At 41.1% G+C, this 72,089-nt stretch overlaps 1 protein-coding gene across 3 annotated transcripts; it reads right to left on the bottom strand.

Moving 5' to 3' along the window:
* Positions 1–29,553: 29,553 nt before the first annotated feature.
* On the bottom strand, positions 29,554–62,620 carry RNF182 (ring finger protein 182). 3 transcript variants are annotated; one of them, XM_087764347.1, is made up of 4 exons: positions 62,213–62,620; positions 54,782–54,911; positions 35,954–36,031; positions 29,554–30,539 (listed from the first exon to the last, which is right to left on the bottom strand). In XM_087764347.1, the coding sequence occupies exon 4, from the start codon at positions 30,321–30,323 to the stop codon at positions 29,586–29,588; it is 738 nt and encodes a 245-aa protein (XP_087620473.1). In that variant the 5' UTR covers positions 30,324–30,539; positions 35,954–36,031; positions 54,782–54,911; positions 62,213–62,620; the 3' UTR covers positions 29,554–29,585. The 3 variants fall into 3 exon arrangements, with proteins under 3 accessions (XP_087620473.1, XP_087620454.1, XP_087620462.1); XM_087764328.1 differs by lacking the exon at positions 62,213–62,620 and adding an exon at positions 61,276–61,477; XM_087764336.1 differs by lacking the exons at positions 35,954–36,031; positions 62,213–62,620 and adding an exon at positions 61,276–61,477.
* Positions 62,621–72,089: the final 9,469 nt, after the last annotated feature.

Below are 72,089 nucleotides of genomic sequence, written 5' to 3'. Positions count from 1 at the left end.
TTTGGACCAAAATCCCTTCCTGCCAACCCAAGGATTACCTTGTATACAAAATATTGATGTATTCACCACCTTTGACTAAATAAAGGCAGGAAGAATCATTCTCATGGCACAGAAGAGCAGCGGCAGCGGCTCCTGATTGCCATATGCAGGAAGACAGAAGTAAGGGAGGAGATTGCCCACAAGAGTTACTTATTTTCTCTTTATCTTTATACATAGGAAATCATATAAGTTGCAAACAAGAATTTCATCTCCTCACAACCCTGGTCTCACTTCTTTCCTAAAGGAGTCCTGCAGTGGGATTGTCAGGCAGGACTTTCCTTGCTGTTTTTTAATCACTCCTTGGAGATCTGACTCATACTGACAGAAGATTCGAAACAAAATTTCTGAATTTCAGAACAGATTTCCAAGCAACTGAAAAGGGGAGTAGTAGATTGGAGTTTGGGGGTCATCTCTACAGGAAGGAAACAAGCTAAGGATGGTTGTACATTGGCTTTTTAACTTTCTGGAAATGCATTTATTATTTACATTTTTCCTCAGGTATCTCAGGCAGCGCAGTGCAAATACACAAGACAAAGTCACCAGCCTACGTGTGCTTTTTAAGAAGGACATAGCACGTTGTGAAGAGAATTAGGATCAGAAGCAGTGTGATGGTGTGTGAGAGGACACATAAGCAATCTGGGTGTGTTGCCAGCAGTGTTAAAGTTTTACCACTGTCATATGAGAGATAGTAATACTGTAGTGGCCTCTGGCATAGCAGGCACTGTATGCAGTGCAGAAGGTGTGGAGGCAGAGTAAAGGCTTTCTGGAGTAGCCCAGGGGGGTCTGTAGTCCAGTAGTCCAGTAGTCCAGTAGTCCAGGTCAGTCCAGTAGTCCAGGCATAAACGTGCGAAAGAAAGATTACGAGAGTCAGTACACAAAAATGTCCATGGAGGGGACAGACATGAACCTAAGTGGTGAAAGGAGGGCAGAAGGGATGAGCATAAAGGTTTAAAAAATGGAGTGAGATGGCATTGTGAATATACAAGAGGTATGGAGCTGAAGCTTGGCAGGCTCTGTGTGAGGCAGCTGGGAGTGGGACGCGGAAGGACACAAAAGGGGGCTGGGGGCATCAGAATAAGGGCCAGGGGACTGGTGATAGCAGTGCTGTTTTGAAACAGGCCGAGGGGCTAAAACGGGTGTCAGGAAAGCTTTGGGTTGTCATGTGAAGAAAGGAAGAGGCTGACGTAGGGAAGGGAAATGGAGGTGAAAAGTGGATGGCCGTTACTTGCTCTTCATTATCCTGTGAGACAGTTAAGCAGTGAATCAATTATGATACCAAGCAATTGTGTAGATAATGAGTTAAGCAATGAAGCAGTTATACAGCAAATCATTTCTGGTATTAAATAAAAATGGGGAGAATCAACAGCAATATGAGTCAATTATGCAGAGAACTATTACCAAAGTCAGTCAGTTAAGTAGAGAAACAGTTATACAGCAAGAAAATGAATAAATTAATTAGGAAGTAGGACCATTATGTTGAGAATTAATTATGCAGAGTCTTCCTTTGTGATAAGGGGCATGTCTGAGGAAGCTTCACACACAGGAAAAAAACATCCAAAACAAAACCATAAAAGTAGATGCAAAACTAATGATGATACAAGCCCTGCGCCAGTTCTCAGTCACTTTGCCTGTGACATCCTCTCCTGTGTCCCTTTGGGCTAGACTCACCCATGTTGCAATAGATGCTGAAGCCGTTGGAGAGGAAGCGTGTTTCTCCACTGTGCGTTCCTTCGCTGGGGATGTGGAGGTGAGACGAAGGAAGTTCAGAGCTGACTTTGTGGCTCTGACAAGTGGGATGTAGAAGGAGCCCATAGTCTTTGGAGCCATCTAACCTGCACAGAGAGGCTTGGGGCTCTTCATGGCCCCAGGATTACTCAGGGTTGAACTTCTTGGCATGCTTTCTACCTAAGAGCCTGAAAGCTGGATTCTCCTCTGCCTTGCATCTGTTTCCATCTCTACAAAATAGGTGTCAACCATCAGCAAAGAAATGTTTCCATTTTCTCAGCTCTCTCTACTGTTACAGCTAGACGAAAACCAACCGGCCTTTTGGACATGACACTCTCTGATGGTGTCAAATGCAAGCATTCTGCTTCGAGAGCACGCTGCCTTACTTTAAACAGATAAAAATGCAATACAGACCACAAGATGGTGGAAAACAAATTTTCAAGTCTTCATTCCTCCAGTAACAATGAAGTATACTGATTTATACAGTGGACACAGTATGCTGTATCATTTTTTTGTTTCAGTGTTTTTCACGCTCAGAAAAAACGCAAAATAAACCCTACAAGAGAGAAAGTAAACTGTAACATCCTTGAGACAACAACACGTTTTACCAGCTGAGTGCTCAACCCCTTACCTAGGCAACACTTCTGTCTAACTCTAGGATAGATTGGCTTGACTGCTGGATCCAACCTAGAATAAATGCTGAACTAGATGTCGTCCAACTATTATCTGTTCCAAGTCTGGACACTAGTTGGATTCTTGAGATGGCTGGCAAAATATTACTCCTGCTGCTCCCATTCCCCTGCCCCACCCAGGTTAAGGGTGCTATTTCCCACAACAGCTCAGAAGAGCAGTTTTGAAGAGGTCTGTCTTACCTCAACAAAACCTATAGCCTCTCCTTTGGCCGACACTGCAATGCAAGCACAGAATATTTAGGTTTAAAACATTTGTTTCACACAAACGAGTCGAGATGTATGTTCAAATGCAGAAATTATTGCCTTATCCAACAAGGTTTTAATGTCTTATTTGTTGGTTAGAGAGGAAAACAGTGATATGGTATGTTCTTAAGTTAGAGTGTTTGAGTTACTAGAATTGTTTTTGGTTAGCAATGAAGTGCAAGGTTAAGATGTAATAATACTACTATAAATATGGTAATAACTATTGATATGTTTTTAGCAAAAGTAATTGTGAAACTACTAACAGCAATTTCTTAGTACATTAGCCAATATTGTTAAAAAGCTTAGAACAGAAATATGTGAAATAGAAAAATGTGACATAAAAGTAAGTTTAAAGGAAAATGGGATCTGCTGGAGCAGAAGCCGGTCAATGTGGTTGGATACCATGCCACCTTTTTTCTGTTCAGCCATGGTAAAAATGCTGTAAACTACTATTCTCATCTGACAATAGAGGATATTAACCTCAGCTCTTGGTATTTGCTCATATCTGTGGCTTTCTGTCATCATTTCAGTGCAGCACGTCAAAATCAAACCTAGCACATGCAATCAGTATTAATTGCACCAGACAGTCGCCAAGGCAATGTAACAAGGTCCTTTTGTTGAGGTTCAGGGCTGCTGAAGTTAGCACTGCCCTTATGAGGACCTAGCCGGGTTCATCAGGTCTCTAGGTTTTCTTAAAGGTTCCTGCAGCTTTTCAAGTCCTGTTTCTTTTTTTTTTTCCCAGTTGTCTTCCAGCTGAGGAGAAGGCCATTGTGCTAGCTAAGATGTGCTTTGAGAGGGCATCCTCAGTGACTCGGTTGCCTGCCGGTGCCTAGGTTTCCCTCAGATGGGCACACTTAGGAGAAAGAGGTTGAGAGAGGTCCTCCTTTCTCAGCTAAGGCAGAGGGATGTTTGGGCCCCATTGGGATGGCCAGGATCTCCTGACCGCCAGCCTTGCAGATTGCCAGATTCTGCCTGAACTTGCAGAGGCCCCATTAGTGTTGGAGACGCTCCTTTTTTTATCTCCTAATGACCGCCAACACTCTAGGCCTCACCACTTGAGATTTTTTCATGAGATGGGGAGAAAGATTTTTCAATGCATCATGACTTCATTATTCTGCACAAGACTCACATTTCCATTTCAGCTAGAAACTCAGTTTTGGGGAATAGGGCAAACCTGTGGCATGCTCTGTGCAAAATAGCTCAAACTGGCTGTTTACTCTCAAAACAGGCTTTCAACACCATTAGTTTGTTTCTTTCACTGCTGCTTCTTTCCAGACATCTCCCTCCTAGAATTATTTTCTATTAGATCTTTGGAGTCTGTTTGGCTGGGTTTAATCTCATGTTATTGGTTTAATGCAATATTAATGTTAAACCCCCTTTGTTTCTTATCTCCCCCCCCCCCAATGATTTAAGATGCTTAAAACTGAAAGGAATGTATATACCTCTAGACAAGGACGCAAAAGACCTAAACATCTGCCATCAGAGTCCGAGTTGTAGGTTCATCTAACATTGTAGATAACACTGTTGTTTTCTGTCAACACCGATCAGTGTTCAAAGACTTGTAAGGCTGTAGTGAGAGGGAGGAAAATTTGCCAACATGAATTGGGAGAAAAACTCATGTTACGATCTTGTTTACAAAAATGTACACAAGGGAGGATAAACAACCATGTTTCCTTTCCCGTAACTCCTGTGTGGATTTTTTTTCCTCTTGGCATCAACTTTGACTGCAGTTGCAGTTTAGGAAACTGATTACCTTAGCTTAACTCTGACCTGCCTCCTAGCAGCCCCCAGTAGTTGCAGATGTCTTTAGCACATCTAGACTAGAGGCTGGCTCTGGACCCAAGGCTTTGTGGTTGATAATTATTAGTATCTTGCAGAATACTGTTAAATGTAACCTCTTGTTTGATCCAAATGATTCTTTTTCCCTCCATGGCATAATGCAAACTCTGTAGTCTGGAGGAGAAGGGTTTCTCTTTTGTGTAATACTCCATAGGAATGTAAGTTGACCAAGCTGCTTATGGAGATATTTTCTGTACAACTGCAATGTTTCATTTCAGAAAACTTTAGCTTATAGGCAGCAGCCTGTTAACTGACACTGAAGAGCCATAAAGACACTGCCAACCCAATGGCCTTGAGGACGTGCAATCAAACTCCTTCTGAGCCTGAAAGTGTTACTTATCTAGGAATAACCAATGACGCTACAACCTCTGAAAAACTCTGATGAAATCTGTGGTGTACTTTCAGAAACGTCAGTTACCTGTGAAGAAGTCACACAGACCTAGCAAGGGCTCAGAGAAGACAGCCCTTCCAAGGGGTGGTGCCTAAGCAAGAGAGACACAAGCATAAGCTACTTTAAAAAATCCTAGATGTTATCTAATGCTTTGTTTCTTCTGATCATCACTTAAATATGAGACCTGGTCATAGACTCCCCAGGGAGGTGACATAAATGCCAGAAACTGACTGAGTGTCTGGGCTGAGGCTGGTTGCTCTACAGAGCACTGTAGACTCATCTAAAAATAGGGGACTTTCACCTCTACAGCTGACATGAAGAGTGATCCCTGCTGGGGTACCCTTGGAGTGACTCACAGGAGGACCAAGGCACAATTAACTTTATAACCATAAAAATGACATGAAAGCAATGCCTATTTAATTGGAAAAGCATTAACATGTCAACCTCACCTAGAGCTTTCCAAAAATAAATATTGTGAAGCCAAAAGACATGGAAGGAAGCATCTTTAAATTGTCATAGATAACTGCTTAACTATTCAGAAAGAGAAGGGAAATTACCAACTAACAGCTAACCTCAATTTCTTTAAGATTTCATTAGACCTCAATTCCTTTTTAAATAAAATGCACATCTCCCAGAGAACACAACTTCTCCCCCTTACCCCCAAGTTATTATAAATGAATGCTGTGGCTGGAAGAAGAAAGTCACAGGTTTCCTTTCGTTAATGAACAATGGTCTAGCTTATAGCACTTCATAATGTTTCCAGATGGAAGAAAGCCGTCCAATAAAAGATTTTGCATAAGTAAGGTCATTTGGGGACATAATTATCTGTGAAAGACATTGCATTTTTGGCAATATATGAAAAGAGATTACAGTTCTGAGTGCCTAGTTTCTTGTGGGTTTTTTTGAGGTAGGTCCTGCTTGTGTAGAAACCTTTCTCCCCCGCGCTGTTCTTTAAGTGTCAAATTTTGTTGCATTTAATAAAAGTACACATTGTAACAGATGGCAAAAATGCCATTGAATAATTTTAATAATAGCAGAAAGCTAATTGCTTGTCAGCAGAAAATTCCTTTTCTAGAACTGGCAGAAACCATACAGAATATCCATATTGTTGCTGAAAGGTTCAAGCTAGTCGATTTCGTAAAAATCTGACAAAAGTAGTCTGTACGTTCATATAAATATATTTAGATAAGGTACAGCTGCTGAAATGAGTACCTAATTGATGTGAAATGCTGCCAGTGTGCCCAAATGAAATAACAGAATTTAAGAAGATGAAATTAGTTTAGATGTTACTCGGCCATCAGATGAGGAGAGGTGCTCTGGCTTTTGGAAGAGTTTTGTATTAGTTTATACACACTGAAGACTTTCATTTTACATCTTTTCATTGAGAGTATTATGTAGAGATGTACTCTGCCTGCTAAACATTAATGAATGCTCTTTTTGGCACCACTGCGAGAAATGACAATATTATTATAATTCCTGTATTACAGACGTAAAACCCCTAAATTATAGTCAGTGACTAGTTTTTGGATCTATTTTTGTTAATAAGGACAAGTCCCTACGATTCAGTAGGGCAAGTAGAAATTCATTATATGTTTAAGTTATCTCAGTTTTGTTAAGGTTACTGTGAATGACTGAAGAAGTTTGAAATTTTTTGCTTTATATGCTTTTCTCCTGAAGGAATGGCAAACCCAGTCATTAAATCTCATAAACCTCAGTTCAGTTCCTTAAACTTTGGACTTGCCCTTTTTAGCGTTGAAATGGGACCTAATGCCATTTCTGGGCACTGATTTGGTACCAGGGCAGGTTCCAGGTGTGGGAGTTTCTGTCCCGTGAAGAGCTCCCAGCTCCTATTGCCCCACCTCCCACACCATACCTGCTGGTGGTGCCCACAGCTGTCCAGCACTGACCTTGAGGCGATGCAGTGGGGTCTCTGGCATCAGCAACGGCTCTGCCTGGGTTGTCCTTCTGAGCATCTCCTCCGAAATCCAGACTGAGCACATCCTTACGGAGCTCACAACATCTGATGAATCACACCAGTAAGTGAGACAGATGTGGATGCATTTTAAAAAAAAAAAAAACAAGGTAAAAAGGTACTTTACACTTAAAAAAAACCCCTAAATACCACTCCTAAGGAAGATCACTCAATTTGCAGTGCCTGACAAAACTAATCAGCCTGAATGACTTAAGCCGTTTCGTCTTTCCAGAGTACAATGCTATGTTCACAAAGGACATCACCCAGAAGATGATTTTGAAACTTTCAGCAGAACTAGTTCCATAAAGTATTTAGATTTTTCATATAACTGTAATCCAAATAAACACTTTGAAATGCAACAGGAGCAGATAGCCGTCATTTCTGCCTTAGGAGAGACCCTAACCTAGTAACGACCCAGTAATTTTTGCTGTATCTTTACTTTCATATACAGCTGTTCATGGGAAAATGATCTCAATATTTCATATCCAGTGTGAGTCTTGTCCTTTTATTTTGATATAATAATGGAGACACAAATAGCTGGAAGAATAGATATAATTTATCGATTGATAGGAACACGGAAGAGCAATATAGGGAATCTCCCACACACTGATACCACCCCTCTTTGCAGTGCCAAGAAAGTAACTCGAAATCCCAAGTTCTTCCACAGAGCTTACGTCTGGCCTTCAGGCTCTGGAATTCATCAAGTTCTCACAGTCTGAAAGAGCTCATATCTGTTAACAATATAGGTTCAGTATAAAGACCCTCATTTTTCCCTGAACATGACTCTGATGGGGGCAGAATCTCACTGGTATAGAAATGTGATTCCAGCTTTTCATTTGCCAAGTGTATTTTTAACTACTTATTTTGAGTGGCTGCTCTGCACTTTGGTTTAGTGTTATTTTTATAAAGATAATTTGTAGCTGTGTAAAAGGTGCTGAGGGTGCACTTCCAGAACCATTTTGTACATATGCAAAAATAATGAATAAATAAATAAATGCTCCTTTCACATGACCTCATTAAGAGCAAAGCCAAATTCCTGCAAGAGAAAGCCAGCTGAGCAGAATTTTCCAAGTGCCTTTATTACGACATTATTTCTATTCCCATTGCATCTCAGGGTCCTAGTCACAGACCGGGACATTACGATGCTAAGTACCACACAAAAATAAAAAGGATGTCTTTGCTCCAAGGGGCTTTTATAACAGCAGTGGTCGAAACGGAGCAATGTCTGCCAGTACGACCCAGGAGCATTTTTCCGAGCGTGGAAGTGTGTATCAGCACTTTCTTTTTACGGAGGCTCAAGGACAGATGGGATCGGTGCGATGACATCTGAAGTTCCATTTCAGCTACTGTGTATAAACTCATAAATGCTTCAGAAGAACCAAGCTGTACACTTGCTGTACTTTGAAGAGGTAAGTTAAAAACCAAAAGCTAATCAGCCGACTATGCAGAGATGAAGCAGGGACAGTCAGCTCAGGTTTTCAAGTCAGCATTGCTGAGGGATTTTGCTTATGTAAACACTTGCGATCATGTTTTCTATGTCTACAACCATTTGAAATTTTGCATAGCTGCAGACTGAACATCTGCATAAATCTGAATGAAAGATTTAGAAAACAAATAAGAAGATTATGTAGCAAAACTGCATCTTTGTTGAGGCATTTTGGAGCTCAGACACAAAAAATCAGACACATTATATGAAACTAACAATATGAAATTGTGTTTTCAATACATATCATCCATCTGGATGTTAACTTTTATCACCTATATCTTCAGGTTTGAGCTGAAGGTGACGCACCGCTGGGAGCAAGGAAATCATTATGGATTGTTAGGCTAGTATCGAAGACAGAGCATAGTTCCAATAAATGGACTGTATGGACACATATTTGTGGAGGTAAAGGCAAGTGGACTCGTCTCTCAAATCTCATAGTGACAGTGATGCAGATGAGCAGTATTGCTGGAGCCCCAAGGTTTCACTAGCCCAAAAGCGACAGCTGTGCTTTCATTAAGAGAAAAGGATTTCGCTCATGGATCCCTGCGGCAAGTGACACCTCTCAAATTTGCAGGAGTGCAGGGTCCTACACGTTGAATCTTTATGCCTGCACCCATGCCCTAGCCATGTCTGCACCTCAGGTCTTTTGTGATATCCTCCCAGGCTGTGATCGTGCCCTGCCACGTGCCCTTCCTCATGTACGCAACACGAAGTTAGAGAAATGCATGTGACCTGAGGCTGCAAAGGAGGAAAACAAGCACATCTCTTCTGTATCAAAAGGAAAAAAAATCTCTATGAGGTGATTTTACATATTGATTATCCCTTGGCAAGACATAAGCCTTGTTAAAATGACAAAATCACACCTATCATTGGCTCCCACAGCCACCCAGGTGGGACATACCCGCTGGGAAATACCCTCCCCTCCTCCTTGTGCTCTGCTTTCCTTACCTCCTGTGAGTTTGGGGGAATCACATTAACAGAGGGGCAGAGACACAAGTCTGGGAGCTGGGAGGCTGGAGAGCAGGGAAGGACTAGAAAGGGAGTTGCAGCTTTAAACGGCTGCCTCTTCTCTTTTCACTACTAGCACCTAAAGTCCTAAGCGGTATCAGGCCCCATTTCCAGAAAGTACAATTAAATGCAAAGACAGTTTCCACAAAATCTCAATTTTTGCCCAACTGGGTAAAATGGAAATATTTTTGGATTGACCAGAATCAAAACTTTTTTGTTCAACTGAATCGAAGCATTTCATTCTAGGTCAGAGCAAGACAAATTTGGGGTGTTAATACCGATGTTTTGCATCAGCCAGTTTAGATCAGGATCTTTGCCTAGATTAAACCCCAGTACTATACCATAATTTGCCTGTAGATTGCACCAGCCCTGACAGGTTCATTAGCTGGAGCGTGTGTGGAGGGAAGGGGATGAGGGGAATGAGGCCCTTGGGCAGCATCGCAGTTCAGGTGGGCACTGTTTTGTTTTGGGAGTGTTGAAACTTTTCAGTGAAATTAAAATGCAGCTGGAATTGTTTTCTGAATGACTGAAGTGCAGCTTGGAAGTAACTGGTGGGTTAAAACTGCAGAAGAAAAGCCGTGGGCATTTGCAGCAATCAAGCAGTCTCAAGTCTTTCAAGAGAATGAGCAAAAAACCCCACATTTTAAATACAGTGAAGATACCAGGCAAATATGACTTTGTAGCTTTTTCCTGGCACTTTCTTTCATCAACCAGCCAGTAATACTAGTGTTCATACCCTACACATATTTTTTTTCCCAAGGATATTTCTTTAAAAAGAGGTTGTGTTTAAAAATATGGTTGCAATGAATGACTCACAAGCAAATACCAGCAGGCCCCTGTTTCAGGGTGTCAATTAGATGGCTACTTTTCTGCTGCTGGAGTGGTTGACAATGTGCAGTTGAAATCACTACTGGCCTCCTTTGCTTCTTCCTCCATTAGCTTCTATTGTCTCTAACGTAAGCCTCGGTAATTCTTCCACTGATTTGAATAAATAATAATTACAGTTCAGTAATCCTTGTTATAGCATAGCCTAATTAGTCTCTGTAGCTGACTGAAGCTTTTTAATCATGAAGATAGAAATGAATTAAATATCGGATAAACAAAAAAACCCCACAAAACAGCTTTCCCTCCAACACCATAAAAATGTTTCTCAAGGAACTATGGAAAAAAAATTACTACTTTAAAAAGCATTTTTAACTTCTTTTCCTGGGCGGCTGCCAATTCTTAATTTGTTGACATTTTTATTTTGCTCTCTTGGGTCTCAACTGGAAGATGGACCATGTCTTGAAACATAGATAACATTTTATCCTTAAGTAATCTTCTCCTAGGAATGATGCTGCATGCATAAAACATACACACATACAAAAGACCAAACTAAGCTCTTGTACAAGTCTATTAAAGTCAATGGGGTTACACTAAGAATGAATTTGGCCCAGTGAAGTATTCTGGAGAATAATGAGAAGCCTATCAGATTACGTACAAGACAACAGAATACCAGAGCTGCACAGTTGGACAATTTAATCCTATTTTCATTTTGGCTCAAAAGCTTCTTGGTTGCTAGTTTCTATTCTGCATAGATTTTTATACTGAAGTCATCGCCACAATATCCGAGTACCTTCCAATAATGCATTAAATAGTGTGACTAACATCTGGTACATGTTTGTTTTCTCATCTTCTCCAATGCACTAGGAAGTTCTGTTTACAATGAATAATTACCAGGAGGAAAAGGTATTTGTCCATTAAGACTATTAAAAAAAGGAGCAGCATTTTTTACACAGGGAATCGAATACTTAAGGGGAAAACAGGATTCTTTTCTACACTTCAGAAATACAGCTTTAGACTTGTAATGTTTAAAAAGTACTTTCTGCAGATGTCTCAGAAAAAAACACTTTGCAACACAAATACAGTCATAATGCCTTTCTGTATCCAGAATTGTTTCAAGGCAAAACCTTGTGAGAAGCAGCTGAGCTGTCAAGTCAGTAGGAATCAAAGTGGCTCACCTCCTTGGGGAAGATGCTTGGCCATTTCTGAGACTGGCAAGTTGAGAGCAGAGCAGGAGGGGAGAGTTTAAGGCTTGGCTCATGGGGTGCTCAGGTGCCAGCTGGAGTAGACAGCAGGAGTGTGAACGCTGCCCCTCTTCATCCAGAATGGGAAGTAAACCATTGAGTAAACCATTCACACAACGAAATCAGAAATGAAGAAGAACTTGGGATTTGAGCAATCCCCCATATGAATGAGTAGCGTACGTTGCTCAAGACACAAAAAGAAATCTTAAAAAATGAAAAAAAGATGAAGAAGCAATCAAAGAGAGCAGAACTACCATGTTGCATTAAGTGGCTTAAAGCCATGTGTGCATTCAAGCCCCAGGCTCAGTTCTTTCGATACATCTAACAGATAAAGCATGCCGTTGTTTCATCATCTACATTTGAATCTTATACTTCAAATTCAGATGAACCCTAGCAAGCACAGGAGTTATTACTCCCTAATTTGAATTCAATTGAGTAGCATCTGTGCAGAGAAGCTAATTGCACAGATTTTTCTGTGGTCTTTATATGAAACATTTCCTCTTTGCCATTTGAGAAACAAGGCTTTTGTTAGCTCTGCAGATAACCACGGTTCAAATTCATGCCTATCAGTAGCATCTTCTTTCTGTTTTGTTTTTTTTTTTTCATCAGGTGTTTATGTGAGTTCGATTCCATCTTCTTACAGAGGGCTGCAAGATAACACCCCCGCTTTCTCCTAACAGTCGTTTCCTTGGGTAAGAGTGTTTCTGCTCCAGCTCTTCTGTCATGCACTGCCTCTCCCTGCAGAGTTCAGGTGCTCCTGTGAGTCCCATCTCTGTTACTGCAAAAGTTTCTGTTGGCTTTGGGTTTGCCGCAATATGATTTATTTCTGTAAGATTTTTAAAAGACAGTAATTTAAACAAAAATAAAGGCAGAAAAACTGGGAATCTGTAATGCAAGATGAAGTTGCCTCCAAACGAATCCATCTTGGAAGAGTGTCCGGGAATGGTTCAAACCACTGCGATGAGCTGTCTTCTTGGAGGGTGCATTGATACAAGCCTTTTCATCCATCAGTTTACACTGAATAATTGAAAACCCATGTGTGTGTGTGCTGCTAGAGGACAAAATCAGTCTAGCTCCTGAGAAGGTGGTCAGCAGGTGAGGAATATTGGCATCACAAAGAAACTGAAGCTGATGAAATAAAATGAAGCTAGTGGCAGCAGTGGCTTTCTCCCTAGTGCTGAAGGGAAACCGTAACCTCATCTCAGTTACACCACTGCAACTCCAAAGACACCAGAGAGCACAGAAACGTGCCTAATGACTGAAATCTTACAGTCAGTACTTTCAAATGACATATGCATGTACTTCAGACAAACTGTGATTTATTTCAATAAAAAGGTACCTGTACCTTTGAATCCTGTATTTTGTCATTCAACCAATCTGCACAATCATTGTTCATAAATATTTGTGATAACTGCTCTTGATGTTGCATTAAAACGGGACCAGAATCTGCTGTTGGTAACATGAATCTCCTCCTCTTCACTCCCGAGGGAGCTGCAAGCACAGAAGAACACTCAGCTCAAACTGCCTTTCTTATTCACTTTTAGCTCGACGCATTTTTCTTGTTTATTATTCTCTCATTTGTGTTAGAAAGGAAAATGCATTCTTCTCCTTGCTCTAACAATTATATTGATTATGTATTCTAGATAGAAAGCCACTATTGCATCTTGCATTTTTTTTATCCCAGGAGTTTGCTGGTGAAAGAACCAGACCAAATTCTTAAAAATAAGCTGAATTTAGAAGTATTGAGCTAAAGGCAGGAGCATTTCAAGAAACAATTAGAACCCATTTTGAAAAAGCAAAGACATCAAAATAAAGTAAAGCAGACAGACTAAATTGGCTTTTATCCCCTGTGCTCCAGCCCCTGCTTTTTGATCTGTGACTCTTCAGTGACGTAAAAGAAAGTTTTTATCAGAAATATCTCTATCATTTAGGCACTATAATAACCTGCAATCTACAGGCTTTCAGGACTTGGAGAGGTTAGGTAGCCGCCTTTTGTTCAGCTCCTCATTCTCTACCATTTTCATTCTAAGCACCTAAGACAGAATGTCACAGAAATCCATGGGTTGATTTCTGTTTGAGCTGAATTAGACAATGCTAAGCGCTGTAAACGTGTCTATTACTATCTTTAAAGATCTCCATAATGAGCAGCAGTGTATCAATGATTTAAACCTCTTCTGTTACCATCATCCACATTAATAAAGGACTCCAAGATCATCTCCATCTCTTGTCAAAAGTATTTTGTTTTTACACGTTCCATATCAAATTTGATAATGATTTATAAAAGGCAAACTAACTGTGGCCAGGTGGATAGATTTATCTTATCATAATATTATGACAGTTTACTTCATCGTTTTATTGCTTGAACTGTGAAGATTGTATTGTGCTGCTGCAAAAACACAGCAGAAAGCTCTAAGAATGCATGATGGCAGTTAGCACCTGTGGAAGGTAAAGACGCTTCATATTGCTGCTGTAGTCTTAAGGAGGAAAAAAGGGATGATCTAAAAATCCCCCGAAGATTCATTAAGAAGCATTCTACGTGCACATTAGTGTATTGTGCTAAATTTACTTGCTCATTTTAATGTCAACAGTTACTAGTACTAATGACAAGCTTATGCAACATCAGAGAGTTTAGTAAAATAAAAATAAAAAAAAATCAGTTTAAAGAGTTAAATTACATCAATTATTCACGTGCGGTCAGGCCCTACGGGGAGATGACTATGAAGATTCAGGGCTGATCAGGTGTCTACAAGATTGCGAATTCCCTGCCTTTTATGGAACTTTTAATTAATTGTGTTTAAAAAGATGGCAAGGGATACCAGTCTTAACAGAGGGGCACTGTGCTTGTTTAAGCTGGACAATACATTTGAAGCAAGAGAGGAGCTCATCGAAGCAAGGACAGCTGGAGGCCAACTACAGGCTTATTTAATGTAGTAGACTGTGCAAAACCCAAATTCAAACCAATATTACAGAGGGAAATGCTGACCCTGAGGGATTCTTCCCCTCAAGGGCGATACTCATTTCCAAACCCTTTCTAGATCCGGCTACGGGCTTTCAATACTGCTGACCAATGAATGCTACCATTTTGCCTGAGAGAAGTGGCAGGACATGCAGACGTATTCAGTAAAGTAATTTCGAAAGATAAAAGCAGCGCTCAACAAGGAGAAACTGCATCCCGGCTGCTGGAGGACTCACCTGTGAAGACTCACAGGACCCAAATCTGTCTCCATGAAGACCCAAATCCGTCTCCATCTCTTTTCCGTTTCTCTTTGCAGTTTCAGGGTGAGCTGGCCAGACAGCACGGGCTGAAGCGCTGGCAGAAGAGGGAAAACCATTTACTGTGTACATGGATCCCCATTATCAGTAAGGTCCAGCTCTTGTGTGGGATCAAGTCATGGAAGAGGAATACCTGAGTAAGACAGATCCCATGAGACTGGGCAGTGGGAAGCTTTCAGAGAGGATCGTGCTGCTACAGTGCTGCCTTCACCGATTAACTGCCTCAGCTCGTATGGTACAAGTCACTGATCCTAAATGGCATCATTTTGCATCGCAGCATTTGTACGTGTGCGTGGCTGCATCACGCTGCAGCTTTTGTACTTACTGTTTTCCATCGCTGCTGGCTCAGAGGTTGCCCCATTCTGGTGGGCAGTGACCTGGCTTCAGCTGATCATACCTGTGTCGTCTCTCCACTGAGCTGCAGCTGCCTGATGCAGGTGGGGAAGCAGCCATCAGTGCTTGGGAAACCTCCTTAGGTCGTGATGGGTTTGTGCTAATACAGCAGGTCCTCTCAGCAAACTAAATTTTACCTTCCTGCTACTCTCTGCTGCCTTCCTTAAAATACTGAGTGTTGGATTTCCAGGTTTATCATTCATGCACCCCATCGATCATGCTAACTGGAAGTTTACCCAAGACCAGTTTGTTGAGGTCCCTTTTCCAGCACCATGGAAGTTTCCCAGAGCAAGACTCACTGGGCTGGGAGGCAGACCTTCCCTCGCACCTCCTTCTGGGATCTAACAAGCTGCTCTGGGAAAGGACCTTCCCATCCATCGCCTTCATTCTTCACCACTTGCTGCTGCAGCTGCAAGATGCATTTCTTTGACTTTGTAATCTTTAACATTCTCATAATCTTATATGCTCTGTTTATGTTTTAAGAACATGCTGGTGGGTTTTCATTTTCACCCATTAGATGTAGCAGGCATCCGATACATTCATTCCCCTGCCCAGAGAAAAGAAATGAGAAAAACCCATCAGTGACTTCAGTAACATCAGGCACTTCACATACTACTGGAAGGCACAACTTGGTGTGGTGGTGTGCCTGAGAGCAGAGGGAACATACAGCTTCCCACACCCAAGGAAGCCGTATGCCCCGCACTGGTCTGGGGAGCGTTTCTCCGTTTGGGAGTCCTGCAATGATGGGGACTGGAGTGGTTTTGATACCAACACCTGCACTCTTGATATGCTAGTTTTAATTTTTGTTCTATCCACGTTACCCTGCAGTGTTCCCTGAAAGACTTCATGCTGTAACAGAGCTCAGGTAGATCACTGGTCCTACCTGTATCTCTGCTCATTGAACATAAGCCATCATCTCTCGTTTGCAGCTAAGGTGATGTAGTGGGACTAACAGCAGGAGCTTCTGGCACGCTGAACTACTGAAGCTTTTGTCAGCTTGGGGAATTCAAAGGCGAAGTCGTATAACAGAGCAACTAGAAGAAAAAATAGTCATGAAAGTCTCTTTCAACAGCCACATGTTAAAAGGACTACATAAAGTTGAAAGAAAAAATTACATACATGAAGTATTTTTAACTTACTGTCTGCTACATACAGTAGATCGATTGTTAACTCAAAGGGATTTAAAATATACTAGCAACACTGCTTTGATCTGCAGTTTTTCCTTTTCTCTATTCCTTCTGGTATTTGATGGTGGAAATAGAGGAGTTAATTGTGACTTGCCTGCAGATAAGGTATCTATCAATATTTTTTGCACAAGCACATTACTGGTTGGGATGTTTGTACTGGGGGCAGGGGGAAACACTCATTGTCCATTGTAAAGACTGAGCTATTCCCCATGCAAAAAATAACAGATCCATGGATCCAGAAGAGTTTCACTCACATCAGGAACTTAAAAAAGGCAAATATATTGCCATCCTTATGAATATACTTTTTTCAAACCAACCACATCTGCTCTCACTGTGTCCTTTAATGTTTGAGTATCTGCATGGTGGCTTTAAATGACTTTTAAAATATAATTTTCACATTCTTGTTTGTTTTGACTGACTTCTTAATACAATATAAAGCACTTGCCAGAAACAATCCTCTGTCAAAGGCACCAAAGTAAATATCCCTTGATTTGTGCTTGGCAGCAGCTGAAGAAAACCCCTGTCAATAGGAAATTTCTTTTGCTGCTGAAACACTTGGTTATTAAATAAATCTTAGGTGATTTTTCAGGAGCATGCAACTCCTACAGTGTATTTTTTCTAGTAGATTTTTCCATTTATGCTTTTACCTTCACGTTGGCTTTTTCCTTTACCATAAATATAGAATTTTTCAGTAATTCAGAGACAAAATCATGTTGGGAGCACTGGGTAGCCCTGCATCCACCTTCAGTATGTACATCCTGAATGCCAGGTTGGTGAATGCAAATATTGGATCCAGATCTGGACCAGGATATTATTCTGGGTAACCATGCTCAGAACCCATTCTGATCTCCATTTGCTTAGTCATCCTTTGAGGATCTTGGGTGAAAATATCCAGCTTTGCTACCTTTCAGTAGTTTCCCATATCTGTCTTCTTTGTTTATGAGATTATATGTATCTTTTTTCACATGAGGTAGTACCAAAACCCATACTAACATCCCAGATATAGGACATCTACTGTTTCTCCCTTAATGACAAGGCCCATTACCTTGCTGTAGAAGGAAATTACCTTGCCAGGATTTGCTCTTGATAAAGCTGCTCCCTTACTCCTTGAGACCTTCAAGCATACAAGTGGCTTGATCAAGGGAACCACAGAGAGCTGCAGAGAGCTGACGAGTCAGTAATTCCCTGCTCCTATCCACTCCACCTTTAAAAAAAATAAGCATACATACCTGGTTTTTTCCTTCTTCCATCCTTATTTGCTTATTCATCTCCCATCCTTCCCGAATTTTTGAAGAGGACCACTGATAGGTCTGAGACAGCTTTGGCAGGATCTTTAGCCTAGCAAAAGCTCATCTGACACGCCTGACTGGAAAGCCTCCAAGCTAACCAATGACCGGCTCACTTTTTCTTGCCCCGTTTTACCTGTCACTGCTATTAATTTTACGAGCCATTTGCTCACAGCTAACATTTCCTCAAGGAAGACTGATGTGGAAAGAGTCTTTCCAGAAGACTTTCCAGTTCAAGACGGGTCTTGAGTTTACATTAGCCTCCACCTCCCAGTTTCGCCTCCCCACCGTGCAGCCTTCCTTGCTCATGACGGATCACTGATCCCTCTGGGGTCCCCCACTCCCGCTCCCCCACTTCCCTTTGCTGTGATCCACGTTATCCTGTTTGCTCTGTCCTGGTTTAGAAACCAGCACTGACCAGCATGCGAGGAGGTCTGAGAGTTCATCGTGTAGCCTGCAGGTGAGCTCACAAGGAAGAGCAGCGCTTGTGGTACAGGCTGCTGGGACAGCCAGCCGCAGAGATGGCGTGGGATGCATACCTTACTCTTCTTAGTTTACGATGTCCAGAGACCTGGGGACTCCAAATGTGTCAAAATTCTAATTATTTTTTTCTCTAAGAATAATCATTCACATTTCAGAATAATTTGCCCCAATCCTTAAACAAATTTAAAATCTATGCACGAATGTGTAGGCATTGCAAGCATTTGTGCCACACACTACTGAAGATACACCACCCCAAATTTTTAACCGATTCCAATCCACAACACTGTTCACATTGCAAGCATCTGTCATCACTCCACTGAGGAGAATCTTCAGAGAGATATCAATTTAAAGAAATAAACAAGCAACTAATTATTTTCAGGAAACAGCGACCTCTGTGACAGTGCTCTGCAAGCAGGGAGAGGCAAAGTCTAAATTAATTGAGTCAAGTATTCTGTTTGAATTAGTCAATCAGGTCTAAGTATAGTATTTCGTCTAGTGGTTTGGGGGTTCTGCCTTGTGCAGAACAGAAGGAAATACGTAAAAGCAATACAAGAAGTCGAATGGAAGGAGCAGAACATGGCTGCAACATTGCCTTACGAAACCCAGCAGCGAGGCAGGCAGGGGCAGCAGAGGGAGCTGGGGGAGGACAGGGAAGGGGAGCGAAGAAGGATGCGAGGAGTTGCTCGCTCCGTGCCAGGCGTGTGCAGGCCACGGGGGAGAGGACGGGTGGCCGCTGGGGCCGCCGATGCCTGAGTGCATCTGCCCTACAGCTTTAACAGTTGCGCAGTGCAGAAGAAGATAAAGCTGCAGCAGGCAATGTGGCCTGTTAAGGAGAAAGCTCTCATCGAGCCCAACCTCATGACTCCAGGTTAGTGCTACACCACCAGCGCACAGCGCTGCAGCGGGGGAGAACGCTTCATGCACCACGAGCCACTTACACCAAGTAAACGCACGTGATGCTATGCTGGGAATGAAATGCTCCATTCCTCTTCACGTGAACGGGAATACAGGGCTTCTTCCCTTGCTGCTGTGTAAAAAGCACACCCCATGATACCCACAAGGCTCTTCCTCCCAATTCTCTCTCTGAAGCCAGCTCAGATTGCTCTATAGGATTTCCCGGAGGTGTCTGGCACCAAATGGTTCAGCTCTATCTCCTTGGTCAAGGAGACAGCCATGATTGATGTTTCAGACAAGCAGGCGCAGCTGGCAGGTAACATCTTTCACGAAGCATCTCTAAATGTCGTCATCGTTCAAGGCCTGGGAGACGCAGCCTTCCCGGTCCTCCCCACCCAGTTGCTATAGGGACGTACAACCAGGTGATGCTGAGGTACGTTTCCCTGCTCCTACCAGAGGCTCAGTCCCAGGTCAAAACACCAGTGCCTCTAGCAAAACTAATCACAGAATAATTTGCCTTTTGAATGATGTGTCAATGGCAAGAGGAGCAGGTTCGCATCCCTTTGCGATGCATAAGCAGCTCCAGATATTTTCTGTATTTGAGGAGGGGGAGAGCTGGCTTTTAGCTCTAACGTATCAAGAATCCAGGTCTAAGCTTCGTTTATTTTCCCCTTTGGAGGTTCCAGCAATGCTGGCTGAGCACTAAAAGCGCAGCACTCTGGATACCTAACAAAGCTGCCTCTTCTCCAAAGTTTTTTTTATGGTGCTTTTATCAGCACAGTTCAACAAAGAAACAAAGATCACGCTCGCTCTCATTTGCTTATGTACTGCACTTGATTTCCTAAACCTATGCATTGGGCTGTGTCAGGAAAAAACGGGAAATATCTGAAATTCTGGTGTGGTAAACATGAAGCTGAAAAGAAACTTCATGTTGCAATTTCCTGTGGAAAAAACAAATGCCTAAATTTTAATTTGAGCTTTTATTTCTACACTAGAAACAGGGAAAGACAGTACACCTCCACCTTTTTCCAAGGATGGTTTACTCTCAGCTAAGAGTGGGTTTAGCCCACAACTCAGGGTTCAAATATCTACGAGCTTAGAGGCTCATGAGATCTGGAAATCAGAAAGCTTACCAGTTCTGGGCCATCCCGCAGTTTAATAGAGAAAAAGGAAGCAAAGCGTGGCAGGTGAGGTTTTGCAATTTAAAAAATAAAGAAGCCACTGCATGAGTTTTATATCTAACCATCACTATACCAAAGTCCCATCCATTCACAATGCAAATTACACCAGTGGCCACATACCGGCTAATATGAATAAATCTTTCTATCCTACCCACTACTACAAGATTACATATATCAACCCTGTGAGTTGTGCTCTTATACGGTCCAGCTGTGTCTGAAGCCAGCAGAGTTACACAACGCACTCGTTCCTTGCAGTCCTGCTAAAAGAAGGAATAATTAATGCCAGGGGAGCGTGCGTTTGCCGGGCAGCTGCATTTCCCCGTGCACGCGTGTGTGCAGATCACACCCACGTCCCCTGCGACCAGGCTCCACCGCCGCCTCTCTAGTAACATGAAGGACAGCTTGCAGCTTGCAGCCTTCAGAAGAGGCAAACACTGGTGGGCTCGGGTTTTAGAGATACCTGTACTAAGGGTTTCCAGGCAAGAACATCCTTCTCTAACCCAGGAATTAACCCTGTGTTTTTAATGCCAGCCAGTGGGCAAGGTCAGAAAATGCAGGACTCCCAATGCAAAATACATGCTCCAAAGCCCCTTCTGGCTGCTACCTGGAATGCTCCCTCATATACGTTGTCATTTTATCTTAAAAACATGTGGTTGAGTGATCATCTAGAATTCTGCCTAGCTTTTGTTGAATTTTTTGCAATCTTCCTTTACACAAAATACTTTACATCCTCATGCAGTAAACAGAAATATTTTGTCCTATTTGGTTGAAATACTGTGAAATCCTATCACATACTTACCTTCAGTCTGTTTTTTAAACTGTTCCGATTAATAACAGGAATGAAATCGGAAAGAGCTCCAAATCCAGGCATTAAGAAATATGCTTGTCGTGACAAATCTTTACTGAAAAATTAAATTTTTATTGAGCGAAACAATTGCTTTTACAATAGTACTTCATTATTTCAGATAGGAATAGTTATACTTTTGCCATTTGCTACCATGTTATAGTTTCCATGCCTGCAAGATTATGTTGTATTTCATCATTCCACTCCTGAAATAAAAACAAACAAAAAGAAGTCCCCACGCTATGACTTTTCTTCATAAAACTAAAAAAGACAACTATAGAAGGCAAAGTTACAGCAGTCAAACTCCTCTCATAAAACTCATGTTACATTTGGTAAGCCTCAAGCTGATCTGGAATTTAAAACCAGTGGATTTTAGGAGACAAAGTATGAAGTAAAGCAATATATGCTTAAACCTCTTGTTTTTTCAGTTTGTTGGATCAAGAATTACACACTACAACGTGTCGATAAGTCACTGGAGCTTGCACACATATTTTTTACATTCTACCTGTCTTCGTGTATTATTTTTACAATCTCTTGTCTTGTCAAGTTAAATCCATCTGTTTGCCCTCTCCACCCAAGCCCTATCGTGTGATTAAGCCTCTTTTTTCTTTTTCTTTTTTTTTAAAAAAAACTTTTTTTCCCACACTTTCAGAACCTACTTGCAAAGTTTCATTAACTACCTGCATGATTTATATAGCCTCACTGACCTGGTCTTATTTTGTGTTTTTCATTACCAAAACAAACAAAAAAGTCATCAGAGATTTGCAGCTGACCCTGGAAGCGCCACAAAATTCCTGAGTTTCGGCCTCAGAATTTTATTCTTTGCTGAGAGAAAATGAGCCCTATCTAGTTTTAATGCAATAATAATGTTTTTTTACAGTCACTCATTTTTTCTAAGTAGAAGCAGGAACAAAGATGGAACATGGATGTAAAGAGCATCAACATGAAGTCCTCCGGAGGCTGCAGGGAGCCTTCCCTGGGGCCCAGGGCAGCAAGCTGCTGAGCCCCCTGCTTACGTCCCTGGGAGCTGAATGCAGAGACTCCTAACTTTGGCCCTAACTGGCAATGTGAAGGGCCAAATGTAAAGGGCTCACCCTCCAAACAGCATTATTATTATTATCTGCTAGCATCTTTTCTTCTTGGAATGAAGAAAGGAGAACATGAAGAAGGCCACAAGCCTTGAGGAAATAAAAGATTAAGTAAAAGATGTAAAAAGAAGCATTCTTGCAATGAAAGGCTCTAGGCTGTAGGTTTGGGATGGCTGCAGCAAGTGGGTGAGGTAGGCGTACCACTACGGCAGAGAGAGAAAGCATCTTACAGCGCTTGCTGATGAGTAGCTGCTCAGTCCAGCGATGTCAGGCCACGTGCTTAATAGAGCTGAACTCTGTACAGTCTATGCCAAGATTAAATTAAATATTCTCCTGGAATCTACCATCTCCTGCACCCACGTCAACTGGACAATTTAAGCAGACAGATTAGAATGCACAGGATAAATACACGTTAGCAAGTTAATCAATGCACACGTTTTTGCCTTCCATATACGTGATATATAAACAAACAATAATCAAGCGTAACACCTCAGATGCGCTGTCAGGAATGATATCAATGACAAAGCGATTTCAGCAGCCATGGGAGTACAGATGTCTGACATGGTCACACAACTTATTCACAAATGACACTAATTAGAACCTGTTTCTGAGCGCTTTGCCCCACCTCAAGGCAAAAAAGAAGTCGAAAAGGTTCAGGGAAGTGCAATGGATGGTGTCAAGCATGGGAAGACTGCTATCTAAGGCGAGATCAAATTGACTAGGATCTTCAGCTGGGGAAAGAGGCAGCCGAGGAGAAGTATGAGGGATAAAATCGCAACGTTAGTATTTCTAGAGACAGAGGAAGTTCTGAGGGGTGCGGAGGAAACAATGTGCAGTGACACCTCGGAACTGCTTTTCCTATCAGAAAAAGTAGGGGACACGTAACTGGTATCTTAGGAGTTTTTAAGGCAAAGCAGACCTTTTCCACAAAGTATGTAATTAAATTATGGAACTCGCTGCTGCAGGATTTTATAGATGCCAAGACTATCAATGGGTTAAAAACAACATTTAAAGGTATTCACAGAAATCCATAGGCAAGAATCAAACCCACAGATACAGAAATAACCTCCATCTCATGAGGTCTCCAAACTGCAGACTGCCGTAAATGAGGAGGTATATTGGAAGCTCACCATCCACGTGGGCTGTTCCTATATTTTTTTACATGTATCCACCACCACTCACTGTTAGAGACCCTTCTTGAACCAGCAGACTGTCCACCTGACCCAGGCTCAGTGTTCTCTTACAAAGCATAGTGCTGCTTTTTTAAGGTATCTTTTGAATGCAAATCCATATGAAGTCCATTTGTCCACTTAGGGTTTCCTTAGTCACACTGCTCCTTCTTGTCATTTGAAATAAGCAGAGGATTATCTAGTATGTTGTAATTAAATCGGCAATGCACTGTTTCTGTTGTCAAGACCTGAGTAATTTTTTCATGCACAGATCTGATTCCAGCGACACAGTTGCAAAGGCATCTTTTCAAACTCTTCTCCTTAATGCTGGATTAAATTTTTCTTCTGAGCTAAGCTGTCAGCAAAAACTGCTCTGTAGTGAGTGGCAATCAATCCAGCCTTGTCTCTCAACAAGTTAAGTGTTTTGACATAGTGTGGTTCTCACATAGAGGTTCGCTTGTGAAAAGGACACTTAAATGCTTTTTAAAAGCGTACTTTTATTAAAATGATCCACTTTTAGAAGGAAAAGCTCTATCTAAAGAAGTAGGCTGTTTGCCTCAGCACCTCTTGAAATTTCGGTAATATTGCCACGCATGCACTTGGGAAGACGTATTTCTTCAGTTTCACTTGACATTTTTCACTCCCTCATGTAGAAAGAAGTGTCAGCCAGGACTTGCCAGGAAATATGCCTGCTCGTACATGGCACACCATCTCCGTGAAGTATTAGCTGTTCAGCAACTGGTTGCTTATCTCTTGCCTTACTTGAACAACAAGGATTATGAATTATTCAGCTACAGTAGGAAATGGATAAATATGACACATTTCCCAGATTTCATAAAAGTTGAAACAGTGGGCACAGAATAAAGGGATTGCATTATGCAGAAGAAAAAACTGGGATTAGTATGAAGAAAACATTTCCTAACGAAGATGCCTATTAAACGGCTGAAAAGTCCGTTGTGGGAAGAGGTGGAGGCCTCATCACTTGAGATATTTAAAACCAGACTAGACAAAGCATTCATTTCTACAGGGGCAGACAAAATGGATAAAATGACTTATTAGGCTTTTTTCTACCCATCTGATTTCTATGATTTAATAAGTTTTTTAAAATGCAAACTGCATTTGTATAACACAAGAAAGAGGCAGAAATACAATAAAAGGTTTTTTAGTTGTAGTGTTGCCCAACACAATGAAACTTGATTTAAAATGAAATTTATGCTAGCAACTCAGACTGCAAGCTGACTTCTCTTTGTTTAAGGTCTAGCAGTGAAAGCTTTGCTACTGCCATACACGTCTCTAAAAAGATGATTTACCATCCCCAGACTGGCGATTTATTCTCTGTGCCAGAACTCTTTATAAACTGTGACGGTTCAGCTTTTGACAAGGGGAGCTGATGCTAAAGGCAGAATGGTGCTTTACAGAAAAGCAGTGGAGTACGGGGTTTGTGCCTAAGGTCTGGCAGACTTATAAACTCCCTCAGGAATCTCCAGCACTAAGTATTTACTGATGTCACTCAAAGGATAAGATCTAATCTGCTAGTATGAAAGTAAAAGTCGACTCTCAGAACAGTCTCTTTCCATCGCTTTGAATATCTTAAAATGATTTCAGAATTCTCAGTTCTTCTTCTTCCCCCCATTTTCTTTATATCCTTGAAGGCGCTGCTCTATTTAAGATAAAGCGCACTGTCTTGCTTTTGTAGAAATATGAAGAAATCTGGAAAGAAAACCCTGAGAAACCTTAGGATAGTTAAAATGAGCCTGTTTAAGAGTGGAACACTGTGGAGCTTTCACTACACCCACCATCCACGCAGGAAGATGGAATCATGACGTACAACTGCTGTACAAGAAATCAAGATGCACAACTGAAGTGAACCGTCACAGAGGTAATGCAGGGGAGGGTGTTGAGTCATGGTGGTCCTCAGGCTTGGGACAGCCTCTCCATAGTTTTGAACCAGCCAAGACAAGGCAGAATGTAGCCACATGTTTTCCTTGCTTTGACATCAAAACTATTTTAACAACCTACTGACACTTCCCCTCCGCACCCTGTTCACTCTCGCATCCTGGCTGCAATTTGCCATCTTTTCAGTGTTAATCTTGTTGTGCTGGACTGAGCTGCCAACTCAGTATCGTAGAAAAGGTTGTTTCATTTAAAAATACTGTTTACCCACAGTTCCATATAGCCTTGTCCCAGCAGAAGGGGCAGGAAAGTAATGGGGAAATGCGAGTTGAATCTACCCCTGGAACTGGTTAGAATTAGGAAAAACAATGGTTCTGTACCCTGATAACAAGGAACGCTCTCAAACACAACAGCATCCACCTTCCTGTAAACCCCTTCCTCTGGTTGAAGTGATGTGTAGCCATTTAGCTGGAAAGCTGTGTTTTCCTGTACTGTACTTGCCTGTTTGGCTCTGTGCTGCTGGACTTATCTGGATCTTCAGGTAATAAAGTCCATTGGGAAGAGTGTCTGTTCCTGGATACATCGTAAAATGCTGGCAACCTTGAAGTTTGCCAACAGTGTTATCAGGACAAGAGTTCGCCTATTTTAAGTGTTTTGTATTAGCATACACAGTTTTGCAGGCATATAATCAATATAGTAGCCAAAGCTCACAATACAGCTAAATCAGACATCAGCCCTTGTTTTGGTCAATCCTGTTTGAAAGATTGTAGCTTTAACTAGTTAGCATAATAGAGGGAGTACGCCCAAATCTAAGGATCTCTTTAAATTATAAAGTTCAATACTTTGCCATTTGGAAACTAAAAATACTCAACTGTAGTAGCAGTAGCAAATGACACTTAATTACCAAATGAATTTCAAAACCCAGAAGGGTCAGCATGAAAAACGTTAAACTCTGTTTGCAGCAGCTCTACCCCAAACTCCTTATATAAAACGCAGCCCCTTTGTCCCAGGCACAGACCCCTCTCCGCTTTGCACAGCTGCTCGGCCACAGCCCGCCCCCGGCCCCAAGGCCCCACGTCCTGTTTATGAACCCACGGGCCCTGCTTTCCATGCAACCCGCTCTCTGCTAATTGCCCTTGAGGCTGTGGGCTCAGGCCACGCTTGCGGGAGAGCTTCATCCCTCACTGGGTCCCGCTCAGAGGATGGCCCAGCTCAACACATCCTTCCTATGTTGTGCCCAGCAACTACTACTGCATCATCCTGCCCCAGCCCTCAGGGGATACCACTGTATCATACTGTAAACAAACAGCCAGTGAGGATACAGTCTGCATCCACGGGATAAGCAGGAATTAAACCCCCCAAAAATCTCATTAGGACTAAATTAATCCTGTAGTAATGCATTTATAACACTTTGTACCTGGTGGAGTCACATGTCCAGACAAAGCAGGAATAAAATCCTACTGAAAGGGAATGCCTTGGTGTGCAGGCAGTATTTTACGACCGCAGAAGCCATTACTCTCCAAGGAGAGAAAAGTCACAGCAAGGGAAGGAAATGCAGGCAGGCAGGTACGCGGGGCTGGATTCTAGCCCCATTTACACTGACTTCAGCAGAGTTATTCCACTGCAGAGGACGTGAGTGTTCAGTTCTAAGTCTTATGGATGGTGGAGAATAAAAATAATGAAAGAGTAATATCTGAAGTTCTTCTAGTCTCAGTCACACAGCAAATATCTTCTCCACAAATAATTGAGATTTAGACCTTCTAGCAATTCTCAACGGTCATATTATAAGTCATATAGGATTTTTATGAGACCAAAGCTGTAATAACGTGCTCTGGCTGAGCGGCGGAACAGCTATACAATCAATATGTTTTTGCACGCTCGCATTTTTGAGTGGATTAGTATTGCAGCACAGTCTAAAATAACAGCATAAATTTAATGGGCTGGCGGTCTTAAAAGTAGTGAAGTATAATAACAGGTGTATTTATTTGTGCTGTGATGTGTAACTGGTACCACTGTAATCCTGCCGAGATTAGGCTCTGTTTTGAAACAGAGTACAAAAGACCTGGTGCTGGAGCTAAGATAATCTTAATCAACTGACAATCAAAAGGAAAAGACAACAGGTAGCACTGTAGACATGTTGTGCAGAGGTAATACATATATATCACACATTTGCAAAACCTACTTCCTCTGTTAGCCAGCCCTTTATTAGAGACACTATATTCAGACAAATTGAACAAATCCTAAAACATATAAATCCCTAACACTACAAATACATCTTTTCCCAAAGTTATGAAGTACTATAAAACCACATAGGTTTCTATTTTTCTTGGGTTTTGACATGATCGTTGTTGGATACTTAAAAATTTATGAGTTCATAGACAAGTCAAACCTTGCAGTATACCAGAACCGGAGATGATACCTCTTCTAACTATATGTGCTTTACCACAAACATTAAAAACAATTACTTAGGAATAGTCATTTCTAGGAATTCTGAAAATATTTTAGTTATAATTGTTATCAAGTCATTACAGAAAAGTCTGAAACATTTCCTTTAATCATTCAGTACATAGCTCCATAACTCCATACACTTGAAAACTATAATTTTGCTGTACGTTTTCTTCTTACATATGTGTCTATATGTACATACACACACATATATATGTGCACAATTATAAAATGAGCGTCAAGGAAAGCAGGGCCTTTACATTTCCACATTTTTCCCTATGTTTGCAATAGGAACGAAACTGTAGATACCACTTGTGCCATCTACAAAAATTGGACCAGCTTGACTTCAAATCCTCTTGGCAGACACAACAACCACGTACGCTCCGCTTTTCCCATCGGCATTTTTCATTCTTACCAAAGTCAGTTTGCTCTAGGCTATACATTCAGTCTTCACACAACAAACCCCTCTCCCTCTTACGCCGCCTTGAAATTACTAAATCTTGTGCCTGACCCAAAAACCATGCTTGCACTGCTCAACTCCTCCTTTCAGTTTTTACCCTGCTGTGCGCAGGAAAACGAGTTTGCAGCTGTGGTTTTGACTAGACCTAGTTATACACATAAACATTAAATATTTCTTATTTTTGTGCTCTTCCAGTAGTTCAAGAAGTAGCCTAAACCATGCAACATACAAGCAAGCCTTACAGGGCCTGATTCTATTTGTGGAATGGTAAATCATCAGGAATTCCTCCGAACTCAACTAATCAAGACATGCTAATTGCCACATCTAGAGTGCCATCAACTCACAGTGGTGACAGAGGGAGTTCAGGGTATTAAACATTTCAAAGGACTATGCGTTAAACAGAAGCCTTCCCCAAGTCATAGTACCTCCTTACAATGCTCATTCTGTGAACTCAGAAAGCAAAAAAACCCCAACCAAACAAAAAAACCAGTTAACCATTTCAGATTTTTTCTGAAATTTGTATTAGTGATTAGGCCCATTTCTTAATGGCTGGGAATAAAAGTCTATCTTGATGGCTACAGTCACATAAGCCAAATTCTCCAGTGTAGCTACCACAGAGTAGATATGCATGAAGCTGGTCAGGCAATTTGTTAGGAGGCCTAATGGGTTAGAAATGTGGTGTGGTCATGGAAATGCTGGGAGGGAGGGCAAGCATAACAGAACATAGCTACAGAAGTCTGCAGAGCTCTGAACGCTCAAAGGGAAGCCTAAGGTATATGCACACTGAAATAAGTGCACCTAGAGAAGAGCAAACGTGTGGCTGGGTCCCTGGAAGTACTCATAAGCAGGAGTATCTCAGAGGGAGCTGCAACTATAAGACAAGTAAAGTGGGCTTCTGTTTGGGGAAAGAGTTTTGGAGATATGTTTTTAGCATGGTGAAAAAAAGATTCCTCATGTCACAGAATGTAAAAAATCTGCAACTATTAGCCTCCCACAAATATTTTTGCTGTAACAAGAACTGAAAAAACCAATGGTAGCTTGTCTTATTCTTCTTCTAATACTAACCAACAAAGTGATTTCATTTGCTATAAATGATAATGAATGATAAATAACAGATATTCCAAAGCATGAGATGTTCTGGATGAAGAGATGCTGTACTTTGACCTGGAAGGTGCCTGTTACACTGATTTCTTCTAGGGTGGATCCTGCAGCCTTGACTGACATGATCAAGCCAATAGAAAGCAAGGGGCTACTCATTTGAATAGTGGCAGCAGCAGCAGGCACCAAGTTTGGCAATTTTGCTTTATCCCTTTCTACAACTCAGCCTTTTAAAATCAGCATGTAAATTTTATTTCCATTATTTAGCTTAAAAAAGGGGGGAGGGGAAATAAAATTGAGTAGAAAAAAAGGACCATAGGGGCTACTGCTAGGGGCATGGACAACAGTAAGAATAAATAAGAATACAAAGACAGGATAAATCAACTATGCTACACATGTGGCAATACATCTTATTTTACTGTATTTGTTATCAAGATGACATGCAGTCTAGAACTTCATGGCAAACACACTGGCAAAAGCCATAAACCATGAGAATAACAAGGCTCGAAGGAACAAGGCTTACAAAGACAACCCCAAGGGTGACTTTCTTAGATACCAGTAAATAAATCCCTAAAGGCAAGGAACTAAAGTACAGCAACCCTAGCAACCACACTAGCACCCGAATTGAGGTCTGGAAGAGCAGAGATGTGCAATTCCACACTGTCCAGTTGTGGGACACAGTTGCAACAGAGTCAAAACTTGTAGGCCTGTAAAATTCCACCACAGGGGTTGCATTCAGAGTCTGCGGACTTTCTCTTTGTACTTCCATGATTGTTATAACCAGGCAATTAGAAGAGGTGTGAGAAGGGCTAACCAGAGACGCCAACCTTTTGGGAGTCAGCAACAGTTCTGTTGGGTTGTCTGGTAGGCACTTCTTTCCCTTTCCCCCACAAGCTAAATTCAGAAGGATGTTGTTGTCATCAGGAAGACTACTAACCTCATCGTCCGGCAGGCACGTTTCAAACCTGCAAAACGGGCATACTATGACTCCTTGCGGGGAATCACCGAAGTCTATGATCTTGCAAAGGCATTTGGCACATACTCTGTGACAACACTCCAGCACTTTTGGTTTTCTCTGTCGCAGGTTATAGCGGTTGTAACAGATCTTGCACTCAAGCTCATCTGAGCTCTGGGTCTCCACAGACTCCTCTGGTTGTTGACTGGTCATTTCTTCTGTTGGTTTTTAGACTTGTGGGAAGAGGAGTCAAGGGACAAAGAGGTCACTCGGGCTTATTTTAGAACTTTTTCCTGATGATCATATCACCGATCTCAAACAGGAAAACAGGAGATGACGTTGTCAGAAAGCATCAGTAGGCATCATCCATTTTCAGCTTCTGCTAGGGATTGTGTACTGCATGTCCTTTACTCTGAGCCAGGCATCCATCTGAAAAAAGACGGTGTGGAATTTTTGTGGAAGAAAAGAAAAGAAAAAGCTGTAGCAGGTGAAATATGCAAGTTCCACTTTTAACAAGCTTAGCTTCCTTTGCTAAAAATACCTCTAAGGTAGGCTTTTTCTGTGCCGTATGGGGCCTACATAGCAGTCATGCTGATAAAACTTAGTGTCACGCTGCACTCATTTGTTTTAGATTTGTAACTTTGACTGGCTCAGCCCTTGAAGTTCTTAGCAGAAGCTGCAATCTAATCACCAATCTGTGACCGTTTGTTTAAACCCTGGTTTCCGAAGGAAATGAGACCTGACCCCTGGAGCTTTCTGTCTTTCTTAGTAACTTGTGAACCTGCTGTCCAGTTTCAAACAAATTGGCAGAGGGGCAGCGGTACTGAAGATAACTAAGTTTTTAAAAAAGTAGTGAACACTGACAGCTGGGTAGAGGACAGGGAGAGGTATTTATAATAACTACCATTTATCCTGGAGGGTGCTCTGAACCGGCAGCATGCTGCCTGTTGCTCAGCCAGAGAGGAGGGAAACAGACGGGGAAGCTGGTGATACACTGGGGAAATAAAGAGTTTTGGGGAGTGGAGTGGGTATGGAAGAGGGCTAGGGTTATTGTAAAGAGTCATGTGGGGACCTAGGTCAAATTTGGAAAAGATCAGGTTTTATTAATGTTGCTGCTTGTGGAACAGATTATTTCTGTCTCCACCTAATTGCTGAACGCACGTTATGAAAATGAGGGTTCCTTAGCTTGCAACAAACGTCTCCTTGAATGTGTGGATACTAGGGTGAAGGCTAACGCGTCTCTCAAGGGCATCTGCCGGATGCACTGGCTTTCAAGTGTTTCATGGCTGACAGCTGTTTCACACCTCAGCTAAGGAGAGGCCTGTGGCATGCTTGCGCTGCTGCGCTCCCACGCCGCGCAGTGTTTTTGCTACCAGACCCATCAGCCTCACTTAAACAAATGTATTGTCATATTTTGTAACCATGCATTTTCACGACTTCAGGAAACAGTCCATGTATTATAAACAAAACATTAACCAGGACTATGTACTCTGGGGACCAGTAATTACCAGCATTTATAAAATCAGCTCCGTCTACCAGAAGATAAAAACTTCTTCCAGATTCAGGCATGTGCTTGCTCACAGAGATGGGTGCAGCACTGCATTTTGCAGGCTTTCAAACTCACTCCTTCACTGCTAGAGTAGCAAGGCACTTGCCACAGTCAAACGACGGGGGTCAGCACTTGTGTCCAGCTGCCTCTTGCATTATCAATAAATACCAGGCACACAGAATATGAAAAAAGTGGCCTATTTCAATAAACCTGTTTCTTGACTGTTAGTTTTAGTATATGTTTGATTCCTTTCCCCTTTTCCTTGGGAAGTTTTTACTCGCTCCTAGCATTCAGATCTTTGTCCTTTTTTTGAGAACAAGGCAGGGAGTTCTCTCTTTTAAGCAATGTGCTCCTTCTGTCCATACATTCTACCTGCCAACCACCAGGTACAGTAAAGTCTCTTTCATGGACCTCTTGTTCCTACTGTGCTTTAAGGATTTTCCATTCTCTCTCTTAACTTTCTGCACAATATAGCTTCTATAAGTAACATAATTTCTGAAACTCACCTCCTGGATTTTAAAACAAAGATGTTATACTTCAGACAATGCAGTCATGAGAAAAACATAACAACATAGTGAAGAAAAAAACCATATTTCTCTAAGAACTTATAACAGACATGGCCCCCTCCCCATTAAATTTTCTTAACTTTTTTCCTGCCTCTTCCAACTTATTTCTTTAGTGCTTTAAAAGTTTTCATCTCTGCCTTACTGTTGTTTTTATTACTTGTACTGTAACTATATTTGTGGTGTGTTCCGTTAGTCAAGGCAAACATGAGAAGGTTGGTCCATAATTTTCAGAGTGTACAAGCTAAACATCTTATAAGAGACAAAAAGTACATCTTTTACAGATCTTATAACCTATCCTTTATCCTTTGTTACACTGTGTGCTTCCTTATTCATTTCTACTACTCTTTTTATTTCATTCCAAATATCATTTTCTAGGTGACTTTTAGGCATATATAAATGTCATGAGATGCTAACTTTCCAAAGGATGAAGAAACCACAAACTGGACCTAAAAAAGTGAAATGCCAGCGTACAGGAAGGCAAAGCACCGCTGAAAAGTTAAGAAGCCAAACAAAACAAGAGATGGTTTTGAACTTTTATGTCCTGAGTATCATTCATCTTCTGTACCTGAGGTGAATTAGAATTACTAACATGTTCATGCTTCACAGCTAAGGCTGGCAAACGTTGTCCTAGATTTCTGATTAACCAAAGATCTTCCAGAAAATGTGCCTGCTTCTCATGGAAAATTGTGACCTTTCTCTGAAAACTCCCAATGAGAAAATCTTTGTATTTGAGTGTTTGTCTTTCTAGTGAATATTTCCAGGTTTTCACAAAAAACAGCCCACTTTCCAACCAATTCTATTCAGACATGGATCACTTCTGCCTGAATCAGTTTTCAAACTGCAAGTATTTTCCTGATTCTGTCCCTTTCAAGTGGCCAAATTTAGCATTAATACAAGGAGTAACAAGTCCCTGGGACTAGCAATGTCCCAATTGCTAAATTGGGACCATTATCTTCATTTCCAGAACACAATGATCCTCCTATTGTAGTTTCTGTCATGAGCTATTCTACAAAATTATTTTCAAACTTTTTTTTTAATATACTGCACAAGAAAGAGCTACTTTCATCATCTTTCTCTCTTCACAGAGTCTCTTCAAAATACATCCATCAGTAATAAAACATCAATGATTGTTTTTTCTTTGACTAAGTTTAGATGTTGACTTTCTCCTTATGTGTTCTGGTGTGATTACTGCTTACTAATATTCTTCATTTATACATCTTTTCCTTTGAAAATTAAAATTTAATCACTAATTCCTATTAATGCTATTCATACATTTTTTACCTTCTCAGCTCTATGGTGGTTTTAGATGCTTCCTCTGTGTTTTTTGCTTTCCTAATTTCTTAGGGAATTTTCTATTTTTCCTTCTCAATACCCACTTTCCTGCTCATCTTTTCTCTGCTGAGAACTGACACTTTTCTGAGCTTAATTTGTGCTGCCTGGCTATTATATACACCACATATACTAAGAAGTTCTCCAATCAGAGACTTACTAAAAATATCAGAAAACTGATGATTTTAAAGAAACTTGACTTCAAATTAGCCCTATTTCTTGAGAAAATGAGACATTTCTTGAGAAATATGGCCAGCTACTCCTTCAAGCAACTTCTACTCTGTGTCAAGGATTTCCTAGCTTGTCTTTTGCATGTCTCCCAGGTGGGTACTTACTGGAAGCAGACAGAATAAGGAATTAAACTAAGTAACAGATTAACTGCTGCCCCTTTGGATCCTGGTCCCCCACCAAAAAGGTGGCAATTCACATACTTCTGCTTGCTGTGTGCTGAAAGCAAGAGAAGCTGCAATACTATGCAGAAAAAAGGAATTGTGTCTGTGTGTTCGCATTTTGTCCTCTTCTCTTTGAGCCACGTTTTTATGATGCCATGAGAAGGTGTATCCTTATTATATGCTCCAATACTCCATTCATGTTTGGGCTTTTTCAAATATTGGGCTGCAATCTGCATGTTCTTTCTGACCTTGACATCCAGAGGGCAGTCAAGTAAAAACTCCTGAGTGCAAATCCTATGTTGAGCCCAACCTCTTTCACTTCAAGTACAAAATTGCTATTGACTTGAGATCAAAGTGAGGTCCCATGTCTATTTTTAAAGCACTGTGTTTATTTTTATTAATTCTGATATTTTTCATTACTTTAAACTACTCCTTATGTCCAGTTTTCTACTTGAGCTTATTCATTTTTAGATAGAGGTGGCTCACCTGCTTGCTTGATACCAATAGACGCAAGTTGTAACTAGGGAAAGTTCAATTAGGTATTAGGAAAAAAAATTTCACAAGGTGTTCAAACACAGATATTGAAAACTTGACTGGATACAACCCTGGTCAGGCTACTCTACCTTGAAATTTGGCCCTGCTTTGAGCAAAGGGGACTGGACCCTTGCTGGAGATTCCTTCCAACCCAAATTATTCTCTGATTCTATGTTTGAGTATCCTGAACTTACTTTATGTGGTCTGTTTGAGAAGCTTTGTCCCTTACTGAATAAGCAATCAGGCTGACAGTTGGTTATGTAACTAAACATCTCTCCTAGGTAATAATTCTGTCATTTAATATATGAATTCCTTTTTACAAGAAAGCCTGGACACCTGCTATTCTGTCTTCCATAGCACCTATCTGATGGGATCAACACAATCCAATTGCAGAACTTTTCATTCCTATGTCTATTATGCAGCGCACAGCAGCTTTCTGAATAAAATATAAACTACTAGACACGTACAGTGATAACAGCATCCATTGCAGTTTATCCAAGAAGCAGCACATCTGTTATACTACGACAAGCAGTTGTCTTTTTTTAAGAGTTCTGTCTAAGCACTGCAGGAGTGAATCCATCATTCCTGTTCACGTCATGTTCCTGCTGCTGCTGCAGCTCTGACTCCCTCTCTTCCCCTTCCCGATCCCACCTGTCCTGTGCCTTGCAGACTCCTCTACCTGACCATTTTACTAGAAAGGGAGAAAAGCTGAAGACAGAGAGGCATCTTCTGGATGGCAGAAGACTGCCAGCAGTCCCCAAAGTGCTCCAGCTGACTGCTGGAGGGCACTCCCAGAAGCAAGGGGAATATCCTCCCTTGAGCGCAAGAGGAGGCCACCCACAGAACCAGACTGAATAACTAATAGCAAGCTCTTGTGTGTGACCCCAGGCATGGCTGGACAGAGTGCGGTGGACTACACCAGCTCGAATAGGCCACTGTCCATTGATCAGTTTTCTACTAATCACTGCTGGGTTGCAGACTGCAGATTGTAGGCTTTCATCCCAGGTGGGGGAAGAAAGGTGAATGGGTTGTGCAACATGTTATGGCCCCTCTTTGCATTCATCTATCAAACGCTGCGTAGACAAAGCGTTGTTACGAGAGGCCAGAAGCAATGAGTTGTAGATGAAACTCTCAATATTGGAGCTCAGTCATGCTGACAGGGCAAAGTAGGTAGGAAATTTGTCCTTCTCCTCCCTAATGAAAGATCATCCTTGCTCAGTTTATCAAACCAACTTTTTATCATTCATGTCCTACGCTTTATTTCTGTGAAGGGAATGTGCCTGTATTTCACATATAACCTAAAATGAATACATGAAGTCAGTAACTGTCTTCCATAAGATATCATCCATGGAGCTATGCAATATGCGATATTTTAAAAGGTTTTTAAAGTTTCGTATAAATCCAAGCCAAGTGTATTTAGGGAATAAGAGAAGGAAAAAATACAGAAAGATAATTAAATATAGAGAAACTTACTTTCCAAGAAAAAGAACTTCTTGCAAAGGTTCACTTGCAGGGAACACAAGAAATGCCTACTCTCCACACGGGCAAAAACTGGTGGAAAGGAGGGAAACAATTAGTAGAGCAGGAATACAGCTGGGAGAATTTTCAGTCTGTTTTCTCTGAAAGAGAGGAAGTAGTCCAACTTCTCTAGTTTGGATGGAAATACCCATATGTTAAGATTTCTGTTTAGAGAAATATATTGGGTAAATCCCATTTACTAAAATTATTTCTGTAAAATAATCCAGAGTTATCTTTACAGATCTGTTGTTGATTTTAAGCCTCTCAATATTATGCGCTAAACACTCTGAAGTGCTATCTCTTCTAGCAACCACATATTCACAAATGTTAGCAATTCTCTCTCTCAAAAAAAAAAAAAAAAACCAAAAGCAAAGCAGCTAAAGAGATAAACTGTGCTTTCAAAGAAGAGTTTTAAACAAACATCAAAATACTTTCCTTCACAAATCTCGTAGAAGCTCTTTGATCACTTCTACTTTTCCAAAGAAACTGCAGTCTCTTCTCCAGCACAGACCCGAAAGCAACCATCTCCTGTGGGCCACGGCATTCACGTTCGAGCAGCTTTGCTGCATTCTGACTCAGCAGGAAATGACCATCGCACTGGATTTTTCCGGCTTGTGCTAAGCACAATGCAAAAAAAACCCTCAAACTGCTTTACTAATCTGACACTTGAATAGACTATGTTCAAAGTGCCAGCAGCTATCACATGTTCAACCTGCTTCATGCCACATTTCTGCTAACACTGGATGGATTTTAACAATGGGCATTTCCCTGTCAACTCTCATCAATGCGAGACTTTGCACAAGAGTTACAGAATGGGACGTACTGATCCAGGCTCGGTTTACGGTCAGCTGTACAAACGGCTATGAAAAATGCCTCAATCCTTTTGACAAAAACATGGTTTTCAATGGGATAGGTAATGAGGATATTTCTCAAATAACTATGCACAAATGAGAAACCCTGCAATATATACAGCAGACGTGTGTATTATTGACTGCTTCACAAGGGACTAATACCAAATAGAAGTATTTTTATCAGAAGTTATTGTTACAATATTTAGATTCCTTGCCTGATCTCTCTCAATCCTCTACAATAATATCACAAAAATACAGAAAATCGTAGCTTTTCATATTCAAAGCGGAGTTCATAGGCCTCTGATAATTTAGAATGAGAAGTCATGTAATATTAATGTGCCATCTTATATTAAAAAAAAAAAAATCAACAGTTATTGTTCTTTTTTTTATTATTATTTCCCCCCCGGTAAGCAGGGATATTTTCATCTAAGACAGGGTTCGCTTTATTCAATATTGTGACACTGGCTCCTAGGGTACTTTCTGCATCCTTTACGCATGCATATTCAATATCATCAGACTCCATTTCCCCTTAACAAGATCATTTGCGATACTTTTTTGTTATTCCAATAACTCACATTATGTGTCAGGTAGTAGTGGAAAATGGTATGAATAAACAGTGAATGCCTTATTGAAACCCTACTATCCTCAATGACTTTCTTTCTAGCTAGAGGCTACTACAGTATTGATATGAATCTTAAAACTGACTATGATGTAGAAAAAAATGTTTTATTGGCTAGGCTTGTAGACACAAGCAAAATCTCTTCCGACATTTCTTAAGAAGGATTTTTCCCTCATATATAATTCATAAGCTATTTATATAGCAATATGCTGAATGACTACTTAATGTGACATACGGTTGTGGGTTGCTTTGTAGCTGTTTTAAGAATAAAACTAATAAAGGACAAAGGATCTGATCTCTTAATAGCTGTCTTGATTTAAACCGACTATTAATTACACTAAATCGATAAGTAAAAAGAGATGGCTTGAAATTTGTATCTACAATGGTAACATTTAGTTTTGGAAACACGCTAGTTAAACAGAATTCGTTCCTTTTAAAATGATTTTTAATTGTTTCACAACCTGCTTGCTTGGGCTGTTTTAGCATTTTCTCTTGTACTGTTTTCTCACTGCCAATGGCTTTTCCTTTAGGACTGTGAAACCAAGAAATGGTCTACTCCAATAAGAATATATTTCACGATAGAACTCCTGACTATTATTTTTGGGAAAGGTTAGACATTCTCCTCTTTGGCAGTAGGGGTGGGTTTTGGCAGCTTTCTCAAATAAGATGGAGTTCTGTTTCTCTGCTTTAGTGTTTGCGTCCTTTAGAAGCTCTTCTGAGAACTGAACAGACTGTAGGACATTGATTCTAGAATATGACTTGGAAAGATACAAAATGATAAATAAATAAAAAGCTTCCCAGTATTTCTTGATATAGGCATAAATGTTTAATCATATGACCTACAGATATGTCTAGCATTTATCTTTAAATTAGGCATTATTAAAAGCCAATATGATTTTGTATTAGGTTTCAGAATACATGAAGATAACACCATAGAAGTTTACCTCCCTTGTTTTGCTCGCTATTGTATGCTCGAATGTAAGTAATTAAAATAAGTCCAGACATACAAGCAAAAAACTTTTTCTTTTTTAATAAAAGTGACTGTTGTACTGGAAGATATGAAGTGGCATACACAAAATGTAAGATCCCCAAAATATGACAGAATTCTTTTTCTTTGGACATATTTTCTATGTTATATAATTTGGGAGGGACCAGGTGAGACAAAATTGCAGAAAATTAATCTTGATTACATCATTCAGTGACAAATTCCTCTTCACACAGGGGAATCATTTTAATGCATTATAATAAGTTCCAATTAACCTTCAAAATAAGATTTAAATAGAAAGTAAGTGTTGCATTAGCTTTGTCCTAATGGAGCTGAAAATAATCCCAGAATAGACTAGAAATGAAGCTATACTTCTTGCTTTTTCTATTGTTATTAAGAGCAATCCATCTAATACTTAAGTATGTTTAACTTGGTTCATTCTGTTTCAGACATTTTTGAGGATATGACTATGTATAAAGATTTTACTATAGTGTCTATTTTATGTCAATAGGTTAGTGCAAACAAAATAAAAAAGGTGGAGGATTATACAGGGCAGTACTGATACTGAAGTTTACGTATTGTTTACACATATTGTTTACACAAACAAGGTTTTCTGCTTTAATTACTACTCAGAATTTGCGTGTTATCCCATGTGGAAAGGAAAATAGTAAAAAAAACAACTGCAGTTATTTCAGTCACAGAATGTTTGACAACCATATGTCAAAATAATCCAAATCCAATACAGATTTTTCACTTAAAAACAATTTTTCCAGACCTGGTCTTCCACCAGCATATCCTTTTTGAAAAGCTGGCAATGAAAATCTAATCTAGCTCCTGTTGCAGATAGTCCCAATAGCTTGAAAAGGGAGGGGTCTAAGGAAACAATACTTCAACCTGGATATACTAAACTGTAATTGTAGTATTTAATTTAGTTCACTTAAGGCACACATCTAAAAATAGTTACTGCTGGGATCAAAATTATTTTTGTTTTTGCAATATAGCAATAGCTGGCATATATTCCCTCCTCACTTGACGTTAATATATATAACTAGAATTGCAATAATGTAACTAAGAAAAATTTTGTTTAAAAATCTTATCAATGTATTTAAAAAAGAGTAAACACAAAACCCTCCAGACGTTATAAAAATATATATATTAGTAGACCTTGTTGAGATGCGATAAAGCTAAGTTGTGTGTCTTCAACTGCATTCATGGGAATGGAATCATCCCAACAGACAAGTGTGAATGAGGCGACATTAACTTTGACTGTAACATGTATTGCCCTCTTACAAAATATTTGCAGGAAAAAGTCCATTTGGCCTGATTTATACAGAAGGGAAATAATTTTAGAAGTGTACCAAATTTGTTTTTAACTGCATATTTTTTTTCAAGCACTTGTTATTATTACCCTGCACCAAATAGCCTTATTTTTAGCTAACTTTCAGAAGTATTCTTCTTTGGCAATGAAAGATCCCTCAAATAATAAAAAAGAAAAACTTCCTGTTAGGTTTTTATACTAACTATAAGCAAATTGCAATCTATGACCTCTATGGTCTTAAGAAAATACAGAAGAAAATTATCTGTTAGTAGTTTGTTTTTTTTTTTAATTTGAGTGCTTCCGCTGAAAATGAAGCAGCATTACAATAATTCCACAAGAAGCATCACAGCAACTCTACTTCTGTTTAGCAGGGCTTCACAGTTGCATGGCTGCTGCATGCAAATAAACTACAAAACTACAAAGAACAGTTACTGGATGCACGCCCATCATTCTAGATGCAGGTACATGAAATAAAATTGCATATATTTAAAAAATAGATGAAAGGAGTTAAATTAATTTGTGTCAAATGATATGCACAGCTTTTATTTTATGCCATTAAGGAATACAGGAATCGTCTTAAACAAGAGCAGTTTTAAGTATTAGTCTGGAGGAATCGCTGTAACTACTGTCAATGATCTGGGACTGTCAGAGCTCCATGAGGTGCTACACCACGAGTCTCAGAATCACTGGAGTGTTCTGCTGGTGAGATTTGCTTAACTCAGATTAACGCTTATAAAAGACTTAAACTTCAGGGAGATTGATATGAATTGCTCTGCTTTTAACATGTTATTTAGCAGTGAAATGTGATATTTTTTTACCCATTGTGAACTGTCAGTGAAAGAGTTTCAGTGCTACTGGATGGAGTATTTCAAGCGAAGGACAGAATCCTTATGGGCTGAGACTCTAATCAGCCATAACACAGAGACTACACTCTGTAAGGAACCAGTTTGGTACGATTGCTTTCCTACAAGAAATCCTCTCCATTGGTCGTCTCAATGTCTCCTCGAGAGTTAGCTTTGAAGAGCTAGCCCTCACCAGACCTCAGACTTTGGGTCAAATTTTCCTCAGTGGTCAAAAGAAAAATTGGCTCTACTTACTATGTATATGTCATCCCCTCCTACATCAGTCCCAAAGTACATAGGAATCTGCCAAGGATAAGCTGAAATATGAGATCCTCTGGGTATTTCTGAAGGCACCATGGTCACCAGGGGTTGCCCTGAGACTAGTGCTACCTCTGGGAGCATGTTCAGGCCTCGGATGCCCTTCAGACTGGATAAGAGGAGCAGAAACAACCAGGCAATTTATCCATAGCGTGTATCACAATTCAGTTAAGTACACAGTGTATCTCCCTCACATGTGTTTCTGATAGAAATATGCTGCCACAACGGCAGCTAATCCAATCACGTTAAATCTAATCAATACAAATCTGCAAAGCAGTTGGAAAATGTGTTTCAGCAAGAGTTGCCTAATTCTATTTTAGGGCAAGGACCTGGACTTTCCAAATTTTCCAGCACCCAAAAGAGTTACACGGGTCAACTCTCACAAACTCAATGGAGGGTATGAATGCATGAGGTTATCTTTGCTTTGAGCAGAGCTACAGCATTTTTATGTCATTTGTAGCTATAACAGTTGAAAAGCTATACTAAATCAAAATGTTTGAAGTGTGCCAGTTGAGCATATTTAAAATACAAAATCCAGGAAAGGAAAGCATTGCCTCAGAAATTTTGGAAGCAATCAAGACTTATTCAGAAACACGGCTTGCCTATTAAACTAATTAGGAAAAAATCCCCCAAACCAGAGAGAAAAAACATAAGAGGGAATTTTAAAGGTTTAAGAAGCAATAAAATCCATAGAGAGTCATTACACTTAACTATTTACCTGGTTTAGTGTAAATTAATAACTAAGACCAGATATTGGTATTTTCTTAACTGGTAATAATGAATGGGGATTTTAGTTTTAAGTGTTTTGCAACATATAGTACAAGGCTAGAAAAACTAGAAAATAGAACACTAACAAGTTCTGGATTTCACTTAATGTAATATAAATCCCAACATCAACACAGCAGCTTTTCAGTTAGTATTCCCAAGGATATCAGGTTTTCTATACAGTATCACAAATGAGCAGCTTGGCTGAGGCTTATGGAATAAAGCAGGAAATGAAAAACATTTCTTGCCTTCCACTAACTAAGAAAAAAATTTTTGATAGAACAGAAACATAACCAAGAGCATCTTAAAATACCAGATGTTTTAAATGACAGTTTTCTTTAAAATATTTTAAATAATGAATCTCCTTTGCTCTGCTTTTACTTAAGCAAGTGAATAGGAGGCTTCTGAATGTTCTACTATATAAGTCTCTTTTCCAAAAAGGGATACTAGAAAGATGAGTTAGTAAGTGACCTTCTTTGCTAGACACTAGAGGATAACACATATTTCACTATGGCTTCATTTCCAGTGTGCTGAATGCATGCAATTTGCAAAGAACTGAAGATCTAGGAAAAAAAGACTATAGAAATGTACTATCTATTTGGAAACTAAGAAGCATTAGTTGTTATCTATGCTATTACTTTTCCAGGGAAAGACCCATGCTTGAAGCACCAGTACAGCATACTGCTGTTTGTTAGCCTAGTAGACCACAGTATATAAAGTTACAGGTATTGCACTAATAGTCAGTGCACAGGGCAGCATAGCATCCACTGTGAATCTATGACTTTTTCCCATCTCTGCAAACACAGACCACATAATTTGTAGCAAGTTAAAACATACCCTTTTCCTTGGGCTTGGCTTCTTGACAGAAGGAGCCCTCTGTGAAATTGAATAAAATCCAGTTCTAGTCTCTTCTCCAGAGTCAAATGATTACAGCATTCCTTGAGGACTTCTGAGCTCATATTTGTCCTTCTCTGCTTCTGGAGGGCTCTCTCAGAAAGTGCACCCTAAGAAAGTGCACCCTGAAGGGCATTTCCCATTAACTGTGGTGGATATATTCTGCAACAGTAAGTACCTCTAGACTTCAGACTGCAGTGCAGTGTTGATAAAACTGAGCCAGATCTGGTACTGGAAGCAACCTAGCTATAATAACATGTAGTTCCAGATGAGCTAAATTAATCTGGTTCGTAGGAGATTCAGCCAAGCTTATGTACCATTTCCCACTCCATCATCCTGTGCTAATATGCTGAGGTGTGTACCAATACAACCTGTGCCAGTATCTTGCCCATCTGTAACCAGTCACTGTACAGTGTTAAGCTGCAGAAGACTGCATTTTGAAATGTGATAGGAGATATCCTAGAAGGCAGTAAAAGTTTCACCTTTCATTCTCAGAGTTTCCAAACTTAGATGTGTCTCAGTTTGAACTGGGTATCTCAGAAGATCAGTAACCACAGAAAATGGAGACTTTCATCTCCACTTACTCAAAACTTGATGCAAATGTTGCTATTCACATCACGTCTGGCTGTGTTCCTCCATACAGATGCCTTCTAAAGTTTTGTCATGCTCATTAATGTCTTGCATGTTTGAAGCAACAAGGTTTGCAGTAGAAGGTTGGAAAAAATTTTAACTTTTGTGATTTTTCCCCTGAGAGACTCCTGTTTCTGAAGGGCCTTCACAGAACACTGCTATATGGACGGATCATTAGACAAGGGTGGATTGAGGGAGAAGCAGCTGCTCAGATAGTGAATTTTATGTTCTGTGGATACACCAGACCAAATGACTGCTGCAAAAAGCCCATCACAGCAACAACCACAGCTTTACATACCAGATCAAGTGAAATGACCAAACTGTAAGCATGGAATTCAAACAGAAGTTTGCAGATCACAGATTAGTTGAACATGCTAACAGTTATAGCTTTAAACAAACAAACAAAAAATTCTACATATACATCAAAGATTGATTTCTAAGGACAAAGCTGCTTTCTTGTACCAAATGCACTGCATATATTCAGATAAATGAGAGCTATCTGTGTAGTCCCACTGGATTGAATAAGAGTATCTGGGAAAGGACTGCCAGAACATGCCTACCCCTTGGTGCAATTCTTTTGACTGAATGATTCAGACTGAAATTTCTGCCTTACTTCAACCAGTCCTAGTGGCAATTTTGCCTTGTTAATGAAGCATTGCTTTTCTACAGCAAATGGTGATAAGAGTATCACGCTGTCTATGTCCAAACCTCTAGCTTTCAATGATCCTACTCAACTGCATAAAATAAAAAGCTCTGTACAGTATTTTCAGTGATGCAATTTATGGTATAGTACAGCAATAGAAGTATTCTTTACTTTTAGGCCAGAGTGGTTAAAAGCCTTTTGATTAGCAAAATGGCAATAGGGCATATTGATAATTCATTAGACAAAGATACTGTAAACTAGATCTTCTTGTGTAAATCAAGAATGATTCAACCAAACAAGATGCAACGCTTGCACATATGATGTGAACAAATCACATTGGCTTCTGTCTTAAAAAAAGCCCTTTGTTTGGGAAAAAAGTCTTCTTCCTGTTGCTTTCCTTATGGTAGCCTGTAGTTCTAAAGGTGTGTTAAGAAAAACCTAACTTGAGGGATTCGTTCATCAAATCTTCTCACTGAGATTAGCTTGGAAAATGACAGCAGAAATTAAATCTTGGATGGAAACATTTTCTTAGGACATACATGCAGGCCTTTCTCAGGCAAAATTCCTATTTATTGGGGTAACAGGGAGAAAGCTGGTAGAATTAAGCACTAGAAGAATACTGTATGCTTTTCTTGGTTTCTGTTTCATAGAATAAAAATCTTTTTGATGTTTCTAAAATTTGTTACTGCCTCATTTATTCAGTTCCTAAATCTGTAATCCCTGCTAAGGCAAAAGTCAGATTGAATTGACTAGGAGACTGACACAAACAACCATTAATTTCTCCTTGGCTCTGTTATTGAAAAAAATATATTTGTTTTTAATTGTCACATTATTAAATCCTGGAAACAACTGTGCTTCATAATATATAACTCCAGCCAGGGAACATCATCAGTAAAGAACTATGATGGCAATCTAGTAATTCATAAAAACTGCAGGATGCTGTTACCTACCCAAAAAGATAAACTTCTTTTAATACACTGGGTTGTGCAGAAAGGAGCAGACAAGATCTCAAGGACAGTGTTTATGAATACATGAATTGATATCCTGCCAGAGGGGCTGTCACAAGTCTGAAGGACTTACTGATCGAACATTATGTGAATGAAGTATTTGATACACTCACAGAGACTTGGTATCATGTCCAAATGAGACATTACAGCCTCAGATGTGTCTCATATTCTGTGAACATACCAGATGGAACCACTGGCTTATTACACCAGAGGTTTTGAAAGAACTTTAGATCCCACTCACCATCAATAGCAATCCTTAACCATTTCACCCAGAAAAGGAAACTCGGCACTATGCATTATAATGGTCTTTAAATACTATAACAACAACGTCATTAAGCACTAGATCTAAATGGAACAAAAAAGGACCTTCAAAGTAAATGCCCACTATCTTTTCTAAGCACTCTGCAGTAAATTTTACTCTTGCTTACACCTCTGCAAAGCCACTGAGCTCAATTCCACTGAGTTACTGGTGTTTCACAAGTGTAACTGAGCACAGAATACAATTTACAAGATTGCTATCCCAGATTCTTGGGATCCTTACAGAAGAGAGTTTTGAATCAGAGAAAAGAGAAGGGAGCGGTATGTTGAATCTGAAAGAGTTTCATGTGTCACGTGAACAGAGGGAGGTAAGCGCAAGTGAAGAAAATTTAGCAAAAACTGTTTCTAAATTGGCATTCTAAGGAACACAGCAGAAAGCACATACAGGGGGAGAAGGTTTGAATGTAATAAAAACAAGTCTGAGTTGATACGCAAGGTGAATTTGTGGGGAGTTTCAAAGACGCAGAATTAGATGGTTTAGGAAGATGGCCAAAAAAGATACAAGGGGTTTAGATGAGGGGAAGAGAAGCAATGGAAGTGTCAGATCAGCTAGCAGAGAGTAGGTTACAGGTTACATGTTACAAGATACAGGAATCAAAGTAAGAAAGTTTTAAGGCAGAGGTGGACAGTGAGGAAAATTTTGTGTGTTACACAAGAATAGATGATAGAAAAATTTTGTATTAATCTGAATATGAAAAGAAATGGAGAAATGAGATATGGCTTCTGTTGCTCACCACGCTGATGAGAATGGATGTGATAAATGACAAAGCAGGAGAGGACGTAGGAACAAAACATGGAATTCATTTTGGTACTGGAGATACCAGTAAAACAGCTACAGTGAAATTTTAGAGAACCAGCCAAAGCAAAATTCAGGAGAAAACTGTTTTATTTTGTTGCATAACCAAACTCCCTCACTATCAAGTGCAATCAAAAGTGTTAGTAGCTATTAAAAAAAACAAAAACAAACAACAGGAGAGATTGGGGGAGGGAGGAGAGTGATGCAGGGAAGAGATGCATTCACAACATTTACTCCGAGTTGTCAGACAACCAAGATGACAAATGGCTTGGTTCTTTTAACAGGAAATTCTATTAAGGGTAAAGGCTGGACAAAGAGTGGATGATGGGGTTCACAGCAGATCCTTTAGTGTTTTTAAAGAAACAGTATTTTCTCAGACAACAAGCAAGCCAACAAGCACAACTCCTAGTTTGCAGTGGAGCTGACAGACATGCATGATTTTGAGTAACGTGCCTTCATTCTAGATATACAGTAACCTTACAGTAGAGATGAACGAGAGAGAGTATTTGTGGCTCCATCCTCATACAGTCAGCTCAGCACGGTGAAGAACATTACAAGACGAGGTCTCCAAATTGGGGAGTTCAGTCTGGGCACTGTATTTTTTTTTAAGTGGATACATAATCCTCATTGTTTGTGATTGATTCTGTCTCAGTCAACAACTGAGATGACATTTCAATCCCAGCTCCCTCAAGTTCAGAGGTTTACAGCCTTTTGATCAAAAAGATCTACTGAACGCAATTTTTTCAAGTGCAAGATTATTTAACAGATGGTCAAAATAACCCCTCTTGGGAAGACAAAACTAACTTTTAGGCTCTGAAAATGCTTCAGTTTGGTTTTGGTTTTTTTTTTTCTTGTACCTGGGTCACTCAAATCCATTTTAAAAAAAAAAAACAAACAACTTTAATCCTCACCTGTGAGGACATGGGTAGTTGGAACAAATGAAGACAAAAATGTAAGTTTTAAGAAAGGACCATAAAACTATACTAATCTTACCTCCCGTGCAGTGGAGACCGTGGAACATACTCCACTAACTCCTGCACTCAAGTGACAGAATCACAGAATTTAGACTGGAAGGAACCTCTGGAGGTCATCTGGTCCAAACCTCACTTCCTGAAAAGCCTAGAAAACAATATGGCAACACTGTGTACCAACGGTTTAGTAGATCTCAGTGTGAGATCTCGCAGAACGGAAGGGTGCTGATCTCACTCCAACCCATGTACTCACAAGCGCCAAGTGAGGTCATTGGTGATGTCAGGATTGGAGGCAGCCTCGGCTGTAGTGATCACGCACTGGCAGAGTTCACAATCCGGAGAGGCAAGGGTCAGGTGAAGAGTATAGTCAGGACCCTGAATTTTAGGAAAGCAAACTTCCAGCTCTTCAAGGAGTTAATCAGCAGGACTCCCTGGGAAATGGCTCTCAGGGACAAGGGAGCAGAACAGAGCTGGCAGGTCTTCAAGGATGCTTTCCATAGGGCACAAGAGCTCTCGATCCCCAGGTGCAGGAAATTGGGCAAGGAAGGGAAGAGGCCGGCATGGCGGAGCCATGATGGGCAAGGAAGGGAAGAGGCCAGCATGGCGGAGCCATGACCTGGGGGTCAAACTAAAGGCCAAGAAGAGATTGCACAGGCAATGGAAGAAGAGACTTGGTATCTTGGGAAGAGTACAGGGACGCTGCCCGGTTGTGTGAGGATGGGATCAGGAAGGCCAAGGCTTGGCTGGAGCTGAACCTGGTGAGGGATGCGAAGAGTAATAAGAAGGGCTTCTACAGGTACACTAACCAGAAAAGGAAGGTTAAGGAAAGCGTACCCCCTCTGATGAGCTGATAACAACAGACGAGGAGAAGGCTGAGGTACTCAACAACTTTTTAGCCTCAGTCTGCACTGGCAATCTCTCTCCTCATACCTCCTGAGTCAATGGGCCACTTAATGGGGATTGGGAGAACAGAGGTCCTCCCACTGTAAGAGAAGATCAGGTTTGTGACCACCTAAGGAACCTGAATGTATGTAAGTCTATGGGTCCCGATGAGATGCATCCGAGAGTCCTGAGGGAATTGGCTGATGTAGTTGCTAAGCCACTTACCATGATACTTGAAAAGTCATGGCAGTCAGGCAAAGCCCCTGGGGACTGGAAAAAGGGAAATATTGCAGCCATTCTTAAAAAGGGTAAAAAGGAGGACCCTGGGAACTACTGACCTGTCAGCCTCACCTCTGTGCCTGGGAAAGTCATGGAACAGATCCTCCTGGAATCTATGCTAAGGCACATGGAGGTCAGGAAGGTGATTCGGGACAGCCAGCACAGCTTCACCAAGGGCAAGTCCTGCCTGACCAACCTAGTGGCCTTCTATGATGGAGTAACTACATCAGTGGATGAGGGAAGATCTACGGATGTCATCTATCTGGACTTCTGTAAGGCCTTTGACATGGTGCCCCACAATATCTTCCTCTCTAAATTGGAAGGATACGGATTTGATGGGTGGACTGTTCGGTGGATGAGGAATTGGCTGGATGGTCGCATCCAGAGGGTAGCGGTCAACGGCTCAATGTCCAGATGGAGAACAGTGACGAGTGGTGTCCCTCAGGGGTCCGTACTGGGGCCAGTGCTGTTCAATATCTTCATCAATGACATAGACAGCGGGATCGAGTGCACCCTCAGCAAGTTTGCAGATGACACCAAGCTGAGTGGTGCGATTGACACGCCTGAGGGATCTGGACAGGCTGGAGAGGTGGGCCCTTGTGAACCTCATGAGGTTCAACAAGGACAAGTGCAGGGTCCTGCACTTGGGTTGGGGCAACCCCTGGTATCAGTACAGGCTGGGGGATGAAGGGATTGTGTGCAGCCCTGCCGAGAAGGACTTGGGGGCACTGATAGACGAAAAGCTGGACACGAGCCAGCAATGTGCTCTCGCAGCCCAGGCGGCCAAACATATCCTGGGCTGCATCACAAGAAGCGTGGCCAGCAGGTCAAGGGAGGTGATTCTGCCCCTCTACTCTGCTCTGGTGAGACCCCACCTGGAGTACTGCGTCCAGCTCTGGGGTCCTCAGTACAAGAAGGACATAGACCTGTTGGAGAGGGTCCAGAGAAGGGCCACAAAAATGATCAGAGGGATGGAGCACCTCTCTTATGAGGAAAGGCCGAAAGAGCTGGGACTGTTCAGCCTGGAGAAGAGAAGGCTGCGGGGAGACCTTATTGCAGCCTTGCAGTACTTAAAGGGGGCTTATAAGAAAGATGGGGACAGACTTTTTAGCAGGGCCAGTAGCGATAGGGCAAGGGGTAATGGTTTTAAACTAAAAGAGGGTAGATTCAGACTGGATATAAGGAAGACATTTTTTACAATGAGGGTAGTGAAACACTGGAACAGGTTGCCCAGAGCGGTGGTAGATGCTCCATCCTTGGAAACATTCAAGGCCAGGCTGGATGGGGCTCTGAGCAACCTGATCTCGTTGTAGATGTCCCTGCCAATTGCAAGGGGGATGGACTAGATGGCCTTTAAAGGTCCCTTCCATCCCAAAGCATTCTATGATTCTATATATAACCAAATAGTCTGTCCAGCACTCATAATGGAGATACATTCCTTGCAATGACATGGTGGACAAGGGATGCCAGCTATCCAGTCCTCATCCTAATTTCTGGTTTCTTTTCAGGTTGGCAACTATGTCCTGCTGCTGGATGTCCTCTTTTGTTGTCTTTAGGCACCAAGAGCAAACAATCTCTTCATCCTCTCCCACCTCTGTGAGTCATCAGGATTTACTCATTAACCTGTCTCCTGATGCGGGTGTCTTGAGAAGCTGCACCCTAGAGGTGTGCTGTTATGTTGATGACCTCCTAATCTGGGTGCCATCAACAGCCATTCTTACAGCCCTTCTCCCTTGTTACTTTGGTGCTTCCACACCCGCCCAATCCCATTCACACCAATCAAGGTTCCCATTGCAATTCTCAACAAAAGTAGAGACAGGTCTGAAGTTATATTTGCTCAGGGCCTCGTCCATTTTAGTTCTGAATGTCTGCAGTGATGATGGAGGGTCCACAACCCCTCTGGGCACCTGTTTCAAAGCCTGACTCACAGTGAAGAATTCACTCATATCCCCCTTGGCTCTTTCACTGATTCAGGAGACAGATCCAGGACAACCTCTCATACCATGCACATTGCTACCCCACACACAAAGGAAACACAAGATGATGAGGAAGGTCTTCACAACCACACAAGAGACAGTAAGTTGAGTAGAGCATAGGAGAGGTTTGACAAGCATTGACATCTACCGCCTACAGTCAGTACAGATCACAGTGCTGCTCTGGAGAAACAAAGCTAGCTTAATACCCCCTCGGCTTTCATAACCCGTAACTAAGAGCATACCTGCTTGGAAACGTTGGCTACCGCTACAAGATTTGTTAAATTCTCTCTGAGTCTGTTTGGCAGATGACTTTTTACCCCTTACCTATATGGAGTTGCCAACTGGGTCATAGCTTGGGGTCTAGTCATCCCTGAGGGTGGCAATCTCCTCTCTACCTCGAACATGAGGCTGGCCATTAAGGGAGTGTCCTCAGTTTTAGCAAAGGCACTTAACGCAAATTCCATATGCCATGGGCTTCTATTCGTTACACATTCATGGCACTGTGAACAAACATTAAAAGAAACATACAAACAAGACTGACCGTTGATTACTTTTATTTGAATCATGCATGAACTGCACTATCAAATAAAGATAAATTTTATATGTATATATTTTTACATGAATGGTCACATTTTCAGGTAATTTTCTTTATAATATATTACTTTTTTGATGATTCCAATTTTCAAAAGCAGGTCTAACATACAGTGCATTTTCTGGGAAGGGTTACAGGAGGAAGTGTGTTGCCTCACATACTATGCTTCCATGCTTCTAAATACATTACTATGTATTGGGGAAAATACAGAGATACGTGATACTTCAGGATAAAAACTGAAATTGCGATTTTCACATTGAAAATGAGCACTGCTATCTCCTCATAAAAGAAACTGCATCAGGTAGAATACTGTTTCTAGTGACTGTTGTTCAACTGGAATAAAACACTGCATTTCTGAAAATGCAGAAGAAAAGTAGCTCGATAAATTTCTTTGAACATTATATTGATAAATTAATGTTTTCATCTACAAATAGCATATGTGTACAATAATCTTTAGCTAGATAATTTTATCTGATGTTTCAAGAAAATATTCAGTCATAGCTGTGCTCTACAGTCAGCACTGTAAAGGGATATTGATGGAGGGAGAAAGAGTAACACACACACATATAAACACAGACATTCCCCACTTCTAAGCCCACTTCAGCCAGAGGACACAAGATGTCTCTATTTTAAATGCTGATTCAAGACTGAAGGTTTAACAGAATTATTAGGGAGTTACTTAAATAAAACAGAAGCTCGGTTTAAACAATTTAAAGCTGGGACACAATGCCATTATCACAATGCCTCGTATTAATTATTATGTTTGCTCTTTCCGGCCTGTCACAATGATGAACAATAATGATTGCACAATGCGAGATATTCACCATTTAGCTAATTCACTCCGTCTAGGCAGGGGATCAAAGATGTCTCTATGCTTTTCTATTCCTTAACAACAGCCCATTTTGGTTCCAAACGTAACTAAGAGAAACTCCAAAACTAGTGTGACCTGTGCATATCTTGCCTGTCATATCCCAGACCCTAACAGCCAGCTGCAGGAATGCAATGGCCACAACTTTTAACCTCAGTCTTTCCAGGGCAGCTGGCATGGTGGAGAGGCAGAGCAGCGCTATACCACATCAGTTCCCTTCCTCTCAGACCTCCAGCAGACCAAGGACCACCTCTGGTGTGTCAGTGGCAGTGCCATTCTTTGCTTAGGTGACAGAAAAAAATTGGGAAAAAAAAGTTTCACGGACATCTGGAGCTGTACACGGGAAGTGAGCTTTGTCAGTGTCCTCGCTGGAACCAGGGGGTTTAACGGAACAGACCCCCAATATCTGCCCATTTCCTATCAACACAATTCCCTGTGGTTTTCCCACTATAACTTTGCTCATCAGTGAATGTATGATGCTTGCTGTTTGCTGCCTGGCACACCGCATTTCTTTTTGTGGATGGGTGAATAACCATTCATACCTCTGACTAGAGTCTTTCTTTTGCTAGAGATATGCAACCGGGTTTGTGTGGGGCAGCTGCTCAGTATTTGTGTGCCAGTCTGAGTGGCCTAGCATGTCACGGTGGACAAATGACATCATTTCTGGAACAGGCTTCGCAGGAACTGTGCCACTGCTTAGTGCTATGAATGCTGATGAAATTGCTTTCCCAAGATTTGTTTCTCCTTTCAGAACAATGTGATCTTGCAATATGCGTGTTCAGTTTGACTTTTTTTCCTACAAGTCTCTCAGACTTTGCCTATTATCTGAGCGCTCCACACTCCTTCAGTGTATTCTCTAGAAAATTTGATCTAAACATTGCAGTGTGTACTGGTAGTGCAAAGCTAGGTATTTTAACAGGCATGCTGTCAGGCTAGAAATTCACTCCCATCCACACGCCAGTCCAGAAATCCCACTCCTAATTCATATTTCTTCCCCAAAGACCCATATCTTCCATCTTTCCTACCATAAAAAAACCAAAACCAAACCAAACAAAAACCCCCACAAAACCCAGCAAACCATTCCAACGCATTTTTGACTGAAGAGTGATGCCAAATAATATTCATCTCTTTCTCTGGAATTTTCTGACATACCCTACCTGCTGCACTTCTGTCTGTTTAGACCCTAAATTCTGCACAGCAAAGGCTGTATTGCATCCTGTCCATCAAAGATACTGCTAACGTTTTAACAACAAATAATGAAACTAATCCATCAGCTATGTGCCTTACTCTAACACACACATATGCACTTGAATTTTAATTTTATGCATATACAAACATCAAAGCAAATGTTGATTGAAGCCGCCCCCTGCCAATTCTCCAAACGTCCCAAGATAAATGTAAGTCTTCAAACATGATCAAAACCGCTCTGGGCCAGAAGTAATGGCATGATATTAACCTTACTTTTCAATACAGACAGTCATGTGCTGATCACTCTATATTTTCTTTTTTTTGTTTCCCAGGAGTTATTTGTCACAGCATTATTGCAGGCTTCTTTTTGCTCTTTATCAGTGCTTTGGTTGCTAGTGTGTGAGCAGCAAAATAAAACATCTAGGATAACTCTTTGAAACACCTTTTAAAAAAATATCTGTTTCAATTATGCTGGCTTTTCTGTACTCAGACAGACAAGATCATAAATGAAACAAGGTGTGACAAAACTCAGCATAAAGACACAACACTGCTATTGAAAGAGGTGCAGAGTGAAGCAGGAAAGAGGAGGAGGCATCAAATATGCAGCAGGATTGTTTGTTACTATTTTACAGTCAGTGGATAGATACTTCTTTTTTGGACACCTGCATAGAATTATGTCCACAGCTGCTCTTTACTGATCACATTGTGTGAAATTATTTCTCTTCCTTGAGCAACAGGCAAACAAAAGGTGACAGGGATGAACTTGTTTGTACAGTAATTTACAGCACTGTATCCAGGCAATTTCCACACATGGATCTGTGATGTCAATTTACACCCTTGATCTATCTGGCAAATATAAATATACATGTGTGCATATTTGCATAATTTAAAATATTATAGCTCTCTTGAGAGGGTAGCATATATAAATATGTGTGTGTGCACATGTGTGAGTGTGCTTGTGGACTAGAACTACAGAAAAGCTGTTATCCTCTCAAGAGACCTACAGAATTTTAAATACACACACACTATATGAGCTATCTATATACATGACAAACAGTGAGTCAAGCATCATATTAATGTTATTAAAACTAAAAACAAATTACAAGACTGGCACTACTGACATTTCTTTTTATGAATAATTTTACTGTAACAGAAAAATAGACAGACGACTTAATTTTTAACAGGGAATGAAGTTCAGAAGGCTGTTCAGCTTATTCATAGCCATATCCAAATAACACAACTGCATTAAAAAGAAGAACCCCAGAAGGTTTCTTTTCTGCATGTTATCATGACATGCCTCCCTCCTCCCTGTCCCAAAGTCAATGAGAATTCATATTTTAATAAGACTATGTCAACATGTGTTAACGAAGCCTGATATTTACACTGATGAACACACTGAAAATTATCCTCAGTCCCTAAAAAAACACACTTCAGCATGAAGCAAATGTTTTGGCCATGTTACAATAAATTCATAAAAAGAAGCTTCATAATGCAAATGTTGGCAGATCCATAAGCACAGCACACTACTGTGGGACAAGCTATCTTGGGAGATGTACCAGGGGAAGGTAGCACACCATTGGACTCAATGTTTCTCCATTCCAGGGTTATAAAATGCTTTAACTTGCTTGTCAGATGACACAGACGGGCAAAGCAGTCATGTAAGAGTTTCATTTATTCTTAAGAGACGGATGACATAAGATTTACTGGAAACTTAGTTCATTTGGGATTTTTGCGTTATCCATCGATAAGCAATATTATTACTTTGTTTTTACATCACCTGCACACCATTGATTTTCAGCCTTGTAAGTCTTTTAAGAGCTGTTTCTCTATTTTCCCATCCAAGAAAATATCCTTCTCCGGATCCCTACATGTGCAAGTATGTACATGCTTAAGTTCCACTGAAAGTAGATGTATGCTTAAGTGTGATCCTACTGTCTTAAGAAGATACTTTATATTCTAGGATATGATTTGGCAAAATACAACACGTAAAATAGAGATGTGATGCTTGAGAAAGCATTTTGGTGAGCTTCCAGGGACTTACCTGCCAGCTGCCAAGCTGGCTTACGGCTCTGGGCTCAATCTATTCATCCGTCCATCACCAACGTGTCTGAATGACTGATAACAAAAACCAGATGATTCATCGGTGGTATGTTCTCTGTTCTCCCTTTGTCCTGTGGGAGACATGGTATTTTACAATTAAGGTGTTAATATTTCAGGCTAAGAGAAACTTACCGTATAAAGAGGGCAGTTTTTATCTTGCTGGATAGATACTTGTTCCTAGTTTTTAGAAGACAGAGAAGGCCAGAAATGAAATTTTTCATTGTTAGCTGATCTTTAAATGAGCAAGTACCCATCTTCTCAAGTGTAAAATACCACTGAATGGCCAATGAAGAATAACATAAGCTATACAGTCAGAAGGCGCTCTCCCTTTTGGTCTTTTTAGATAGATCTGACTAGTAAGATAATATTTCATTTCCCTTTACTTAACAAGCATTATTCAAGGTGTTGACCTTGAACTTAATAGAACAAACATCAAGGACGTATCTCAGAGACCTACAGGGAGGATAAGACAACTTCACATCTGCCATGGAGGGAACAGAAAGGAGAAATACATTAGAATATTCAAAAATGCAGAGAGCACTTCTACCTAACAACAACTTTGCTGAAGTGATAAAAACAAAATGAGGAATTAACAAAAGAAAATAGCATTGCTCTTTAACATTAAAGTACTTTCTAGTTGCATTGTTATTGTATCAGACTGCTATAGAGAAAGGTATGACTATGCCCATACGCTGGGTACCTAACTCACACTGTGAATGAAGCATGTAGATTAAAAATTCAGACATTTCTCCACTAATGCCTGCCAGAAGGGATCATCAAATAGGCATGTTTTAAAGGGTGGGCTGAGGACTAGGCTAATAAGTGTTTTCACCAGTGGACTCGAAGGAAATATAACTTCTGATGAATTGTATGGATTGCACAAAAATTTGGCAGAACAGTAAATAATTAAGAGGACAGGATTACTTGGCAAATCAGGCTCATTCAAACAAAATGCACCTGAATACAACCAGATACAGAGTCTGGAATTATCAAACCAGTCCTTGAGAATGGGAAACTACCTAATGGAAAACAAATAATCTGAAAGAATATAGAAGTCACAGAGGACAAATAACTGGGTACGAGATCTTAGCAACATGGATTAAGCAAGATGGGGTGGGTGAGGAGGGGAACACAGCTGCTTTTTACCTCTAGATACCATTACCATTTATACTTTGGCAAGAGTCAAACTAAGAGATTTTGCACAGTTCTGATGTTCACATTCTATAAAGCATATTGAACGATTGGACAGTTTCTCACAGAAACAGTGAGATCAGTCACAAAAAAAATTATTTAGGAGCTGAATAAAACTCATTCCAGTGAAGGCTTTGAAGAGCTCAATCTGTTTAGCTTATCAGAGAATAAGAGGCAACTTGATTACAGGAATAAAGCATCAGGTACAAAAGTGCTCTTTGATTTAGCGGACACAGTAAAATGTCTGTAATATACTGAAAGCAAAGCCAAGTACTGGAGCGTTACAAAACATCAGCTTTCTATTGAATATATATATTACAATGCGGTTTTAATCATACAATCACACATCATTTTCTTCCACAGGAAGCTTCATTGAGCATGTGAGACAGTTGGTGGTTATTTAGTGAAGCTTTGTTTTATTCTCATTGTTTAATTTGTGGCTCCACAACTCACTCATTGTACACTATTTAAACCTAGCACCAAACACAGCACAGTTTCTTTCTTCATCGACTTTCGTTTGGCTGTCACTTTAACAGCATCTGAGTGTAATTCAGTGAACTGAAAAAGATACAGGAAGATAAAAGCCCTCATTACACACGCATGTTATACAACACGCCACCTGGACAAAGGGTGATTCAAACACTACCGAAAATTTCTGCTTAAGGTGTTTATAAAATTCTAGTTAAATAAGCTAAATATTTCCAATAGTGGAAGAAGCACTGGCAGGCCTTTTCCAGCTTTTTTGAGAGTTACTTGTAGGAATTGTTTAAAGGGTGAAAGGCCAGTATCAGCTTGAGGTTTGAGTAGGTTTGTTTCCACCACAGAATATGACTGGGGAGATACTCCAGCTCCCCCATCACGTATTAGGAGGCAAATGGCTTCTGCAGGTTCTTGGTAAACACCTGCAGGGTAGCTCCTCAGGGGTCAAGCCATACTTTCACATAAAGCTATTCTGCAGTAGAAGCTTCAAGGTCAGATGCTTTTTCAAGCAGCCTCTGATCAGGTCACGGCTTGTGAGTCACCACGGGGGGAATATTTCCTTTCTGTTCACAGGAGGACATCTCCTGCCTGAGATTTACAGACTGGCTATCCATCTATCATCTGAAACGGGAGTTTTCTTTCTTTGCTGTGAACTGCCTGCCAAGACAAGTTCCCCTGCCTGGAACACCACCTGCCCCGAAACTATTATGGAAAGGTTTGGGTTTCCTGACCAACGCCTTTTGCCACAGATATTGCTGATGAAGGCTTGAAAGCTTACAAAAGGGGGTGTAAATGAAGCCTTCATCCCCTAACTGGGCCATACACTGGGAGGAACTGGAGTACACAGTCTAATACCTACAGATTTTCCTGGCCAGGTGTCCACCAGCCTGTCCTAGTCCCAGCCCCATCTCAACCTGACTCCTCATACCAGCCCCAGGTAACTCTCTCCCACCCCACCATACCCCTTGACTCCAGGGCTACGTCTCCACCACGGGCTGCACATCAAACCCCACCTTGTTCCTCGCCGCAGTCCCATACACCTTCAGTTTTTTTCAGATTTCCCTACAGCCATTCTCAAGCCCAGATTGTCACACCCTTTTCTTTCTGCCAGGCTGCCACTTCTGCTAATAACTTGGACAACTCCTAACTGAGGAAGGAAAGCTGAGAGATAAGACAGTCCATCCCCATCCCTCCCCCAGTTTCTGAACGTGGCAGCACCACCAGTAGTAATCTTTATAGATGCTACTTTCAAAATGGAATACATATCTAGAAAACACTTGTGAACCTGAGTCTTTCAGAGAACCACAACTTTGCTACACTTTGGCTAAATTTCCTGAAAATGGCAAGAGATACCAGGCAAACCTTTAATGAATTTCAAGTCTCCGCTCAACACTCTGGAGATGCTGGAGCATGTCAGGTTTTCACACTACATGGACTAAATTTAAATTGCTGCTGTGTAATTTAAACTTTTACTGAATGTTTGCATAGATCTTGTCTGGAGAGTTAATTATTAAGTCTGAAGACAGAAGTCTTTAAGACTTCCATCCATTTGGAAGTTTACCAAAGTTAAACCCCCACATGAACATCCCTTCATTTCAAAATAATTTAGCTGCAAGGCACCATCAGATCTGAAAAATTGGATTCACCTGTCTATAGTGAAAAAGATAAAATGGTCAAAGGAAAGGTATGCTTAATTATGGTATTTATTGTGCCTAAACTGCTATGCTGCATCATGTCTGCAGGAAAACCAAGCTGAATGCAACCACAGAGGACTGGGTTTAAAAAATTGTAGAGCTGTAGTAGGTTAAAAGCTGCACATCTTATACTTTTTTATGTGTGTTTGCAAATTAATTTGAAACCCAAGGTACATTTCCAGGAGGCCTGAGCTCTTTGCAGCTTACTACAGCACTCTCACACTTGCAAATGTTTGCTTTATACTAGAAAGTCACAATTATCATGTTGCACTACTCTAAGGTACACATCTGCCCATCTATATTACTGTCAGAACAGTAGTTTATATTGGATAGGAAGCGCTTCAGCACACAGCAAGTGCAAAGGCCACAGGGGAACTTCCTGAGGTTTGCTCTTCAAGGATCTCTAATACTCCTTAGCAACCTTGCTGGAAGGACTGAAATCACAGCCTCTAGACAGCAGGTGATAAGTGTCCCTGTATATTTGAAATAGCTGCTGGTTACAGCAAGCACACATACATCTCCAGAAAAACATTTAACGGAGAGTCATCAAACCTAGGATATAGACAAACATGTTAAACTCATACTGATTAAAGCAAGAGGAATACTGGTGAGCAGACTCCGGCAGTGGCCCTGTATCACTGTACAGAGCACACGGCTTTAGAGGATGCTTTCATGACAGTTTGAGAACAGGCTTCCTATAAACCTAGTCCGGACTGAGGAGCATCAGAAAGGTGTGAAATGACACTATGAGAGAGTGATCTAAGTGCTAGAACTGTTCAGACCATTAGAAGCCCTTATACATGTCAGGCTATGCTATGGGACATACCTACAGCAACCTATCTTGTTCTTTCCTGGTACTGCCTCAACTACTACATTGTTTTTTCCTCTGATAAACTTCATCAAGCGGAGTTTGCGACTGTTCCACATGAAACAATTTCAGGACTGAAATGTCACATGGCAGCGTAACCATAAATATTTTGCCTATCCCTTTAGCTTTTAGGGCAAGATTGTATTGAATTCTGTGGTTTCTCATTCTCTGCCATGGAGCTAAGGGAATAGAAGTCCCCAGGTCTTTATTATACACAGCTGACCTTTTATTTCCTGCTAGGTGCATTCAATTTCAGATAGCCCAGAGTATGGTCTTGAAATGCTATTTTCCATCATGCTAAACTAATCTGAGGTCTCCATTTTTACACGTTTAACAAATTCAAGAGTTTGCTTTTCAGTGTTGCATGAAAAACAGGTCATTCAGAAGGTTATAACTTTTCCAGCAAAACAACTGTTGTGACATTTCTGAAAGAAGCAAAGGACAAACACTTATAAACACTGGGCAAAACACAGCAATCAACGTAAGTAAGACATTCCACGGGTTTTTTTTTGGTTGTTTTTAACAAACTAGATTTGAATTCCACTGTACCTATTGCTATGATATTTCTCATTTAAATTTTATATTGAGAAAAGTTTAACCTTGATTAACGCTCATTTAAAACTTAAGTTCAGTTATACATCTCTTGCAAGAGAAGCCTGTCTCCATTTTATATGCCACTTATATTCATGATTGCTGAAGAGAGTTGTATCTTCTCTTTCCAACCTGTAACATATTTTCACATTTACTTAAATAGTATTGGTAGCTCCGCTTTTCATTTAACAGTCATTATTTATATATACCTCTCAAACTTAGTCAATACTTAGCCTTTGGGTTCCGATACCCTGATATTTCCTCACGCATAGTGTTTTAAAACTCAAATAATCTGATATTTAGATTACATATTACTTAAAATTTCAATTCTTGTCCACCTACTCAATAACTATGATAGCCACACTCATCTCACATAATATTTCCTTTTTTTTTTTTCCTTGTTCACATCCAAGAAGATTCCCACCTAGAGCATCCTGCTGGCTGCATACATGTCACTGTACAATTTTGCCTTGGCCCATCAACTAGTTATTTCCTAAATCACTCAGCAACAAACCATAATGGCTGCTCCTTAGGACCTCATCATGCAAGGTCAGTCGTCCTGTTATCATTGGGAAGTTGCCCTGAATTTTAAACTTCTGCTGAAATGCATGGTTATTCACACAGCCACTACGATTCAGATGTTATTCATACGACCACTACAAAGAGCTCTCAGGCAACTGTCCTAATGACCTTCCCATCGACCCTCTGACATTAGTATCTCAAGAGCCAAGGGTGGCTAATTCTTGACTAGCCTTGGTTGCCCGAGATAACCAAACGCGTGAGGTTTTATCATCTCTACCACCTCACCTTACCTCTCTCTTCTAACGAGCTAGGCTGACTCTGACAGCTACAGACTCCTTTCACATAAAACCTTCTGGTACACTTACTCCTAAAAACAAGCTGTAATTTCTTGATTACTCTTCAATACCAATGCTTTACAATTATTTTTTTTTAAATAAATAGCGCATTTTAAAGCTCTCATCCTATTCAACATTACTTTATAAAGCTGAACAAATTAAACTTTGTAACCCCAAGATTTCCAGGGGGGCAAAGCATATTTTTATAACAACAACAACAACAATAATAAAATTACTGTTATCAAGGGTAATCCTAATTGAGGAGGGGAAGCGCTGCCCCCGGCGGAGAGGGAAAGCCAAGCCCACCGGTTGCAGCCCGGGGCGCGGAGCCCTCCCGTACCGCTCCCCTGAGGCCGCCGCCCGGGGGCGAGGCGAGGCGAGGCGAGGCGACCCGACCTGCCGGGCCCGGCCCGCCCCGGCGAGCGGCGCTTACCCGGGAGCTGAACCGCCCCGGTGCCCCCGGCCCTGCCGCGGCGAAGTCGGAGCGGGGCCGCCTCGGGCGTACCCGCGGCACCCCTCCCCGCCTTCCATCAGTTGCCACAGACGCGGACGGAGGGACGGACGCCTCCCCCTCTCCCCCCTCAGCCGCCCGCCGCCGCCCCGGGCCGCGCCTCAGGCGACGCCCGCCGCCGCCTGGCCCGCGGGGGAGCCTCTCCCGCAGCCCTCACCCGGCGGCCGGGGGCGCCGCGGCCGCATGGCGATCACCCCGCCGCGGCGGGGGCGGGCGGCGGCCGGGGAGCCCCTCGCTCCGTACCTGTCTGGGGCGCCGCAGCCAGGCGGGGGGTCTTCGGGAGAGGAAGCCTCGTCGCCCCTCAGCCCCGGCCCGGCAGCGGGAAGCCCTCTTTGTTACTACTCGGAAGAGCCGCGGACCAGCGCCGTCGCTATAGAAACTGGCTGCGCCTCGAAGCGACACCGGCGAGTGGCGGGAGGGAGGCGGCAGCCGGGCGGAGGTGTGGGGTGAGGAGGGAGCCGTTCATTCACGAATATCCCGGCCTCTTCCTCCTCCTCCTCCTCCTCCGCCTGCAGCCAGCCCCCGGCACCGCCCAGCCCAGCCCAGCCCTGGGGGTGGGAAGGCGTCTCGCCGCCCTCACCTCAACCTGCTTCCCCGGGCCGGGATGGAGCCCTATGGCTCACAGGGGGGCCGCCGCCTCCTCAGGGAGACTTCCCCCCAAAACACACACGGGGTACGCTCACACTCGCCCGCTCCCAGAGCCGACCCCGGGGCAGCGGGGACCCAGGGAGCGCCCACACCACAAAATGGCGGGGGTTGACCTGGACTCCCGCTCCTGCCCTCCTGCCTTTGCAGCCCGCTTGGCCCCGGAGCACCGCCACAAAAAAACCCACAAACCCAGGACCAAACTTTTTTAGCAACAGCATTTCATTTTGTAAAAGTGATTTAGCTCCACATCCTCTGGTGAGGAACTGCTTTTCTGTGGGAACTTGCTGGTGGGACCCCTCCGGACAGTGGCTCGTGGTCGCTGAAGCGAGACCCAAGGGCGCGGTGGGGTTTTTGTCTGCTGTGGTGCATTTCGTTTGGTGCAGCAGGCCCTAAGGGACGAGGAGGAGTAGGGCCCGTTGTCCTGGGTGCTGTGCGGGTAGCAAGCGGGAAGGGAAACGCAGGTGGTGGGAAGGAAGAGGAGGGAAAGGCTGAGAATGGAGCAGGGTAAAGCGGCCAGGTGGGGGGGAGATACCATTGCGTCCTGACGCGTAGGAGATTCAGGGTCCTCGTTGCGTTATCCTGAGTCTGGGGGATGGCATGTTTTCCTACAGCAACAGCCTGCGGTGTGTCACGGACACCCATCTTTACGTCCTTCTCCGTACTTGGCACGGCTGACAAAAGCTGAGGCAGTCCCGTCTCTCTTCTTCTTTTCCTCCTTGTCCACTGAAGGCTCAGTGGTATCGGTTTGTTGAATCTATTCTCTTCTAATTTTTCTCCCTGAAACATTCTTATTCTCTCTCTCAGTAGTAGTAAAGTTGATAAAACATCCTTCAAAGTGCAAGATGGATCTCTCCTTTTCTCTTTCCCTGGTTTATATTGATTAAATTGGCCTTCCAAGTTTGCCAGACAGAAGAAACCCAACATGCAAGGTGCAACTCGGAGGCTGCGTTATCCATCTCAGCTACTGCCACTGCTAAGCTACAGGGGATGACTATTAAGTATCAGCACTGCAAGTCATTGTGAGCTGACAAATCTATGCCAAGAGCTGCTGGCAGACTGCAGAAAATACTCTTTAGGAAGAGTTTGCCAAAGACAAGAAAGACCCCCCAACAGGCGCTCTTCACAAAACAGCACAGCTTACAGCAGAACTGCTGGCAGACTGTAACACAGCCAAATGACAATGACAGCAATGAGGGAGACAGAAGGTTGGGTACGAAAGACAGGGGGTCACCATGTATTTATCTATCTAATTTGCATGCTAAATACTAATTCGAGAGTTAAAAAAAGATAAATCCAGTCAGACCATAGCACAGCTGAATTAATTTTTTTGTTTTACCTTATAGTGAATTCGCTTGCTCTGAGGTGGAAAGAGTAGGATTAGAGAAGTGAAAGATCTGCCACGTGCTGGATCCTATAGCACAAGAGAAATTCTGCTCATTTTTCCTGTATATAAAAGAATGCTTTCGTCCTTTTAATCAAATGGAGTAACAATATTGATAATAAATACAGTTTTTTAAAAAAACTGAAAGCTGGAAAGCAATTAATTTTCTAGAACCTTTTGGAAGAGTAAGGATGCTTTTTAACTTAAGATGTATTTAGAAAAGAAAGAGTTTAGCAACACAAATGTTACTAAAAGAAACGGTCATTGTTTTGACAGCAAGAAACGCAATGCTGTTGCTATGATGCCTATTCATTTTTCTTACAAAAGAATTTCATAGCACTTTCTCCCAGGTGGAAGCACAGGAAGGGCTAGAAAAATGATGGGAAAGACTTACTATCTGGTCTTCATTGATACAAAGCACCTGAGTACTGGTATTATTTTGTGTGTTCCTGGGGCTTTTAATCTTCAATGCAGTTTTACACACAGACTTCTAAACATGTTTCTCTCCCTAGGCTGATGCTAAAGAATAGCATTTCCAGAAGGTGTAATTGAGACAACTGGGTGATATCTTAAAAGACTCGCAGGCAGGCACAATCGGATGTGTCTTAGTATTGCGTAGATATCTGTGCCTTCTAGATTACTTTTCCTATCAAGGTTACGATGATATTTTACTGACAGAGATGAGCCATTTTTGTAGATGGATATCACCTGTATCTTTAGGACAGAGCCTTAGCCAGTTCACCGTTCTAGTGCTTGTAAAGTGTTTTACTGTTTTGTTTTTTTTTTTTTTTAAAAAGTCTGCTTGAAATGCTTGAAATGTATTTAATTTTAACTAGCTTAATGTCATTTGGATCCTAACTTTTGTAATAGCATTTACAAAGTAGGGTACTAACTGCAAACATGCTAAGTGGATGCTTGGGCTGTTTGCAGTCACAGTATTTCTATAGTTATAGTGAGGGGAATGAAACATAAAAGTTATTAAACTCTTGCATTGCAGTAACAAATCAGTATTAAATCAGCATTGCATTTTGTAACACTTTAACACTAAGCTATCCTGCCTTTGTGTTTTGACATTTTGTCCCTATTTCTCCCACTTTGGGTTAAGGACAATACGTTTAAAATCTACAACTGGAATGCCTTCTGGCAACATTTTTTAGGGAACACATACTTCCTTGGGGGAGGGTGACAAAAAAAAAAAGAACATTTAAAAACCTGTGTGCTGATATGACCATTGCCAGCGTCTGACTCAGCAGTGACATGTGCGTCTTTCTCAGCATGGGAGATTTTTTCCAGTAACTCGGTGTACTGAAGGAGTTCATCGTGGAACATTGAACAAGTGTTAACATTCACGTGGAGCAGGGGAACAGCTTTTGATGGTGTCCCTCTCTTTTGCCATTTGTCCTCACTCCAAACACCATTCATCCCACCAAACACTTACTCTATTGGACTATTTGTTCCCTGTAAGCAGAGCAAAGTATCCTTAGCGCAGCACTGAAACATTAAATAAAGAATGCTTCAACTGAAAGAATGAAACACGTTCTTAGCACGTCATATTAAAACAAAAGAGGGGGGTAAGCTGAGGTAAAATTGAAGTAATAATATTTAATACCGATATTATCATTACTATTATTAGGATTGTGGTGCAGCTTCCAGGCTGTACCAGCGCCAGGTACTGTTTTCCCACAGAACAAAAACGTAGGTAATTTCCGCCCCAAGGAGTTTACCTTAGAATTAAATGTTTTTCCTGAGGGCCTGGAATGCCATTAGTTACACATTTGGGTAGTGGCGAGCGCAGTGGGGCCTAATTTAACTGCGGCCTTTTAGATATGTGTAATATAAATTTTAAATAACCTAATAATTGTAATAATAATTCTGTCAGGAGACAGTGCAAAACCATTTTTCTGCATCTATAGGCTAGCAGTCCTTTTGGAAATTAGAGACTTCAGAACCGGGAAAATGAGTTGGAATGATAATTGAAGGAAGCAATAAAACATGCATATGCTAAAATAGGGGATGAGCTCCCAGGTTCTGGCTTTGTAAAAGGAAAATCTGCTTTCCCCAGGGCTATCTTTCAATTGTGTTTCCTCAGACATACCTCTTTTTTTTTCTTTTTTTTTTTTCCCTTGGGCAGAAATGTGTATTTTGAGCCTTTGCTTGAGATTTCTGGATGTCCTGCAGAGACAAAGCTACAGCAGTACAAAAGGGACCGGAGTGCCGAACGGACACAGGCCCTTCCCAGCTCTGCCAGCTGCTTCGCACAGGCGCCGCGGGCTGGGTAGGGCCCCCGCAGCAGTGGCAGTGGCTGGAAGTGGTTTTTAGGGGTGAGGGACATGAAAAGGTTGTTGAGGGGAGGAAGGCTTCAGAGGGAGCACTGTAGTTACCAGATACATGATATCTGGGGTACGTGCTTGGATTCCCAGCCTTTCTATTTCTATACCTTTTTTTTACTATGTTGGGGACATACTGGCGTAAGGAAAATCAAGTATGTGTAAATATATTCAGGCTTGCAGCTGATCGTTTAACAAAATCATTAGCAGAGTTTATAAAGGCTCCTATCCAAACTTGTGGTGGGACAGAAAGTACCGTTGAGCATTCAAAACTGTCAGAAAGCAAATATTACTACTATCTGGTTGACTTTCAGCAGGACCAGGCTCATGCCTGCCCTTCACCACGTAGTGCCGTGCTGAAATACTGCAGTTACTCAAAACGAGGCCGTGAAGTAGCCTGCAGAGAAACAGGCAATATATGAGTTGAAGTGCGGTGCTATACCATTCTAGACATGCTTGACTGTGTTTGTACTCACCACGTGGGGCAGCGTAGATATATCCCAAGTGTATGCACTTACAGGCCTCCTGTGACAACGTGGCGTCTCAAGGAAACACGTGAGTTAAAAGGGCACGTTAAAAATATTATTGATCTGGAAAGGGGTAACATGATGTGGCAACATACAGAACGCATACCATTATTTAATTTTGCTTACTGTAGGAGAGCCTCAGAGATAGTGAAGAGAAGCCTAGCCTAAGTAGCTGAATAAACACCACAGTGGCCAAAGGGATTAATGCTAGGAAAGCATAACTCAGGATGGCATAGTTTGTGTTATTCACACAACCTACTGGGATCTTAATTGAGTGCAACTGCTTAGGAAAAAAGATCCTGGCATTACTGTGGAAAGCTCAGCGGACAGCAGTGTTGAACAAAATGCTAGTGGGAAATAAAAATCAGACTGGAAATACTGTAATTCCCACAGATCGGTTATTTGCTACATCTTGAATACTTTGTTCAGTTCTGGGAACTCGACTGCAAAATAGATAAAGCAGATACAGAGAGCATCTGGAGACAAGCAATGAAAATGATTAGAGGCTGAGAGAGAAAAATTTGTATCTGGAGAAATGGCAAATATTAGATATGTTTAGGAATGGCATGAAGAAAGGACATGATGGAGCTTTACAAAAAATAATGAATGGCACAAAGAAGATAAATCCTGCATTTCTAGTTGCCTTTTTTTCATAATTTAAGAACAAGAGTTCATCCAGTGGAATTAAAAAGATACAAATTTGAAAGTGATGAAAGGAAATACTAGCTATTAGAGTGAAAGCATTCACTGTTACATGAGATAAAATTTAAAGAAAGGATTAGATTGTATAAAACATGTAAAGGGGTTGAAACCTTTATATTTCAATGCATAAGCCTATCATTAAGCCAGAGGTAGAATGAGCGAGGAGCATTAACAGAAACTCCTCTTGGGCAAATTATTGAATTTCTTGAAACTTCTTCCAAAGCATCTTCTGCTGGTGATTAGGGGGAGAAGATATGACAACAGATGATATTGGTTCTCACCTGATATGCAGATTCACTTTCTCATCCAGGAGGGATTAACGCCCCCCCCCCCCCCCCATTTGTGCCTGAGTGAACATCCTCTCCAACTGCACAGCACTGGGAGTTTGTCTTTCCACAGATCACCAAGGACTACATTGCTGGGAAACTGAAAACCCTTCTTTTTAAACTCATTTGCAAATCTGGCCTTTAGGGACTCGGGTATCGGAAGACACATCCATGTGACAGGCATCGTCCTGTATTTGCATGATCCATGCTCTAAGTAGTGCTGCCAAGCACCAGCTGATTCCCGCCTGAAAACCCCTCGACTACTGAAGCTAGTAACCCACTGTGTAGTTCATACTTAACCCAGCTCAGGGGTAGGTTCAATATGTGACCGTTAATGCTTCTTCAAGTAGATGCACACTTACTAGGTGGAAACCAACAGAAGCTAGGTACTCTGGAGACAGGCTATTTCTATTTGTTTAATATGTCATGATGTCAATGAGTCACTTTTGAAATTTTCACCTCAAGCCTTCCAGTCATTAGTCATACAAAACTCCAAAACCTTAAAGGAGACTTTAGGATTTTTTTTTAAATTACCATTATTATTACTTTTGGCCATAATAAATGAGATAAACCCATTTTATATATACATTTTTCATATAGTGGGAATTAAGGACAACATACTAAATGTGCCTGGCAAAAAAAGTAGGGACTTCGTACGTCTTGGGAAAGATAATAATGTGACAAGACCACACGTGTCCCAAGATGTTCAGCCAACTGAAAACTACTTATACCTCACACAGCCATTACTCATAGATAAACTTGAATCATGCTTATATTTGATGGTAAATTATGATGCCAGTACTGCAGAGCACTACTACACCTATTACTGTCTTACTCTCTTATAAGCTACGTCATCCAAACAAGTCCTCAGGCTGAAGCTATCTGTTCAGTTCACAGGAATCACTATTTTTCCATGTTATTTGTGCATAAAACCAGCCTGAGATTGTTCAAGTAGATCGACCAACCTGTACCACACTTTAACAGATTCAGAATGTGCCCATCTTTTCTTGCCTCACATTAAAAAAAAACAATTACTGGCTCACAGCTGGATCCTGTGCAGTAATTTGGTACCAGCAGTAGCTGTTTCCCTTTGCATTTCCCATCCACATCGTGAAACACAATGGCACAGCTAAAGCAACTGCAGAAAAGTGTAACAATTGCACTTCAGTAGTCATTTGCCATTAGCACTATCTGTATAATGTTTGGGTTTTGGTTTTTTTTTTGTAAGCCAGGATAAATTTCCATAAAAATGTTCATGAACCGTTACACCTCCAACCCCTGCCCCAAACAACAGTAAGGAAGAAAATACCAATCTAATGGGAGCTCAGCTTTCCCTGGGATGTGATTCTGTGGATATCAGTGGCATGAAATTGGTAGAATTCACATTATGTGCTAGCATCTTAGATTTCTTGAGGTATAGTAGTTCCCAGAGGAAATACATATTCTGTGTGATACAAAGGAGTTGGTAGGGTAATGTGAAAGAATATCAGAAGCCCTGATGCTTACAGCCTGTCTAATCACAGTTTTCTGCTTCTTAAAGCTTAAAAAAATGAAACCAAGAAAACCAAACACTGCAGCTTTTAGGTTTAAAAAATGAAACCCGAAAAGCCAAAGACAGACACTATAGCTTTCCCTGTCACCTTCCTCTTTACTCTGAATTTATTCTTTTCTTGTTCATTGGTTAACTGCACATAAAGGAGTTAATGATGCATATAAGTAAGAAGGCCACTGCAGGCAGAATAATGTTGAATAAATGTTCCTGCATCACTAAGATCTGTAAGCCCCAACAGTAATTTCAATATCTGAATCAATGATTTGTCATTAATTAATGATTACTGTCTTAAAACCAGTTTTGCATATAATAAATTTAACTCTTACATTAAATGTTGCTTGCCTTGTGGAAAAAAAAATCTTTAAATTGTCTTATGGTAAAAGTCAATTGGAGAATCAAAGTGAAAAGTGAACACAGAACAAAATTTTTGAAGAGGCACTAACTCTGGGATCTGAAGTGAATTTGAGGACAAGGGAAGAGTTTCAGAAAGGTAGGCTTTGGTTAGGAAAAAAAAATACAGTTTTGACATATTTATCAATGAAAGAAGTCAACTGGTACAGTCTACATTTAATTTGGAGTCTTCCTTTACTCCACTTTTCATAATTTCCAGATTTACCTGATAAGCACAAAACATAAAATCTGGTTTTATTTGTATAATCAATAAAAGTCTACTAAGGTTGGTTTAGGTCTTCACTCTTCTGCAGCTTGTGGAGAGAGTACAGTATAGATTGACTATAGAGAGGCTTTACTTTCCAACTCATCTGTAATAACTAGGGTTGTATTTAGAATTGTAAATCACAGTGGAGACTTGTAATATGGAAGGAAATATAGAGTAGCTGTTTGAAAGAAAATCATGTGCAAATAGCCAAATATCTCCTTCTGGAGCTTGTGCCATTGCCACCAACAGCTATCCTATCCTATCCTATCCTATCCTATCCTATCCTATCCTATCCTATCCTATCCTATCCTATCCTATCCTATCCTATCCCATCCCATCCCATCCCATCCCATCCCATCCTATTCCAATCCTATTCCATTCCATTCCATTCCATTCCATTCCATTCCATTCCATTCCATTCCATTCCATTCTATTTGGTGCTCTGCCAAATAAAATTTGGGTAAACCTGGTAGGAGGTAGTGCTTCTGAAAATGTGGTAACTATTTTGCCAACAAAACTTATTTTGGAATGGATGCAGCTCTTGAGTATAAACAGGGAATGGAGTGACTTCCTTTAGGTGGGTGAAAAATATGGAATCTACACTTATGGGACACATGGACATTTGGTTTTGTTTTGAATGTTGTATTGTTTCCTTTGTTGATTATCTGGAACTGCTGGTAGTACTGTAGAGAATGACATTTCATATTGCACCCAAACAGTGACAAACTGTTTCACTGCAAACATGAGACAGTTTCATCTAGAAAATAAGATGCTTTAATCGGTACAAAGTAATGTCTGACCCTGTTTGAGAAAACAAAAGAGAAAACAAAACAAAAAACAAAACAAAACAAAATAAGTAACAGAATGTTCTGAAAACTACTTTTATTACATGATGCCTCATCTTGAAACATAACTTAGCATCTGACATGTCACTTATGGATCTCATGTTTCAATGGCTGGTTGAACAGACAAGGCTATTTTTTCCAACTTCATGGCACTTTAAGCTTAGGTGTGATGTGGTAGCTTTTGATTACTGAACCGATTCAGAAGTTTCAGGGAACATTTCAGTCATCAGTGAGAAAACTTCATTGACATGGATGAAAACTAGCGTGGAGGGATGCCCAAAGGGTAAAGAATGATACAGACCCCCACAGAGTTTTATACTAAAGAGTTAAAGAACACATGATTTAGCAGCTATCAGTCCCTACAACTTTAATTCTCACTGCCTGTAGTCACATTGATTTTGCCCATGTCAATACTGGATAAGACTGTGGTGAGGTGCTAGCACATGTCCTATCCAGCTGTACCTGGAAACCCTCTGGGCTCTCAGCCAGCAATGCTTTTCCCCATGTTTGCAGTAGGGACAGCTAGCAGTTGCAATGCACTTGCTAAACTCCTGTTGATCAAAGAGCTAGTTGATGGCAGAAAGACATGTTAGTCTCAATACATTACTCATTTTATTTTGGCCCTATAACTCTGTTGTGTTCAAAATGTTGACATTTTGAAAGAGAAAGAAAAGAAGAAAGGGGTAAGAAATAGGAGGAGGGACAAAAATTAGAAGGGGCACACAAAGCTTTTGGCATGGAGGAAATGTGGATTTCTGGTATGGAGTTCTGCAGTGCAACACAGATCTGGCGTGAATGAGAAAGAGAAAACCACAGCTTAAAACGTGTGGAAGGATCAACAGAAGCGTTGGTATGGAGAGGGGAGAAAGAGAACAGAACCAGATAGCAGCCTGATGGGAGAAGCCCGACTGGGTGAAAAAACAGTGCAGAGACTATTAGTGCAGGCTAAGCTTTTTGGGAAAAGATGTGGAAAGTGGCATGAAAATACCACCTCTGAGGAGCGTGAGATGAACCTACTCTGGCGTGAGACTGGGGAGAATTGGACACCTTGTATGGGAAGCAGAAAGTAAGTTATGAGCATGCAGGGCACATGAGGGCAATGAGGGCTACTAGCATCTGAAAGCAGAGGTGACACATGGGACACCTGTGGGGAGACAAACAGATGTGAGAGGCCTTGTCTACCTCAGATGCCACAAGGTGAATGACTTCTGAAAATAGCCACAGTAGTTGTAATGAAAATGTCACTTTTTGCATTTGAGGGTTACCGCAGACAGTATGGGATGGGTGTTATGATAGCTATACGTGATGTTACTTTATCAAGAGTCTCCTCAAGCTGTGCGGGAGACAAGTTGAGAAGGATCTCAGGGCCTGTCCAAGATGAGTCTTCAGTGCTGGTGTACTCAACTCTCACACCTCAGCTCTTGGGGTGGTATATGTGCCTCTGAGTAAGGGTCCTAGGACCTTGATATGAGGTATGGGTATCTTGAAATACAACTGAAAACACCCACCATGATTAGCAGCATTGTTTTTACACAGATATGCCTTTTTAACACAAGGAATCTTGAAAAACAATATATTATGATATGTATTTGGACAATATGTCATAGATATAACCAGTTTTTCCAACTGTGTTTCCATTACTTTTGCCATCATGTCCACTTTTTGAAAAATGTATAGTAAAATTACTGCTTAACTGAAAGGAAGAAAAACTAATAAAAATAAGCGTTACACGAAGTACCTTGACACAAAGTACCTTAAAGTGTTAGTGAATTTTGTTTTTCCTTTTTAGGGCACTCTTATCCCAGATAGGTTTATATATTCTTAGTAGGAATAAATCCTGATTAATTTATACATATTTATTTAAAAAATCAGTCTACCAGGTTTATAGAGGATTATAAATATATTGATTTAGAATACTGTAAATCTGGAAACCTGATTCAGTATCATTTAAAGGGAAATTCCACACTTCCGTAAGAAAGGAAGAAATTGCTTTCAGGTGATAAATTTTTACATTTTATAGGACAGTTCTTCTCTTTGAAAGCAGCTTAGAGGTTTGAAATACTGGAAATAGACCCAGAGGAGGTTAATTGA

Source organism: Nipponia nippon, unplaced genomic scaffold (genome assembly GCF_047370975.1).
Source record: "Nipponia nippon isolate SJK-2023a ecotype South Korea unplaced genomic scaffold, ASM4737097v1 scaffold_1, whole genome shotgun sequence".
NCBI classification, from domain to species: Eukaryota; Metazoa; Chordata; class Aves; order Pelecaniformes; family Threskiornithidae; genus Nipponia; species Nipponia nippon.
This window is presented reverse-complemented; position numbering and strand designations above follow the sequence as displayed.

Excerpts from the sequence above, each read along its gene's own strand:
- RNF182 (XM_087764347.1), bottom strand. The coding sequence starts at position 30,323 with ATGACCAGTCAACAACCAGAGGAGTCTGTGGAGACCCAGAGCTCAGAT.